The 72,089-nt window shown below is 42.8% G+C and overlaps 1 protein-coding gene across 1 annotated transcript; it reads right to left on the bottom strand.

Moving 5' to 3' along the window:
* Window positions 1-35,114: 35,114 nt before the first annotated feature.
* Window positions 35,115-43,541, bottom strand: KCNA1 (potassium voltage-gated channel subfamily A member 1). Its single transcript, XM_055357849.2, has 2 exons — window positions 42,894-43,541; window positions 35,115-42,526 (listed from the first exon to the last, which is right to left on the bottom strand). Exon 2 carries the CDS (start codon window positions 41,982-41,984, stop codon window positions 40,497-40,499), a length of 1,488 nt encoding a protein of 495 aa, XP_055213824.1. The 5' UTR covers window positions 41,985-42,526; window positions 42,894-43,541; the 3' UTR covers window positions 35,115-40,496.
* Between the last annotated feature and the right edge of the window lie 28,548 nt (window positions 43,542-72,089).

Below are 72,089 nucleotides of genomic sequence, written 5' to 3'. Positions count from 1 at the left end.
CGGAAGATCTTTTCCAAGGGAAATAATCTCAGTCACAGAACTTTGGCAGGCAGGAGAGATTTGGAGGAACATCAAGAAAGATCTAAGGATGATGATATTGGTCAGCAAATTAAACACAGCATTGCAATCCAACAAGGCAGCAAAATTCATCGCTAATGTGACTTGCAAAGTTTCCTCAGCCAAGGTACCAATCACACTGGAGGTCAGACAAGTGATGAACCCCTTGCTCAGAACCCTGATGGGTCATAGTCACAGTGCAGCATGCAATGTGAGCCTTGGCTTTGGAAAGCTCTTAACCAACAGTCAATGATCCTGGGAGGAAAAGAGATGGCACTGGGGCTGAGGAGGAGATGTACATGGGAGGGTCAGCAACCATTTAAATGGCTACTAACAGATATGGGTAGATAGTGGGTGAGGTGAGCAAGAAAAACAGAGACTGAATGTCGAAGAAAAAAGAGCAATAGTGAAATTGCTTATCCAGAGGGATACGAAAGGCTAAGGCAAGAGAGCTTCAGGCTGCCAAGACTCACTAGGGTCTTGAGATGCCGTTCACTCATTGCTTGTTTTGGGCTCAAGGTCATAACCAGGCCATCCCCGACAGATGAGTACTGTTTTACTTCCTTAAATCTTTTCCATGAAAGTGATTTAAACCTCTCCTCGGAACCTTAGGCTAATTTCTTATCATTCGTATACACACAGAAATGTCTTCTTGGATTGAACCCAAATCCTTCCTCCTCAACTTAAACCATTTCTTTTTCTACTGCTTCTAAAAAAGAATAATAATTTCTTAGAATCCTTCATGTAAGACACAATTTCACTCTTGAAGGCTAACAAATGACCATTCAGTGTTCACTTTCTCAAACTAAACTATCCTTATTTCTCAGCATTCTTTCATAATTTTCATTTGCTGGCTGTCTACTCATTTTTGTTTTTGGCGGAAAAAAATCAAAGAGCTAGGAAGGAACTTTAAAATGATTTAGTTCATACCTCTGCTATTAAGGAACAAACTGTGTGACCAAAAAATGAGCCACCACATCCTTCTACGGCAAGGTTTCTCAACCTCTGCACTACTGGCATTTTGGACCAGATAATTCTTTGGGGATAGGGGTGCTTGACATAGTAGAATGTTTAGCAGCATCTCTGGTCTCTACCCACCAGATGGCAGGAGTACTACCACCCCAGTTGTTATAACCAAAAATGTCTCCATATAATGTCGGATATCCCCTGGAGTGTAAAATCAGACCAGTTGAGACTGTATCTAGTCCAATCCATGTATTTCCCGTGATTGTGGATCCTCTAGGTACACCACAGGGTCAGAGCTACCAGGGTGAATCTACCCAGAGCGTGTCCTGCAATTCCAGCTCAGTGCACTCCAGAAAGTACTTGGCTGCCACACGGGATCCTAGCCTTCCTCCAACAAGCCTGGCTAGAGACAAACCAGCCAGGCTAGCATGGTGCTAAGTGCTAATAAGAGAACCAAATGGAGATTTTTTTTTCCTCCTCAGCAGGAGTACAGGGCTAGAATAAACATTCTCTTTCAGGGAGCTCATGTTCTCTAGAAACAAGAGAAAAGGAACACAAACTCACCTGCGAAGAATGTTTGTGTCAAAGGCAGGGGCCAAGCTCTTCCAGCTTTGCCTGCTGCTTGGCTCAGCCTGGAGCTCCACGCCACAAATGCTAACTTAGTGTAGCTTTTAGCTCTAAAAGTGCTTCATGTCCAGCATTTACTAGAATTAAATTGTTCATAAGAGTCTTTGTGAGCATTTTCAGTGCCATCAGTTCGCTTCCATCAGTCTCCATGAGCTGCACAGTATAAAATTACAAAAGCTCGGGTGCTGGTGGCTTTGCAGAGCAGTCAAAGGATCAAGTCCCTGCCCTGGAGATGTTTGCAGACTTAGTAGATGTTCCCCAAGAGAAACAACAACAACAAATCAGTGTGCACTGTACAAAAACCATACCATGGCTGGGGTCACTGCACTCTCCGTCGATGACAGGAGTGGAGAGACAGGAATTCTGACCTTCACATCGCACCCACTGGGTTACCTACAAGGCCACCAATTAAGAGCATTGTATCTCAGCAGAAACCCAAGACTTAAAGACCAGATGGAGCCCAGTCCTATTCCCCGATCTGATGCTAAGATAATACACATTTTATTGTTGCTATTAGCAAATATTAATTCTGATTAGTAAAGTGCTTTTTTCCCTAAATATTATAATAACCATTAAGAATTTCCCTCCCGGGTCATTCATCTAAGTAGAGTAGGGAAGAGCTGGGTTAATTACCGCTTTGCAATTTAAGGCCCTCAGGAACAAGGGTGATTCCCTCTTAGGATGAGTGAATCAGTGGTCTAGATGTCTCACATTTTGTTTCTTAGCCTAAAAGATTTTTGCTACCTCAGTGAGGACCTCTCACTTGACGCACATATTCGTGAACTGTAAATTAACATACTTTTGTTATTACCAGGGGAAAATAATTGCCAAGTCTGAGCAGGTGGCTAGTCCAACTGCAAATCCCAGTTTCATGTGAATTTCTTCCAGCCTTAGATCCTTCAGCATTGGTTTGAAGAAGCCTTTTAAAATATATCTAAAATAATGTTTACAAATATATTTTATATTTTCAATAAAAGATAAAATGAATTTGCAATCCCTTCCCTAGTGGGAAAATTAATCCATGTTTTTGCTTCATTTACAATTTAATCACCCAACAGTGTTTTGCAAACTATCATTTGGCGATGATGAGCCTGCTTAGCCTTAATGAGCTTTGGGAAATTAAGTTTTTTTTAAATATAGTAACTTTACTTTAAAGTAGTACACCAACAGTACATAAGGTTTAGAAAAAAGAGAAAAACACCTCTAGTCCCACCACCCCAAGGAAACACTCCTTCTGTAGTGAATGACAGTTTTTAAATGATAGATGCTTAGCTACTGAGAGATGCTTATCCAATCAGAATTTCAGGAGGAAGGCTGGGTACTTAGGCCACCTGAAAGAATAAAAGCATGCAATAGCCCAATTTGGAAGACGCATTTTGAAGGAGTTTAGGAAAAATTCACTGCAGTCCCATCTGTTTAGCCTATATAGCACAGTAAGGAAGTTTCTCCCACCTCTGTTCCAGACCCTAGCTGCCTCTGCCTCCTCTCTCTTCCTCCATCCAGTTTTTCCTCCATTTTCTCCCCAAGGTCCCTTTAATGCTGTCTCCTGCCACCGCACCCAGGATCGGTATTGGGGCACACCCAGGAGCCAGCTTTCACCTCTGCCTGCTGCTTTTGCCATCATCATGGCTGAGAGAGCACAAACCGCAGCGGTGGACCACAGAATCCCCAGGCCTCTTTGCAGGACAGCCCTTCTATTATTATTTTGTAAAATAATACCTTGCAAAATAGTACCTCGCAAAAGCCTCTTCTATACAGCACAGAATGGAGATGTGGCCACCATCTAGCTATCTAGTGCATTAAAAACAACTATTAGGAATCATGGAATCATCTGTAGTTAGAGCACAGGATACAGGGAAGAGTTGAGAGGCCTGCGATTAATTAAATCCACAAAGATAACGAGATCCAATGCTTTAATCCAAAAACATCCTTCCCTACAATATCAAGACTGGTGTTTCCCAAGTCTTTTTTCAGTCCTGCACACATATGTGAACTGGCTGAGTTGAACTTAGATAGAGGCAAAGAAATACCCCAGCATCCAAACATTGTCAGTAGTAGCAAAAAGCCCCATTTCAAACGTATGAACTTTGTTCCTCCTTCCCATGTCTTTCTTTCCAGGGTCCTCTGTCCACTGTGCTTCATTCCACAAATTCAAAAGGATAATACACATGGTTTTGCCTCATTTACAATTTAATCACCAAACAGTGTTTCTTAAACTATCATTTGGTGATGACGAGCTGGTTTAGCCTTAATAAGCTTTGGGAGAACTTAAATTTGGGGGTTTTTTAAAATGTAGTTAATTCTTTTTAAATTAATATACCAACAGAACATAAGGTTTAGAAAAAAAAAGAAAAACACCCATAGTCCCACCACCCTAACAAAATATCTGGATGGATGAGCATTTTTTAATGAGAGATATTCAGTAGCTGAGGAACGCTTATCCAATCAGAATTTCAGGAAGAGGGCTGATAATCAGATCCACAGAGGATGTATTTTAGAACCATGGGTGTGTGTCATTCCACACACAAGCAGAGACCCAGTGCTCCCACCACTGCTATGGAACAAGGTCAGTATCCCCAAAATGGGTTTGGGATGATTGTTTCAGGCTGGTTGCCCACACAGAGCCAATATATTTTTCTCTCTCAATCTCTCTCTCTCTCTAACCAAAATACCATCTGACTTTTTTACTCTGAAAACAGTGGGAATCTCAATGTGCAAATACAATGTATGCCTAAAAATACTTGTGGACTTAAAGGAGCAAATAATCTGATATTTTAATAAATGAAATATTATAATTCAGCTGTCTTAATTTCATCTGAGGATGAAAAAAGATATCACATTTGATTGAGGTTTCCATGGTTTTATTTCTTCAAAAAATGTTCTCAGATATAGCCCCCTTGTCGCCAACTGGCATCTCCGAGTATATTTTCCAAACCCTTCTATCTGTATGCTCCTTCTCTGAAAATATCACAGACCCTATGTTCTCGGAGATCTCCGTAAGTTGTCTCTGCTGGTTCCTGACTAATCATTCAATTACGATATTTTCCACATAGGCAGGAAAAAACGGAAGGAGGGAAGGGAAGGGAAGGGAAGAAGGGGGAGGGGAGGGGAGGGAAAAGGGAGAGAGAGAGAGGGAATGATAAGAACCCCCTCTTCTTCTCCTCTCCCCCTTCTAGACTTTTATACTACCTTTTTATTTCTAGAAATAAACCTTCTAGACTTGTATACTACCTTTTTATTTCTTTAATTAATTTATTTATTTATTTTGAGGTGGATTCTCACTCTGTCACCCAGGCTGGAGTGTAGTGGCATGATCTAGGCTCACTGCAACCTCCGCCTCCTGGGTTCAAGCAATTCTCCTGCCTCAGCTCTCCAAGTAGCTAGGATTACACGCATGCACCACCACACCCAGCTCATTTTTGTATTTTTAAAAGAGATGGGGTTTCACTATGTTGGCCAGGCTGGTCTCGAACTCCTGACCTCAGGTGATCCACCCGCCTTGGCCTCCAAAAGTGCTGGGATTACAGGCATGAGCCACCGTGCCGGCCTATACCAACTTTTATTATCCATCCTTTCAGTCTTGTGGCTACTCAAGGCAGCAGGCACAGATTTACGGACTGGGAGTTCTAGTCTAATATCCTACTTTTCAGATGAGGAAACACTTTTCAGGGCAGCCCCCTAACCACCCATGGTCTCCGTCAACACCTCCCATTTCTGGACTCCGCTATTCTTGCTGTTTCACCCTTGTACTCACATCTCCCCACAGTCTTAATGTACACTCACTTGGTTTAATTAATCCAAACTCAAAAGACGGAATGCTAAGATTGCTAGACTGTACTTGTATCAAGTCCCCAGAGGTACTAGCAAGGAGGCTTCTCTGGACTGGCACACTCAAACAAGCCTGTTTATCCCAGGGCCCCAGCCGGAAAGTGTCCAGTGGGTGACAACTGGGGCAGATTTGCAAAGCCCGTCACTTGAGCCCAGGGCTCACAGTAAATAGGAAGCCTGCGTTAATCTACTTTAAAAGTCTCGTAGCAGACACATTTGGTGTTTCTTTAATCTGCAATCGGAATCAGCAGGCTGCCGGGGAGTGTCGGTCAAATGGAAGTTAATGTGCCCCATCACTCTGCCTGCTCAGAGCCCTGGGAAGCCCAGGGTCCTGTGGGAAGGGAGCATCATTTCTCAGGCCGGTCTTCAGTGTTATTGATCTCTAATAAAAAAGGCGACTCTGCAGTCCAAAGGAATGACAGTGGAGCTGCAGAGGATCGCATCACCACCTTCCTCCCTGCTGCCTTTGCGTTAAGCACGGCCAGGTGCTTTTCCCAAAGGCCCAATTGGAAGGAATAAAGGGGAGAAGAAGCTCTGATTATAAAGTGAGGAGGAAAAACTAGGAGCGGAGTAACTCGGCCTGGCAGAGAGATACTGAAAAGAATCAGTTGATGACAAAACCTCCTCTCAGCTTGCTAAGTGTTCCCACACCAGTGAAGCCCCTGAGACGGGGATAGCCAAAGCCCTGGCTCTCTGTTTTGCAGCTCTGCTGGAATTCCCACTTTCAGGCCAGGCCTGCTTTTACTGAGGTTTCACACCTACACGGAAGGCCTGTGTGGCAGCCAGTCAGTGATATGACACGAAGCATTCCCCAGGCAAGGGCAGAGCACATTTAACCCTGCACTAGTGATGGGAAGAAGGGTGCTGGAGAGACCTCAATTTCCAGGCCTTCTTGGCCTTTTCCAACTGCTGTGTTCCCCAGCCCCCTCAGGTCACTGCCATGGGCAACTGCTCCCTCTGAAGAAGCCACCACCAAACCAAGTCCTGAGCCAAACAATCCTCATCTTCGCTCTCTGTGGGAATCCCAGGATGCATAGGGAAAGTTTATCAGAAGCCGTGGAATTGTGACTCCCATCCTCTGAATACTGGCCATGGGCCTGCAACATGTTAGGTGCTTCATATCTGATACGGCTTGGAGGTGTATCCCCTCCAAATCTCATGTTGAAATGTGATCTCCAGTGTTGAAAATGGGGCCTAGTGGGAGGTGTTTGGGTCATGGGGTGGATCCCTCATTAGCTTGGTGCCCTTCCTATGGTCATGAGTGACTTCCCGCTGTTAGCTTATGCAAGAGTTGGTTGTTTAAAGGAGCCTAGCACCTCTTCCTCTCTCTCACTCCCTTTCTCACCATGTGACACACCTTCTCCCCCTTCACCTTCTGCCATGACTAAAAGCTTCCTGAGGTCTCCCCAGAAGCCAAGCAGATCCAAGTGCCATGCTTGTATAGCCTGCAGAACTGTGAGCCAAATAAACCTCTTTTCTTTATAAATTGCCCAGTCTCAGGTATTTCTTTACACCCACACAAAATGGACTAACACAATATCCTTCACATCATTCTATCTCACAGTGACCTGTGAGGTAGAAGTTAATAGCCCTAGTGAATAAAAAAAGGTACTGCTGGGTGTGGTGGCTCATGCCTGTAATCCCAGCACTTTGGGAGGCCAAGGTGGGCAGATCACGAGGTCAGGAGTTTGAGACCAGCCTGACCAACATGGCGAAACCCCTCTCTACTAAAAATACAAAATTTAGCCAGGCATGGTGGCGCATGCCTGTAATCTCAGCTACTCGGGAGGCTGAGGAAGGAGAATTGCTTGAACTGGAAGGTGGAGGTTGCAGTGAGCCGAGATCGCACCACTGCACTCCAGCCTGGGTGACAGAGCGAGACTCCGTCTCACAAAATTAAATAAATAAATTTTAAAAAGGTAACAAAAATTAAGTAATGTGCTCATGGTCAAATGCAAAAACAAACAAACAAAAAAACACCAAATTTCTTTTCCATAGAGGAGCGCTATAAGAAATAAAGGCATGACCCACTAGGATAGCTTAATTTTTTTTAATTAAAGAAATGAAAATAAGCATTGGTGAAGGTGGGCAGACATTTGAACTGTTGTATATCACCAATGAGGCAGCCACTTTGGAGTCAGTTTGGCAGTTCCCCAACAAATTAGGCATAGAGAGTTGTCATATGACCCAGCAATTCCACTCCTAAGAACATTACAACTAAAAACATACGGTCACATGGAAATTTATGCACACACAGCATTATTATTCATGTAACCAAAAGGTAGAAACAACCCAAATGTGCAGTCATCAGCTGATGAATGGGTAAACGAAATGAAGTAAAAAGGAATGAAATCCTGAGATACGTGCTACAAGGATGAACCTTGAGACAAAGGGCCACATGTGATACAATTCTATTTACATGAAATGTCCAGAATAGGCAAATCCACAAAGACAGACAGTAGATTAGTGGTTGCTTAGGTCTGAGGACAGGGGTAGACTGGTGACTGCTAGTGGGTACAGGGTTTTCACAGAAGGTGAAGAAAATGCAGAATTAGGTAGTAGTGATGGTTGCACAACCTTGTTACTATACTAACAACCACAGATTGCACACTTTAAAAGGTGAATTTTATGGTAGTGAAATATATATATATATATAAACATTTTAATAGAAGAGTGAGAAAAAAAGTGCTCAGACTTGAGTTATCTCTAAGGTACCTTCTAATCTAAAAAAGCAATGTCACACAGCACTGGAAGATGCTATGAGATCATTCTTTTATTCATTTCAGTGAGTGCCACTATGTATTCAGCTAACAGCTGGAAATACTAAGCAATCAAGGCAGATGTGATCCCAAAACTTTCAGCACTCGTAGTCCAGGAATAAAGGCAAAAGAAACTATACAAAAATGCAATAATAAGAGATGCATGAGGTGCCATAAACATGCAAACATAGGCATCTAATCCCCATAGGGAAGGGGATCAAGAAAGGTCTCAAGAGGAAGTGATGTTTTACCTGAGTCTTGAAGGTGAATAGGAGCTAGCTGGGCATTCCTTGCAGAAGGAGTAGTCTGTCATGTACCTAGCACCAAGTGGGTGCTTAACATTATGTATTGAGGGAATGAATGCACAGCTTGGGCAAACACCCTAAAGGAAGAGCAGAACACATGAGAGGAGCCAAAATAAACTCTCAGTGGCTGAATCCTAAAATGTTAAAGCCTTAGGTGAGTGGAGAGAGAGGAGGCTATTCAGGTGAAATGAGGACGTAACTGTGTTGGGAGGAGTGTGGGCTTCATCCCAAGGACTATGGGCAGCCATGGAAGAGTTTCATTTGCTAACTCTGGTAAGGGCTTTCTGTAGGACTAGATGTAATCAAAGAAAAGAAAGCAAAACCCCTTTGGCAAGTCTATGTGAGCTCGGAAGTAATCCCAGACCGGCTGGATAAAGTGAGGCAGATAAAATTAAGGCCTCCAAGAGGAGCAGGCCAGCCCTTCACTAGAGCAGGAAGAAGGGCACAGAAGCCCAGAACATCAGGCTGCAGAAAAGCCAGGTCATTTCCCACGAACCTGGGAACACCCACACTGCTTTACCCACTCTGAGCTGACAGGCTGCAGAAGACTGACCTTGTAAGGTGGCTCTTCTGGGACACCCTGTGTCCTCTCAACAGTCTTATACTGCGTGGTGAGCAGCAGTGCCCACTGAGGAGAATGGTCACAGAGTAGCAACTGGTAAAGTCTTAATGCCCAGGCAAGGGGAGAGGTTTGGGGGGCAAAACCCCAGGACAGGAGAAAGGAACCTAACATTTACTACTCAACTACTAAGTGCCAAGCAAGATGCTTCCCTTTTCTCAGTCAGTACTAACCACATTCTCTCCAGGAAGTTATTTATTATTTTCATTTCACAGATGAGAAAGCTGAGAACGAACAGCTAATTCTAGGGCAAGGAACCAGGCTCACATGGAAACTGGAAACCTCTGACTTCAGTTCCCATGCCTTCACTTTTTTTGTCGTTTCATTTTCAGATCTCAGGGCCTGAGAGCAGAGTACAACACACCCCTCAGTTCACGGTACGCTTCAGTTAAGAAGCATTGCGAGGCACTTCTTTTGTGCTGTTATTTTTCTTGCCCCCCTTCATCGCTGATCCTGACCCCTATTTCCCTCTCCTTAGCCTCCTGATAGAACCCATTCTAATGTGTTAGGCATGTGTTCTTGGATAAATAGGAATTCTCGAAGAACAGACAGTGTTCTAATGGCGGTCTGTGCATTTTCACTTTCCACTAGTAAATGTGTATTATAGAGCTCACGCTTAACTCAGGCCAGTGCCTTTACAGATCCATCCATGGCTTCATGTACAGTATTCTACAATGCTCATGCACCACAGGTGGCTTGTCCATTCCCACAGTAATGACACCTAAGCTGCGTCCAGCTGCCAACTTCCACAAACAATGCTGTGGTGGGCGTCCTCATCCTGTCTCCAGACAGACCTGTGCAAGAGCTGTTCTGAGGTCAGCCCATAGGAGTGGGGCTGTGAGGTCATGAGTGTATGCTTAAGCCAATTACTGCTCAAATGGCCTACACTGATCTTCAGTTCCACCAAGTGAGTTTCTGTTTTTCTACATCCTCATAAATAAAAAATATTGTCCCATTTTAAAATGTTTTCTAATAATGATCAGGCCAAAGCAACCTCTCATTTAAAAAAAAATTAGCATTCCCCAGGCTGGAGTGCAGTGGCACAATCTCAGCTCACTGCAACCTCCACCTCCCGGGTTCAAGAGATTCTCCTGCCTCAGCCTCCCGAGTAGCTGGGATTACAGGCACCCACCAACACACTCAGCTAATTGTTGTATTTTTAGTAGAGAGGGGTTTCACCATGTTGGTCAGGCTGGTCTAGAACTCCCGACCTCAGGTGATCCACCCACCTCGGCCTCCCAAAGTGCTGTGATTACAGGCATGAGCCACCGGGCCTGACCTCATTCCACTTCTTTCTACTGACTTCTTAATGTTCTGTGGAAGAATTCCCTTGATGATTTTAGATGTTGAAAATAGCATTCCTATGTCTCGTCAGTGGTCTGTTAGTCTTTTAACTCAGCATAAGATCATTTTCATCTTACACTTTCCTCATAACCAAGCCTGCCTATTGTTACTTATACAGTAATGAAAGCAATACAGGTTCAGAAGCCAAGTGCCATAGGTTTTGATCCTTTGGATTTTGAGAATAAAGGTAATATTTGCCAAGTGTGACTTACTGGCTCTGCTGAGGTCCTTCAGATGACTTTCCCAAGTCCATGTTGATATCCTGTCTGCCTTTATGTTTCTACTCAGCCTATCAGTAGAGAACCAGGACATGAGAGGCGAGTGTAGACAAACAGCATCTAACATTCTCCCCAAAACTACCTATCTTTAGAAAAGTTTTTAAGTGCCTTGATTGTTAGAAAAGTTCTAATTTCCTCCAATATCATCTGTTAGTATTATTTGGGGGAAATACACCTGTGGTTGCTCCATAGGTAGGTGCCTGCACTGAACAGGTAGGTGTGTCTGTGGGGACACTTTGTTTGCATGTGTGTGGGCAAGGAAGAACTAGGAAAGCAGTAGACTAGGAGTTCAAGATCTAGTCCTGGCTGACATCTGCTCACTGTGTGTCCTTGAGAAAGCCATCTCTGAGCTTCAGTTTTCACATCTGCAAAATCATGATCCAATGTAGATGGCCAGATAAGAACATCGGATTAAAAAAATATTTGCCAAACTGAACATGTTATTTAATCCTTTTCAAGGAAAAGATTAATTATCCACTGTATGTAGTGTCCGAAGTGGGTCAGAAACCTTCTCTAGGCTGCATTCATCTGGAAAGACAGGACTAAAGTCAGCCTGATTTTAGTGAGTCAAGAGGGGAGGAAGCACACAAGGAAGCTTGTCTTCTTACTGCCTCAGTAATGAAGCAGCAAATATGTCTTTTCTGGACCTGAAGGGGAGGCCTGCAGAGTCACATCTGGCTGATGCAGCAACCACAGCAACCTCACAAAGACAAGACTCAGAACCGGGAGCAACAGCAACAAATCAGAGCCGGCCCCTTCTACCCTAGGTTCCAAAGACACCACATTCTCTTGGCCTTCGATGGGCAGCTCTGAGCTCCAGCTCAGTTTGGCCATTACCTGCAGCATCCCTTGGATCCCCGCCAGGGCCCTTATCACTTGCCTCCCTCCTCCGTGATCACATCCACCCCTAAGGCTTTGCGTGTCACCTACTTGCTGAGGATTTCCAAATCTGTATGTCCAGTGGGCACCATTCTCACTTTCTATCCACTTTTGTAACTGCTAGTCACCCATCTCTCATGGGTACACCACAACTTCCAAAAGCCAGCCTTACTTGTCATCAGATGTGTTCACTCTCCTGTGTGCTACCTGTCAGAATTCAGCACTATTTCCTTGCAGCCACCCAAGCCAGGAGCCTGGGAGCTATCCGTGATATTTCCCACTCCCCTGCCCCCCACCTTATTCAATCCATCACCAACTCCTGTTCATTTCACCTCCTAATAGACTCCAGATCCATCCACTTCTCTTCATGCCCCTGCCACAAGGCTAGCCAAAACCTCTGTCACTCTTACCTGACTACACAACAATGTCCTTCCAGTCTCCACCTGACAATCCATCCACCACACTGCAGCAGAATGAAGGATCTTTCCAAAATATAAACTTTATCATGGTATTATCTGGTAGCCTCTTGTTGCCCTTAGAATAAACCCCTCTAGAGCTCTTCATGATGTGGTTCCCACCTTCCTCTCCAGCTTCCATGCACGCCACACGCCCACCCCTCAAGCCCCTGCTCTTTTTACCCAGACCATACCAGCTGCTCAGCATATGTTAGGGTGGAGAAGGTGTAGTGCTTGCCTTGGCCCCAGAACCTCCATACTTGCAGCTTCTTCAGCCTGAAATGCTCTCCTACATTGCCTCGCCTGGCTGTCTCTAGTAGGCCATCAGATTCCAGCTTAGATGCCCTTTGCCCTGGAGAGATGCCTTTGTGCTCCTAGAAGAAGTTAGGTACACCTATTGTGTGCTCCTACTGTATTCTCCTATATACCACACGATGTCCTTATCTATATTTGTTTCATGTCGGTTTTTCCCATTATACTGCAAGTTTAGAAAAACCAAGAACTCCATCCCTCTTGCTCATCACTGTATCTCGGTGACTGGCACAAAAAAAAAAGTCTCTTAGTAAAGGTTTGCTGAATGAATGGAAAGGGGAAGGTAGTACCCCAGTAGACTAGCAGGAGAAGTAACATAGAATCTGAGCTACCTACTGTGTCTTGCTCAGTCTTATCCTCATCTAGGAAATCTAGTTATTTCAGTGTTACCAAATAGAGTAGGTCCATCCTAACTTTGCAAAATAAAATCAAATGCTACTCCTTGACTCATAGTTTTCCATTGGTTTCCTGTCTTAAAGTAAAAGCCAAAGTCCCTAAAATGACCTTCAGATCCAACGTAACCTATCCGCCTCCTATTACACTGTTGTTGGAACAAGCGAGGCCCATGGCCATCTCAGGTCCCTTGCACTTGCTGTGCCCTCTGCCTGGAATGTGCACCTCCATATATCTGTAGGGCTCCTGCCTTACTATTGTTGGCCTTCATCTAAATATCACCATCTTAGTGTTGCTTTTCCTGGAGTCTCTATTTAAAATTAGAATCCCCTGATATTCCTTTTTGTCCTTCTCTGCCTTATTGTGCTTCACAGCACTTAGCACTGACTGAAACCCTAGATGTTTTACTTATTTACTGTTCATTGTCTGCCTCCTCCCACAAGAATATAAGCTCCCTAACAGCAGAGACTGCTTGCCTGTGTCATTCACTGCAGTATCCCCGACATTTAGAACAACCAGAGTGAGAAAATATTGGGGGAGTGAATGAACGAATGCCCTCTCGTGTCCACGCCTGACCACTGCACGTCACGTTTGACTGTTTTGCCTTTTGCTTCCACAGCCTCCTGTGCATCCTTCCTAGGAGTCCCTTTCGAACATTCCACCATCTGCCGTGTCTGCAACAGATTATGCGAGTGATTGAGAGTTTGAGCTGAATATAATCTATCAGTCTTATTTCCCACCCCCACACCTGCTCTAACTGCTCCCGATTTAGCAAGTGCCATTATATAGAGAGGCTAATTATAGGGGAGTGTAACAAAAGCAGCTTCATGTTGAAATAGCATTCACGTGCGCCCTCCTGAGAGGCAGTCAAACGTATATGGCAGACTGGGGATGTCACAGGATATGCACGAGACAGCTGGGTTTCAACTGAGCATCACTAAATGGAACTGAGGAGTCAATCAAACCGCGTCAGTCTAGAGAAGGGCATGGAGAATGTCTTCCTAAAATACAGAGACATGTTCCAGGGATCCACCAGGAACCTGGCCCTCCTTAGTCATGTAGCCATGTCTTCATCCTATAGGTGTGAATCTATATAAAAATAGCTCATGATTTAGAAGAGATAGGCTCATAAACAGACAAATTACCTGACAACATGAAAGTGTTACTGGAGAAATATGTGAAGCAACTCAGTCTGCCTGTGTGAGTCAAAAAGCTTCCATCAAGGAAGTGACATGTGAGCAGTGTCTTGAAGGAGAGCTAAGAATTGTCTAGGAAGAGATGGGCGTCGAGGCAAAGGCGTGTGGCATGAGAGGGCCTGCGTGATGCCAGAGGCGGTGTCTCGGCAAGTGTGAGAAGCTCAGTGTGGCAAGAGCTCAGAGCTGCAAAGATGCAGCAATTGAGAGTTGCTGAGGACCACAAGGAAGTTTTAGTTGAGGAGTTCGATTAACTGTCCGCCACTTCAGAAATGGAAGAGGAGCCGGTTTGAGGGCAATGTGGTGAGTGGCACTATGCATTCCTCCCCGTGGAAACAGGGGCCTGAGGAGAGGGGTGGATAGAAACGTCCCCTTCCCACCTCCACATCCAGTTCTGGGAAAACTGAAGAGACTGGGCTGAGTGGGCAAGAGTGACTAAAAAGAAATCATAAATGCTTCCACTCTCCAAATAGCTTTTCTCCTCACATTCTCAAATTAGATTCATTTGAGTTAACAAATGCCTCTTTAATGTGAAAGTACTAAAAGTCATTCTCATCTAATTGTGACTTAATCAATCACTCCACGAAGACTGGTAAATATCTACTCTGAATAAAATTGAGAGTGGAGGAAATTAACACTTTGTCAAAGGAGGCCTGAGGAAGGAGAGAATGCTCTGAAGCCCAGGTCTGGTGTGTGGGGGGAACACTATGGGTGGCTGCTACAAGTAATTTAAATGTCGCAGCCTGGGACTAGGACATCAAGTAGTCCGCAGGAGGATGGGAAGAACATCTTAAGCCAGAAGGAAAAGAACAAAGGCACTTTCGAGGGGGTGGCGAGGGCAGACGCCTTCCTCCAACCTCATGTGACCTTCACTCTCTCTCTATCCCTCCCTCTCTACCAAGATTCTTCTAAACACTGTCAACACCTACTCGTGTCCTATTCAATCCTCAACTCAATGCAATTGGTCCTCTCAACTATTCTTCCAATATTGCTCCCAAAAACATCACTGTTAATTTTCCAGGTGAAAAATCTGTGGGAAGGAATGTAGTCTTTTCTTTCTTCTTCTTTTTTTTTTTTTTTTCTTTCTTTTGAGACAGAGTCTGCTCGGTCACCCAGGCTGGAGTGCAGTGGCATGATCTTGGCTCATGGCAACCTCTGTCTCCTGGGTTCAAGAGATTCTCCTGCCTCAGTCTCCTAAGTAGCTGGGATTACAGGCACATGCCACCATGCCTGGCTAATTTTTGTATTTTTTAGTAGAGACGGGGTTTCACCATGTTGGCCAGGCTGGTCTTGAACTCCTGACCTCATGATCCACCCACCTGTAATCCCACCCAAAGTGCTGGAATTACAGGTGTGAGCCACCAGTCCAGCCAGAAATGGAGTCTTAATCTTGCAAGCTGCCCCCTTGCCTGCTGTATTTCCATATTTCAGTACCCTGGATAGTATTTTTTACCTTTAGTCTTGGCCCTCTGCCGTCTGTTTTCCAAATAGCAATCAGAGGAATTGTAAAATGTGAAGCTGAAGCTATCACTCCCCTGTTTAAAATCTTCCCTCCCCCATTTCTGTGGAGTCAAGTCTAACGTCTGAAGTGTGCCTGGCAAAGCTCCACACAGTTGGCCACAGTCTGCTTCCTGCCCCCTTTGCTGGTCTCTGTGCTCCATGCTCACGGGCCTCCTGTGGCACTGGAACTCCCCAGCACTCTGTCTCTGTGCAGGACCCCACCACATGCTGTTCCCACTGCTTGCAATGTCCTTCCTGATCTTTGCCTGGCTAAGGCTCATTTATCCTTCAGATCTCAGTTTAGAAGTCACTTCTTGCAGTTTAGAAGACTTCCTGGATCTTGAGTCCTGTCTAGGTTCATCCATTATGTACTGTCAGGAGACCTTGTATTTGTCCTACCATGGCATTTGCCCTACAATACTGAAATCCAGGATGACTTCTCTGGGTCTTGTTATAGTCTATGATCTCCTTAGGCGCAAGGAGCTCCAAGCTAAAGGTCTAGCACAGTAGAGATCTCAGTGTTTCTGAATAAATTAGTTAATTACTTTCATGCCTCCCATTAGCCAATCACCATAGTCTACCACTGCCTAATATCCTGTTTGTACATGAAGCAGGGGTCCCACATGTAGAAACCTTGAGCTCAACACGTAAAAAGATAATAGGGGAAAGTACCTGAGTGGAAGATCTAGGCCAGTCCATCTGGCTAACTAGCTATGGGTGTTATTTAAGTTTTGTTTGTCTGCATTTCCTCTTAACAAAATGGGGATGACTATAGTGTCACCGTAAGGAATGGGCTAGTAGTGCTGCTAAGTGTTTAACAACTAACTCTTGAAGAAATAAAAAAGGGTCTGGAGTGGTAGCCAATTTCCCATGGTGTAAACACTCCCACCATAGTCAATTTTAAGCTACCAGCTTGACATCACTGATCATGGAGTTTTTCTACCATATGGATAAAATAGACGTAAAGAATCTCAAGACTATAGATAATGATAAAATGGAATAAATAATTGGGAGCTGAGGAGCTATAAATATTGCCTTATTTTTAATATGATTTCTTTTATTTGAAGTTTATTAAATTTTTTTTTATAATGGCTATGTTTTACAACAGGCCTGCAAAATTCCTGAAAATTTAACAACTGAAACTCTCAAGTTGACAATATTAGGCTCCAGCACAGTACTGGGTGGGGTTTGTGTGGTGAAGATGAGACATTGCTCAAAATTCTGTTCCTCAACTCATGCCTGAGTGGGCAGGTTCTCGCAGAGATGAGGAGGAAGAGGATGGTCCACTTAGGTTTGGAGTCTAAGTCATGCTCTATAATAACATTCGGCAAGGCCTTGGGTAATAAGCTGATATTGTCACCCGTATTTGGCCCAGTGCTCTTTGTTTATGCCTTACCTGCCACAAGCACTCTGGAGAAGCAAAGGGGTGACGAAACACAAACCTTGGCCCTAACAATTGCAAACTAGCATCAACTAGTACATCATCTCTTTGAAGACTGCTGGTCTATGTTATGTATCATGTCTTATTTTAACATATCTTTATGATATTAGTCAAAGTTTATTATATATTAAACTTATGAATCAAATTTTGATCATTTCTTACAATGATTTATGCATCTGTGATATCACATTTTTCAGCATGAATTATATTTCAGAAGCTTCTATTGAAGGTCTATCAATACACTGTAAGTAAAAGAGAGTTTCACAGTTCAATGGGTTTGGGAAATGCTGCATCATAGTTATCTATGATGACAACATCGCTTCATCACAGTTATCTCCATGGACTTTAAGAATTATCTTTTCTGGCTGGGCACGGTGACTCACGCCTGTAATCCCAGCACTTTGGGAGGCCGAGGCGGGTGGATCACAAGGTCAGGAGTTCAAGACCAGCCTGGCCAAGATGGTGAAACCCCGTCTCTACTAAAAATACAAAAAAAAAAAAAAATTAGCCGGGTGTGGTGGCAGGCACCTGTAATCCCAGCTACTCGGAAGACTGAGGAAGAGAATTGCTTGCACTCAGGAAGTGGAGGTTGCAGTGAGCCGAGATTGTGCCACTGCACTCCAGCCTGGGGGACAGAGCGAGACTCCGTCAAAAAAAAAATTATCTTTTCCACTCAAGGCTGTCTCCCCAAATGAGAAAGCTATGCCATGTGGGGGGTTTTCTACCTTTATTGTTGGCCTTACTCTAAATACTGAAACCTAAGCTTGTCTGAAATATTCAGCAGCCCACTTCCCTCTCACACAGAATGGATTTCCATAGGGTGAGAATTCAAGAGAAACTTTTTAATTGTACAGCAAAATGTTTACTTTGCCACCAACCTGCCCTGTAGCTTAAGCATATGGCTACCTTTTCTATCAACAGCTGGGCTTCTGTAGGTTTGGCACTCAGTATACCATCCCAGTGCAGTCAAAAACCTGCAGGTGGCCATTAACCTTTGAGACAGACAATAGAGGGAACATGATAACAATTTGACCTAATTTTCTAAGCTCCATCACTGTATGCACTTAAATTATCAAAATCACAAAACAAAAACAAACACCTATGTACCTGAACTGCTTTATTTTACCCAAGTAGAAATGCTTTCATAATTACAATTTAATATGCAATCAGCCTTATTTGAACATCAATATAAAATACAGTTTTGTGAGATAAAGATTCTACATCTGTTGTAAAAGCACTATTAAAATATGAAAATAAATTATATTGTCATAAAAATCATATATTAAATTGCTCTGAGAGCTTGGTATAAGAAAAAATATTATGTCGTCTCACCTAAATGCATAGTATGCTTATTTTACCAGATGATGAGAGCTGTGTGACTCATGTTTCCTCTCTTTCCTGGGCTGCCAGTAATCTCAAAGGTAAAGCATGTGCTCAACTGAAAGGAAAACCTTTGACTCTGGCTTTCTTGTATGATGATCTCTGCCTGCATCATTACATGGTCATTTCATCTTTGGTTTTAAAGTTCTATTGAAAAAGTAGCTTTTATTGTATACTCCTCCATATTATTTTTGGAAGAAGTCCAAAAATGAATAATTAATAAATGAATAAACATGGCTCAGAAGGTTTGGCTTAGTCAGCATGCACTACATCATCACTACGTCTATGTAAGTGCCAGCAAAAATCATTCTATTAGCACATGAAATGTCCATATCATTATCATCAAAAGAAACTATTTTGACTTCTTCAGACAAATGGAAAAATGAGCGTAAAACCTTAAAATTAAATTCACAAAGAATTGAAAAGGTTTGGCTAAGAAACCAATTTCAGTCTTCCTCCCTCAAACATTGCAAGAAGTGCCTAGAAGTAACATTTGATTCAATCTCCCCACTTTCCTCCCCCTCACTCAATCATAAAAAAGCATGGCAGAATATGAGAAGCAAGGGGTCTGAATAATTCTTCACAAAGTGAAGAATTGGATTGACCATGATAAATAATACAAATCCAACCATGATTTGGAATTGTAAGACTGAGCTGAGAAATGCAAATGGCTACAAGAATTCTCCTGGTCTACTTTGTCTTGAGAGCTGGAAGGATACCTAGAAATCAGGACTGGGAATAAAAGGGAAACTGAGGCCCAGAGACAGGAAGTAACTTTCCCAGGATCACACTGCCTATTAGTGACAAAACAGTAGTAGAGCCCAGGTATGCAGAGTCCCACCAGACTTTGTTCTACTGAACCTACTCATTCCACCAATATCATACTTACGAACTTAATTTTCTACCTTTCCCCTAGTATATTCATTCCCAAGCAAAAAGAAGGGATAGAATGATAATCATATTTACCTCTGTCAACCATCACTCTCAGTTTAGAACACCAAAATGGGATTGAAACAATGTATATACCACATATAAGGGATGTAAATGTCCTAGATGTCAGAATGACTGAAAGGAATGGAGAGAATTCTTGGACGTGGTGATCTGAAGAAAGATTAAAAAGTTTATGTACATTTGCACTTTCCTTTCCTTTCAAGCTTTAGATGAGTGGTTTTAGCACTGTATAAGTCTAGAGGAAAAATTATACCAAAGCCCCGTTCTAACTCTGGCAACCCTCCCATCAGAGGCACAGGAGCTGCCAGCCCACAGGAGTGCTGAGGGTTATGAAAGGAAGTGTGCAGAGGTCAGATAAACAATGTCAATGTGAAGTGAGAAGGGCAAAACACACTCTATTTTTTCAATGACAATGATTGACACTTTTTAATACCATTACCTTTGATTAAATGTATCTGTTACAATTTTAAAGTAGAAAAGTGGGACAGAAAGATTTCAGAAGGAGAAATCATTTGATATTTAGTTCAGAAGATATTAGGATAACCACTCATTCATTCATTTGTTCATTCATGTGTTCATGTATTCATTCATTCATGCAGTATCAAGCCATTTGCAGGGGGTCACACATGTGTATACAATGTGGCTCTTTCCAAGAAGGATATTACAATGTTGTAATGGAGAAAGATATACACAAATAATTATTATGTGTTGAGTACCACAAAAAGAGGTAAATATAGTGGTTTGGGAGTTCAGAGAACAAAGATACTTGACTGAAATTAGTTTGAAGATTTGTTTCAACCAAACAGGCATTATAAAGGAAGAACAAAGAAAAAGCTTCCTTTCCTTTTGTGGGATATCCGTGCCTGAACTACAATATGCAGTTTGGGCGACTGAAACTTAAGAGAGGCAGAAAATGGATGGTCATGCTGAAAAGATCAGTGCCCACAGGTAGGAAGCAGAGTGATCTGTAACAATAACATGTCTCGATGCTTACTGGGTTAGGGTGGGTCCCAGTCCAGTGACTGATATCCTTTCAGGACATGGGAAATTTGGACACAAACGCACAGGGGGAAGACGGCCATGTGAAGACAAAGAGATTGGAGCTATGCAGTCATAAGACACGGAGCGCCAAGGATTGCTGGCTGCTGCCAGAAACTAGAAGAGGCAGGGATGACTCCTCCATCTGCTGGGAGAGCATGGCTTTGCTGACTCCTTGATTTCAGACTTCAAAGCCCCGGAATTGTGAGGAAATAAATTTATATTGTTTTAAGTAAAGAAGAAGAAGAAGAAGAAGGAGAAAGAAGAAGAAGAAGGAGAAGAAGAAGAAGAAGAAGAAGAAGAAGAAGAAGAAGAAGAAGAAGAAGAAGAAGAGGAAGAGGAAGAGGAAGAGGAAGAGGAAGAAGAAGAAGAAGAAGAAGAAGAAAGAAGGAAAGAAAGAAAGAAAGAAAGAAAGAAAGAAGGAAAGAAAGAAAGAAAGAAAGAAAGAAAGAAAGAAAGAAAGAAAGAAAGAAAGAAAGAATGCTCTAAGGCCCAATGTAAACATTTCCCCCTCTCAGAAGTTCTCTAGACGTTCCTTTCAGAACCAGGACTTCCTCTTCTGGGCTCCCCTAGCTTGTTCTTGGCTTCCTCTGCTCCTAGTGTTCTTGGCTTATCCCAATGTCCGTGGTCATGTCTGTCTGTCTCACTGCACCAAGCTCCTTGTGGAGCTTGAATTTAGAATACCAGAATTTAGAATGCCAGAGTTTAGAATACCAGTCAAATACAATTTGTCCCGAGAACGGACCAAGAGAATGTATTCCTCACCCAAAGTTTGGGGGTCAGGTTACTGTGAGCCTATTTTTAAGCCACAAGAAAATGAGTGAGTGTGTGTGCTTCTGCAAGTGGCTCCACATCCATTCTGGGCTTGATGAAAGCTGCTGGCATCTCTCTGGCAGATTAACAGGCTACACTTGCCATTTTCTTGGCGTCTGGGTCCTATATCAACTCTCAGGGTACCGTCTATTTTTTCCCTGGAAATAATTGCAAAAAAAAAAAAAAAATCCATCCTCCAGCATTTGTATTCCTTCTTTCCCAAATTCCTTACATCTCATGAAAGTACCCTTCCACTGAACAAAAGCTCTCCTATGGATTACAAGATCACTAAAAAGTGCAGGATTCTCTGTCTTTCTTGTAAAACAACTGCAAGTTGGCTTGGATGTAAGCACTGCCACATGGATTAGAAACCGTTGAAAGGATTGTAAACAAAGGGTAATGATAAATGGTTATGTGGCAAGTGGGTGGGAGGTGTTTAGTGGGGTGCTCCATGGATTGGTGATGGGCCCAGTTTCCCTTAACATCTTTATTAATGATGAAGTAGGAGGGGAAAACACTAACAGCACATTCATTAAAGGCAGGAGGATGCTAAATTGGGAGGTGTTGCAAACACACAAAGGACAAAGAAAAAGCACAAGATTGGGATGGTGGAGACAATCTCAGCAAAGGAGAGCAGGAGAGGATTCAACTGGGTGAAGGGATCCGATTCACCCGCAGAAGCCATTGGGTCCTCAACACAGGACATAGCTTGCATCAGTAGTCATTCATGTAGAGAAAATAATTTTTTTTCAAAAAACTCCAACGTTTCTATAATACGATGATATAATGTTTTTTTTTGGTGGGGGTGAGGGGGGGTTGTGCTAGTTTAATCCTGGAAACATTAAAAGAGTTAATCTGCTTTTATGAGCCTTGAAAAGCAGAAGGCCTAAATGGAAAACCCCACATAATTCCTGGACCTGAGTGAGAACAGAAGGACGAAAAGCAGTCTCTGCTGCACTCTGAACAGTCATAGTCTGGTGTCTAAGTGAGAATATTTCTACCCTGCTGGGACTTCTGGTTTCTAGTGTCAGGTCTGCCATGAATTTAACATCATTTTTGAAGGTTCTCTTCCTTTTCTGGGCTTGTTTCATTATCTCTTCCAGAAATGTCTTCCGGTCTTCCAGAAATGTCTCCCTCTCCCTGGAATGCTTAAAGAAGTGTAGTTATTCATCCCATTATGTAATTTTTAATTTAATGTATAAAGGCATGAAATTTACTAGGAAGACCTCTATGAGTAGTGTGAGGAGAGAAATCTGTTTCCTGCCCACAGGAATAACAGATGGAGAACTATTTACCTTATTTGCAAAAGTCAAATGGTAAATCTGGAAGGATAAAAGAAAGCTAAAGACTTTAGAACATTAAGCTCCTTGAAGAAAGCTGTTGTATAAATAATATATTATAAGCACTTAAAATTCTTACCTGCTTGCAAAAATTTCCTTAGGTCTTCCCCACAGCATCCAACATAGCAAAATATTCTTTCTTCGTTCAGGACTCACTGACCACCTACTGTGTGACAAATATAAGTCCTACTCTGGTGGAATTCAGGGTAGTGGGGGTGACAGAGACAAATAAGAATTCACATTCAAATATATTTTTCAGATCTTTGTGGGATACAGTGGTGGTGATGTCTGAGCTGGGTCTTTAAGGATCCAGTAAGAATAAAAGTGGTAGGGCAAAACAAGGTCCGGCAGAAGTCAATGCATGCAAAGCTGTAATAACAATACATATGACGTTACTATAATGTTTAGAAATGCTGGGTGGTTCTGTGAGTTTGAAATAAATACAAGATGCACAAAGTGAAGTTGCAGAAGATGATATTGTGAAATGAAAATTACTTGAGTGCTAGCTACTTCAGAGAGCAGAGAAGGAAGTGCACCCCTGCCACAAGGTAGTTTTGCTGTGTTAGATTTGTAGAGTCCTTCTTTACCATGCTAAGGAGACTGAGCTTTATCCTCTGTATAATAGGGAAGCATTAATATTTTTAAAGCAGAGAATAATGACACCCAAAAAAGTGGGTCAATCTTCTATTTCTGCTAAAATTTTTATTTAACCTAATTTTATTTAAGTGCAAATGCTTAGGCTGATAAAATGAAGTCTGGCATGTTAAAAAAAAATCTAACATTTAATATTATAATATACAGCACTGGTAAAATATGCAATCATGCACAAACTTGCAGTAGGAAGACCTCAACAAATTTATTTTTAAAATGTGCTTTTGCAAATTTCAAATTTATTTCTGTCTGTAAAAACAAATGCATTTTAGATTTGGCTTAAAAGAAGGTTCCTAACATCATACTAAATAACCATTGTGTCAAGATAGGCTGACTTAACATGGGCACGTGAATAAAATACATTAACTGCTATTTTCACCATCTTTCTAAGCTTGACTCAGATCACTTATTTTCATATCTGTATGAGACCACATAAACTAAATCCCAGTTGAAGAATCAGGATTCCTGACTTTTATCTCTTTTAGCATTTGGCTTTATGACCTTCGGCAGTTAGACATTTTCTATTGTGCTGCCCTTCGTCATCTATAAAATCAAGCTTATGATACATCGATATAATAATAAAAAGCTGGATTTGTAAACAAGTAACTGTCAAGTTCTTTGAGTAACACACCCAGAAAAGATGTGAACCAGGCAAGGATAGTATTAAGGTGGTTCAAATATGAAACAGGTGAAAGACAGAGATTACTTTTAAAGTTCAGGTCAACTCTGAGATTCTATGACTCTATGACACATATCCAAGTCATTGTTAGTATCAGATCTTGTTGTCATTGGCTTACAGGCAAGGTCCAAATAACAATTGTAGCTTCTCTCGATGTAAAGATCTCAGTGCTACGATGGAAATAAGGAATTGTCTCTTAACACTTCACACACACACACAAAAGATCAGCTATGAATACTACAGGACACTCGAACATAGCAACTTAATAAATGCGGGGGGGGGAGGTTCTGAGTTCAGATTTTGCTTCTGAGTGAGTAAAAAAAAAAAAATCCCTCAAAAACCCTTCTACGTTACAGTGAGCGCCTTTGTGAGGCCACCACTGAGTTAAGAATACTCTCACCTAAATACTGCCCAAGATATTACTAGAGGCCCCAAGGCTGCCTCTGCATGGCAGTTGCAAAGACCCACAGAGAAAATTTCTAAGGCAAGGATGTACTTCCTTAATCCTCTCTCTTAAGGAGCTGGCAGCCAAGAATTATTCATTTCATAGTAACTAAAAATATTCCCGGTCTTGCATATTGTCTAGATTTTTCTGTCTATTACAGCCCTGGACTGGCATTTGTGCTCACCAGACTGCCTTGACCAATACAGTTCTAAGAATTAGTCTTAACCTGTAACATATCTCATACCATTACCCACTATTTCCCAACGAAATGTAATGAAATTCCAGCTGATTCCTAGATCTTCTGTAATATTCAGGATGTCACTTGGCAGCTTGTGTTCAAGATTCCAGTTTTTGTGTGACCTGAGACCCAAAAAACAATCATAGTCTTCTATTGTTCCACCTTTAAATGTGGATGAATTAAAATTCTGTTTAAATAGAAGTTGTGCTGTTTGAGATAGTCAAATTTGAAGAGGAAGGCTTGGTAATGACAAAGGCCAGGATCGGGTGTGCTGCCAACAGCCATTGGTGCACTTTGCTTGAAGGAAAATGACGTGGACTGTGCCTCCAAAGGCTCCTTACACACATGTAGACACGTGGCATTCATCACAGTTAAATTCAGCAAGAGGGTAGGTAACTCAGAACTTCACACCCCTGCAAATTTCTTTCTTTTCTTTTCTTTTTTTTTTTTTTTTTTTTGAGTCAGGGTCTCATTCTGTCACTCAGGCTGGAGTGCAGTGGCGCAATCTTGGCTCATTGCAGTCTATACCTCCCAGGCCCAATCAATCCTCCCTCCTCAGCCTCCCAAGTAGCTGGGACTACAGGTGTGCACCACTACAGCCAGGTAATTTTTGTATTTTTAGTAGAGATGGGGTTTCATTATGTTGCCCAGGTGGGTCTTGAATACCTGGGCTCAAGCAATCCACCTGTCTTGGCCTCCAAAAGTGCTGGGATTACAGGCTTGTGCCACCGTACCCTGTCCCCTGTAAATTTCTAAGAGTGGATCAGTAGAGTCTTAGGTAGGACCAAATATTTTTACTTGCAAAAGTGAATCTATCAGTTCTGTATGTCTATTCAGTTTACGTCGTAGAAATAATGCCTTCCTTCACCAGAGGGCACTTCAGTGTTAATGATCTCATTTGTTTAGAGACTTTCTCGTCTTGTTGTCCAGCTCTGAAGAGAGAAGGGAATCCATTTGGGGAGACTTGCTCATTTTTCTAGGAAGAACGAGAGAACTTCTATGATGTTGCTAGGGTGCCAGAAAGAAATGGACTTTTCTGTTCCAACTCAGCTCTTCCCAACAGGTCACTTTTCTAGAAGAGCCTGATTTGGAAATAAGGTCATAACTAGCTATTTTTTACTGGTGGTTGGAAAAATTTAATGAAAAGTCAGAAAGAAAGGTAAGTAAGAAAGTAAAGGCTCTGCAAAGCAACACACATAGACAGTATTTCCAGTGTGGAGGTCAGAGAGCCAAACCTTTGAGGTGGAGGCTCCCCCATCTTCTCTCTTCCTTTGTTCAGAGACCTGCCAGCTTCTGGTAGTCTCGTGGCCCCAGTGATTCTGGCAATATCCGAGTATCATAGGGTCTTCAACACCTCTGAAACTGGCTTGCCATAAATATGGCTAATCCAGTTTTACTCCTTAAATGGTTCATTTGTAAACTGCAGGGATCCATGAGCATCTATGATTTGATACCTAAGCTAAAAGAAGTTGGCATTCTATTCTAAAGTTCAAGTATTAAAATGCTAAGGTTCAGGATTTAGAATATGAAATCTAGATTTCCAACACAACTGTGATTTAATACTACACAATGGCAGAAGTTTGGGTAATCATGTTTGTTTTCTGAATAGTTTCAAATCTGCTCTGTTTCTGGTGAAACAAGTTGGACATTTTCGCAAAATACGAAGTTCTTGCTAACAGTTTGAAGGCACAAAGTAATAGAGGAATCACCAGTAATCACGTAGCCTACAGGTTTTCTCAGATCCAAGTGCAAAGCTGCCCAAACAATTAGTTCCCCTGATATCTGTTTTCAGATGAAAAATCTAAATAACTCTGTCATTTCTGGACCAAATGCCAAGTTGACTGTCTTAATGAAGATCCAGGTGTATTAATTCCATGCCGAGTACTTCTAAACTGGCCACAAAAACACTTAGGGGCATGGTGATAGTACCACACGGGCTGAGGGTTTGCTTTTAAAAGCCCCCTTCCCACCAGCTCCCTTCCAGGCACTTCTTTATCATCCATATGACATATTAAGAGGAAGTGCTAATGTTATACAGATGCATTAAGTCACGCAAGTGGTTTGGTGCATTTCACTGGGGCCTCAAAGCATTACACCACTGAGGGGTCCAGACAAGGGAGGAGCAGGCTGTATCAGTTCCATTCAAACCTATGTTCTGAACACGCATTACAGAAGAGCACAATGACCCAGTCTGTGCCATTAGGCAGCATTAGCCAGCATCACCCATTGCTTCTGATTAATAATTGAACTCGATCCATACAAGAGAGCTCAGGCTAGTCTAGAGGCTGCCTTCTGGTGTGCATTAGAAAGGGTCATCTCCAGGGGCCGCAGAGCACTTTGTACATTTAACAAGTCAATTTATAAACTACAGTCCACTCTTGATTATTAGAAACTGATGATCCCTTGCATGAGTGTTCCTTGTGCTTTACTGTTCATCTTTTTCTTTCTTGGTGCCTTCCCTCTGGCCACAAACAAATGTATTATACTGCCATAGTCAGTGCTCTGATGTCATACCCTGATCCCCTTCACTACTGGAGAACTTATACCCCAGCTTCTAGAAGTACCTTCAGCCATCAGCTCCCTTGGGGAATTGCCTCTGACAACAGAGTTGCCTTGCCCAAGGTCATGTTCCTTCCCAGGGCAGCTGCACCCATGGACAGGTCAATGAGAGAAGTGTGAAGTCCTCACCTCCCTGTGCCAACTAAGGACAACTCTGAAGGGCCATCTTAGCTTCTGCACAGCTCCCTCCCAGAGGACTTCGCCTCTGTGTTGACTGCATTGCAGCTCTGCTTCTCCTTCTGTTCAGCATTTCCTTTCTCCCCTCAAGCATCATACCAAGAGCACTCCCTAATAATCTTCCCGCACATAATCTTCATCTCCTAGTCTGTTTCCCAGGGAACTCAATTTTCTTTTTTCTTTTTTTTTTTAATTATACTTTAAGTTTTAGGGTACATGTGCACAACGTGCAGGTTAGTTACATATGTATACATGTACCATGTTGGTGTATTGCATCCATTAACTCGTCATTTAACATTAGGTATATCTACTGATGCTATCCCTCCCCTCTCCCCCCACCCCACAACAGGCCCCGGTGTGTGATGTTCCCCTTCCTGTGTCCATGTGTTCTCATTGTTCAATTCCCACCTATGAGTGAAATTCATGAAGAACTTTCTCATACGTCATCCTATTTGACCATCACACTAGACTCTTGAGGTGGTGGGTAAGCACATGTATTTCTTTCTGCATGAAAATTGAGTTTCCAGCTTCATCCATGTCCCTACAATTTTCATGCACAAGGAAATACATATAGCTTACCCACCACCTCAAGAGTCTAGTGTGATGGTCAAATAGGATGATGTATGAGAAAGTTCTTCATGAATTGTAAAAAATATAAAAGAAACACTTATTTCCTCTTTAACTAAGATGCCATTAAATTATGTGATATTTGTATATGGGGTAGACAAATGTACACCTTTTCTATGTTCTGCAGTGTTAGAATTTAAATAAAGCCAGAAGACCCAAGCTTATCGAGGCATGAATTTAAATAATACTAAAACTGCATGCCTTTAGCATATTATATCACTTACATTTTTATTCATTTATGACAAGTCTTACATGAATCCAAATTTGAAGAGTGTCACTGGGATTTGTAGAGGAAAAGCACTTTTCTTCAAAAAGAATCAAAATAGTGTAGCATTAGTAATTCAGCCAGATAGCATTGCTGAGACAGATATTCTTGTTATCACAAATATTTCTAAACCAGCAAACAAAGTTTTGGGGTAGCAAAGAGACATGGAATTGGTCCACAAACCCAAATTCTACAAATTTAAGGTGATAAATTAAAGCTTAAAAATTTAAAGCCTAGTGTTCCACTTAGAAATGTCACTTTCTCAGCAGATCATAGGACAGAAAATACACATTTTTTGCATTTAACGAAGTAGAAGGCAATGGCCCAGGCAGGAATAGACCCGCATTCAGAGATGGCCACATCTCCAGCCATGTCAGAGCTCCACGTACATCTCGTTGCCCCAGGCCCACTGTTTGTCCTTGTGCACTTGAGCTGTCCGGGGAGCAGATGGAGCGCAGACCAGGCAGGAAAGAATCAGAGTGCTCCTCACCACATTCACTGTGATCTGCACCCTGGGCCCAAAGGAAAATATCCTGGGATCTTCAACTTCTGCTCTTTGGTTTTGCTTTTTCCTTCATTTGAGTGGCAATTTCTCTAATTACAAAATGGAAAATTTTATTACGATCTCTTTATGAAAATGTGTTCTGCTTAATTATAAAGGGGTGGTGACAAGTCTTTTTTTCTTCTTCTTCTTGAGATGGGGTCTCACTCTGTTGCCTAGGCTGGAGTACAGTGGTGCTATCACAGCTCACTGCAGCCTCCATCTTCCAGGTTCAGTTGATCCTCCCACCTCAGCCTCCCAAGCAGCCAAGACTACATGCATGCACCACTACACCCACGTAATTTTAGTATTTTTTTGTAGAGATGGGGTTTTGCCATGTTGCCCAAGCTGGTCTCAAACACCTGGGCTCAGGAGATTCACCTGTCTTGGCCTCCCAAAGGGCTGGGATTTCAGGCATGAGCCACTGTGTCCAGCAGACAAATCTTTAGTATCAGTTGAAAGTGCTATCTCATTGGGGCTAACACATACCTGCCCTATAGCACGGGTGATACCAACAGGTTCATGGACAGGTGTATGGGTGTGTGTGCATGCATGTGGTTGTGTGCGTATGACAATGTTCACCCATGTATGCATGAACCAGGGATGGGAATAGGTATTTTCCTGGAGACACAAGTATCAGGGGCCCCGAATAAGTGATGTATGGGTGTTTAAAGCCTATGCAAGAGATGAAATATATCTGGACTATAATTCAAATTCCAGAGACTTCTCTACCAACACTTATTTTTAGAGTCCCATTTCTCTATCTTCAAGTTAAGTGCCGAGTTCTCCTTTCCCACTTTCACTAAAGTGACAATAAAACAACTTTTAAGACTCTCAAGAAATCTTAGAATGTCTACACTCATCAGTCCAAAAGATGATGCTCTAACAAATCAAATCCCAGATGGTCTACGAACATAAATCCTTTTTTAGCAAAATTAACTGCCAACCTCTGACCTCTGAAGAAAGCAGGGATATATGTGGAGAATGCACCAATCCAGTCTTAAGCAGAATGAAGAAGAAATATATTCTCTGGAAACGTTCAGGCTACAGGTTTTGAGAGGGAATTCAATTAATAATGAACTATTTTGATTAAAACAACAAACTCTGTCAAAGTGACCCAAAATAAAGATTCCTCCCCAAAGGAAAGGACACCAAGAACAACGGTTTTTGTTGAGAATCCCAATTACTATGTTTTCTGAATTGGGGAACTGAACTCAATATAATAAAAGTTCAATGTCAGCCCAGCCAGAGAAGTTGGGAATTGCTGTAACAGGCCGAGAAGTTCAGAATTTTCATTCACAGAGTAATTGTATAATTTATGTGAATGGTAAAGATTTTGCCTAATATATTCATCAGGTATAAAGAAAATGCACTTAAATGAAAAACAATCATCCCTACTCTACAGCCATTATAAGACTCTGCTTTTTAACAATCATCTTTAATCATTTGCCACTTAGGTCAGTACGTAGCTTTGGGACTCATGACATGTTGACCTTTAGTATCAAACACTAGAATTTTAAGGCTTCCCAAGATCACATCTTAAAGTCATCTAATGTATTCCTCTTCGTCTCTGCAAGACTATATCTACGAAATCTGTGATAACTAAGAGTCTATGCTACTGAACACCAGCAAAATTCCTGGATAATTTAGTCCAGAGTCCAATAACCATTTCTGTCGTATTTGGCTGACCATTGAGCACACAAAATTGACATGTTGGATGATTTACTGGCTTTTTAAAAACAGCATCAGAGTCCATCACTTAACGTTAAATAGCATTAACTGACGAGTCATTGTTTTAGTCACCATTTTAGCCTCGGGTACTTATTGACTGACTAGATACACTGCATATTGCTCAACAGGTAAGAAGGATGTCAAATCTTCCCAGTATCATTCTGCTTCCTAATCATCTATCTGAAAACCAGAGACTGGAAATTTGCCCTGGCCAAACTTATCACCTTTGGTCAGGTAAACGTCATCATCCTCGTTTTACGCTTCATACACTTGCTGCAAATTCTTGGGCATTATAACTAAAATAAAGTATTTGGCTTTCATATGCTAAGCAACCTTCTTTTGCCCCTGTTTTATACCTGGTGGGTGTCTTTGGCTTAAAACATTCGGTTCTAATGCACTACTTGGAAATTCTTGCAGTGGGCAAACAGTCTTCTTCCGGCACACTAATTACTTTGTATGGGATAAAGTTAAACAATTTTCTTTTTTGTATCACCAACACCATGATTAAATTATGTTTTGAGTACTCGTTTTTATCCATCGGGTTGAGCATTATTTTGTAAATGCCAAGAAAGTGATCTTCACCCTGTGTAAACTTAAGACAGCTATTCCATCTTCACTAGAAACTTCCTTTAACAATAAGCTAATATCCTCTGATCTTTCAAAAACTGAGGTGGGCATTCCATCTTTTAAGGCTGACACATGCACAACTTTCTCCTTAATACTAAAAAATGGTTTACCTGTTAATGAAAGAGGAATGCAATGTACAGTGAATCTTCGTCTCAGAAAGATTCCCTTTGAAACTCACATAAAACAAAATTGGTTCCTTTCTGAGGCAGTGAAATAATGATGCTGAGTGGAATGCAAAAAAAAAGTGTCATCACTATAGAGATAATTAAAGCATTTGGGGTTTCCAAACACTTAATTCATTATACTGAGGAATAAACATTTTTAACAAAAGTTGAATTTGGCCTTGGGCCCAAAAACGTAATTATTCTAAACTTAGTCCCTACTCATTGATCATCCTCTGATTTCAATTCTGAAACAAATAAATTTCAACTGGAATTAGTTTATCTGGAAACATTCCTACAGTGCATTTAATGCTCAACACTTGAAATATTGAGAATATGTTAGCGCACATGGACAAACTGCATAAAATCTATTTTAAAAAATGATTAAGATTTAAAGAATTCAATCTAGCCCCTGAATATTATCCTCTAGAAAAATGTTTTGTGAACCCAAGATTCTAACAGATTGATTCTAACTCCTTACTTTAATTCCAATGAAGTTCCTAAAGAAATGCAGGCAAAAGTTTACTGCTGTTTAAATTCAATCGGTTTTAAGAAGGAAGAGCTAAACCACTGTAGAGATATTATAATTATAAATTTTTATAGGCATCTGTGTAGTATGTGCTATTCAAGAAAAGACTATATTGATTCATGTGTGCTTGTGAGCATTGTTTTATTTTTAGCAAGGACAGTTTATAATAAATTTTTATATTTATAAAACGACTCTCAGACAAGCATATGAGAACCCTTCCCAAGCATCTTGCTTGATTTTTCAATATTCACAAGTGGAAGAAAACATATCAAATCAGACAATACTTTGCACATAGGAGAAATGAGGTGATCAGAAGTGATATAATTATTGAAGATCCCTTCTTGTTCCTCAGCTTACTGCATGGCACAGCTTAACCTTCACACTGGGGGTCTGAAGATGTGAAATAGTATTAATGCCACAGGGCAAGGGAGGAACAAGGGCTAGACATAATGGCTGAGGGTCCTGGGAGGCTGCTGCATGCCTGGTACTATGTGCAGGATGAGCTGAAGTTCCTACTGAAAAAAACTCAGCCCCAAGTCTTCAGATCCGCCATCATACAAGACGTCATTTGAATTAGGCACCTGATCTCTCTGGAGTCTTCCTTTAAAATGTGGCTCCCCCTCTGGGGAGGAATGATGCAGTGGCCTCCTCCTGCTCTTTCTTTTGTCCTTGTAATTAATAACATATCTATTAATATCTCACAGTGATGAAACTCATTAGAATTTGCCAAACATGTGGACCTATATTATCTCATTTAATCCACACAAACTTATGAGCTATTATATTTGTATTTTAGAAATGAGCAATTTAGGCCAGGCACAGTGGCTCACGCCTGTAATCCTAGCACTCTGGGAGGTGGAGGCGGGCAGATCGCTTGAGGCCAGGAGTTCGAGACCAGACTGGTAAACATGGTGAAACCTTGCCTCTACAAAAATACAAAAATTAGCGGGGTGTGGTGGCACGCACCTGTAACCCCAGCTGCTCAGGAGGCTGAGGCAGGAGAATCACTTGAACCTGGGAGGCAGAGGATGCAATGAGCCAAGATCACGCCACTGCACTCCAGCCTGGGCAACAGAGTGAGATTCCATCTCAGAAAAAAAAAAAAAGCAATCTAAAGGCTCAAAAAGGCTAAATGCCTACACAAAATCCACTGGTTTCTTTTTACCATGTAACATTATACTTTCCAACATTTGATCATCTCAATAAATATTCAGAGCCCCTACTGTGTGCCAGACACTGGCCCATAGAATCTTCAATAAACCCAGGCTGGCTTCATCTGCCCAGCAATCTTGGGGGTAGATCCCTGTGCCTATACAATAAAGACAGCAATATCAGCCCAACCTAATTCACCGAGTAGAATAAAGCAATATAACTAACGTGGAGAGGGTTTGAAAACTGCAAAGAGAGCTATCCAAACTGGAAGCATTGCTGTTAGCACCTTACTGGGAATGAACGTGTCGGGTTGCTTTGAACTTTAAAAGCAAAGGGCTGCTGATGATTCTGAACATCTGATGATAGAGGGAGTGCTTTTATAGGGCGAGAGAGGGAGTAACACAAGACCAGCCTCCCTCCATATATCACAACTAAGTCTTCAGTCCTTCGCTGGGCAAAGGATCTGTAGAGCACATTGCTTTGTCAACTAACACACCTCCAATGCCTAGCACGAAGCCTAAGTCAGCGGCAGGCCCAAGAAAAATACTGAGGGATAAAAATATAGTTAAAAGAAGATCTAAAGGTTCTAGCCAGGGTTCACATCTGCACAAAACTGCCAAATTTAAGGGATCAGAATTCAAACATTGAACCACGCCAGGAAACAAAAGCGGGGGAGGGAAATATTAGAATCACTATAGTGTATCAATTCTAAGATTCCTCTTTTTACCTTTTTACATCTGTAAAATTGGGATGAATCAATGCAATGGCAGGTCATAATTGTCAGTGTTCTCTCTTTCTTACAAATATGTCAGATAACACTGCATCTTACAATTAATGATATCTTAGATTTAATTAATGAAATAAGATGTCGTAAATTGTCTGTTTTCGAGCTGGTTCAAAGGGCTGCTTTCCAGGTATACTGCCTACCATGCTGTGTCTTATCCACTCAGTACTTTGACACCAGGCACCTCTGCTCAGCCTTAGGGCTGGCCCTCCCTCCACACTCAAGCCTGGTCAGAATCCAGAAATCAGGACTCACTGCGGCAGGCAGCTTCCCACCCAGTGGCAGAGTAGCTGACTTCAGATCATATCTGCTCTCTGTTCTCCCCCTTTAAACTGACTTGACTTCTTTTTAAAGCTTTGTAAACAACAAATCTTCCAGTTATAGCCCCATTCCTAGCAGCCACCTGGTTCTATCTGTTTCTGCTTTAAGAAGACCATTCTAAGGCTGAGCTTTGAGAAACATCCACTGCTGTTGGGGTGTCTTGGGCTGTCTCTTACCTTCTCTGTCAGAGCTTAGCCTGGCCTGTTTCCTGACCACAAGAGAAAAATCATGGGCAGCCTGCCCAGCTTTGTAGTCTACTTTCAGTGGCAACTTATACAGCAAAAGCAAGATTCATCTGCAAATCTTGTAACATGAACCTATCACAGCGCAATACTCTTCTACGATAATGCACCAGCCACCCAGTGCATTTAGCATGTAACAGACCCCTGTCAAGAGCACCTCCCCCTGTTTGCTCTGACATAAAAGAATGCGTAGAAAATGTGATATTCACAAGGAGGAAAATAGAAGATTGAAATCTCAGGAAGAATCAAAAGGAAATGCAACAAGGAGTCATAAAAAAAAAAACCAGGAAGAAAGAAATGTGAACATGTAGAACTACATGGAAAAAGCCTGTGTAAAGAATGGATAGGAACCACGTTGTTTTTCCACATCAAAATCACTCCTAACACCACACTGCAACTATCAAGTCAGTTGATTCCAGACCACAACTCTGTTACACTCACACACACAGTCGTGTCTCTGTCTCTGTCTCTCTCCCTCTCTCTCTCTCACACACACACCCACAATTATTCTTCCTGCAAAGCTTCTCAGACTGTGCATAAAAACTAGTTTCAAATCAAAACAACTTAAGTGGATATATCCAATTACTTTGTTCCCCTGAGCCTCATTTCTTGTTTTATTTTGAAAGCTTGATCCTCCTTCCACTCTAACTTCCACAGGCCAAATTCCAATGGCCTTCACTTGGGATCTTACCTGAGACCAAACTGAATTTATCCTCAAAAAGTAACCCCTGGATATGTCCTTGGACAGCAGAAACAGACCACGTGGGCCAAAGGAAACAAATCTGTTTCATGATCTGATCTTGGATTCACCCCACTATTTAAAGAGACCCCACAGAAGAAGGGAAGAAAAGGGCCCCCAAAAGACCAGTTAAACAAGAGACAAATAACCAGTCAAGATATTCCTTGATAAGATCCTTAAAAATTATCTTTAATTGATGCCAAATATGAACAGATCATAAAGTGACAGAAGCAAGTAAAATTGCATAGATGAAAACTATGCGCATCAATTAGGTTCTCAATTCATAACATTAAATGTCCTTGACCTGACATATTACACAGTTAGAGAAGGGAAAATGCACAGTAGGTGAAGATGAGACATGTCCTTAACTCAAGGTGGAAGCAACTGGCAAACTCAAGAAATAAAATAGCGTTTTTTCAGCTTAAATGGTTTGTTGTCCTGATGGTGCACTATAAATTAATACTACTCAATTTTTATTTTTAACCTCAGTAATATTTTATCTTTACTATTAGAGGCATGTCACATGGAGTCCATGTTGTCTACTTACATCTGCTGCATAAACAGTCCCAAAACAGTGCGCTGAAGAGAAGAAAGGTGCTTCTGCAAGGTTTGGAGAGGAGACAACTTTGACCTGGAATATTTTACAAGAGATTTCTTGCTTTGTTTTGTTTTCTTTCCATACACCATTTCTTCTTCTTTGATTGTGGTACAAAAGTTTTCTATACTCTTTGAAGTTTCACATCATAAAAAGTAAACTCCTAGTTAGCTCCTAAATGAAAAATCACTGTGACTAGGGTTAATCTCCTTAAAGCAAATAGCCCTGAGGTCAGCAGGGCCTCACCCCTTACATACATGCTGGACTTCCCAAGAAAGCCCAGGGTCATTTTGCCTGAGCAAAGAGGCTGGCATTTAATCCCAAGGCTTCTAAACTTTATATCTATATCCTGAATTAGTTTGCACAGTGACCCAAGGTAATGGAACAGTTTTGGTTAACAATTCAGCTCCTGTTTGCTTCTTTACAAAAATGGTAAGTAACATACATTCTTTAAAGGTTTACCTGAGTCATACTAGACATGTTCACATATACCCTGAAATTCCATGATATAAATACAAGTAGTAATATGCCACATGGTGAATGAGAGGTCACCTCCTGAGATCACAATTCAACTTGGGTTGTGTCTGGTCTTAAAATTTTAGTTTGTTTGTCTTCTTAAAATGAACATAAACATCAAAAGACTTCATTCTTGCTTGGAAAAGCCTGAAGATAACATGCTTGTTTGGCAGTTTATATTCTTTCTAACAATTTTATACTATGGATGGTTACCACCCACCAATTCTCACCACCCCAGGAATAAGTCATTCCTGGAAGAAAATGGGAAAGTGCCTTCTGCTAATGTTCTTTCTCCTTTCTTTCAATCCAATCTACCAAACTAAGAATTAAAATGTAAAATTGTTAAAAAGCATGTGTTTTGAGGTCTCCTATATTAAATGAGAGGGCTAGGAAACTATTTTTATTGACTTTTAGATGGTAACTAATTTGAAAAATGCGTAACTATACACAATGTGAAGAAGGCCTTTTATAGGCTAAACCAAATTTCTACTTTAAAAAAATGTATTCCTCATTTACCATTTACATGTATTTTTTTAATTCTCAAGCAAATCAAGATTGTGACACCACCTGTGCTTCAGGTCCACCATACTGGAATCTAAACCTGCCCTACAATTCATTTCAGGGAAATGACTGCCCACTGGTCAGAATCCTGGAGAAGGACTTGCTATTGGTTTATCTGATTCTTCAAGGCTCACCCACGAACACACTCCCAATGAACTGATATAACTGAAAATCAGAACTCAAGTCTCCAGGGAGTGCAAGGGGAGTTGGGCACAAATGGGAAAAGGGAGATGCAAAAACAGAAAGTTTTCCTGGCTAGAATTTGTCTTCTAGAAATCTGAGGACAGAGGAAATGAATGTCTTTGGTCTCTCTGATTCAGATCACTTCAGGTGAGTTAACCACTTCAGAGATTCTGGGATGGCTAACAGCCCTGGTGTGACCAACCCTTCTATTGCCACCCTATTGAACTAGGGCCCCAATAGACTGGAAGAGAGGAATTATGGCTATCAGCACATCAGAAGTCTTCTCCTTCTGGAGAAAACACATAGTCAGGACATGAGCTGTTACAGCTCCATGCCTAGGAAGGGGAAGAAAAGGTAAAAAGGCTGCTAAAATAAATACGAATAAGTAAACCAAAAAATAGTCATCCCTTAATAGGCAGTTTTGTTAAGTGCACCTTCAGATCTACAAAGACATTTCAACACATTACAGTGCGAGGGTAAGAGCTTGGTCAAACATTGCATGCCTATGCTACACAGATAATCCCTGTACTCCATTCTTACTGAATTCATTGCAATGAGCTACAGATGAGCTAAGCAGCATTCATTTTCTTCACACCACCCCAAACTCATAACAACAACTCATCCCCAGTCCCAGGCTGACAGGTTCACCGCATGCAGCACTTTTTTCTATATCACATGCAGAAGAATCAACCAGTCCAGGGTGTAACCACGGTAAATATACCAAGTACCCAAAGTCAGTCTTGGTGCCGTTTTCTCATCCATTAACCCATCCATCCCACAGTACTGAGTGGATTATTGCTGTTGACAGAGTGCGGTGTTTCAAGTTCTGTGTGCACTAGACCTCAACGTTGAAATGAAAGATCAAGATAACCCCAAGCCTGGGAGGAGGTTGGCATTTTTTTCCTAACTGGGGATTTTTAAGCAAGTAGGAAAGGAATCGCCAGAATGAGTTAAGGTTCAGACGAGAAGGAGACATCACATGGGAGGGTTTAATGCCCTGTAGTCGGATGCTGTGCGGTTCTTGGCCCCTCATCTTCCACGATGTGTGTTGCGTTCATCTCACAGATTCACAAAAGTCACATAGGAAAATAAGATATCCATGTTCTTTCTTTTAATCGAGTTAGCCAAATGGGTGTAACTCGAGTTTCTAGGGTGATTGCCTCACTGCTAGTTCTAGGACAGGATGGGGGAAAGGGGTGGGAGAAACAGAACAGATTTTCAGAAGAAGCTGGGCCAGAATGTCAGGTAACAGGCAGCCACATGCTAAGTGCAGAATGAAGATTCCCCACCTCAGGGTCCTTTAAAAGGCTGTGAATACCTCTCCACCGGTGGGCAGCTGCCGAGCTCCAGAGGCCTGTGTTCCGTGACTCTCTTTCAGCCAGGAACAGGGTCCCCACCATTCTCTGGGCTGGGCAACGGGGGCAGCAGAAGTTAGATGTTCAACCTGTGAAGTGACTGCCAGGTGGGAAGATCATAGGGGCATCAGGAAATATCTGAAAGGGGTAGACCAGGAGGGAAGGCCTAGGAAAGGTTATTATGAACTGAGTGTTCCCACATCCACAGCGATGCCTGAAAAGGCTGGACCGTCAGAGAGATTTGCAAAGTGCTGTTACCGACAGAGAAAAAAATAAGGAAAGGTGCCAGGAGCACTACACTGGACCTGAGGAAGCCTTGTGTGTCCAAAGTGGCCCTCGATAGGAAACAAATTCCCAAAAAGTTTATCTTGGCTTCTGGTGGAGAGAGGAAAAAACAAGTTCACAGTTCATGTCCAGTTCAAAGATGGGTCTCAGTTCACATCCAGCATCAGGCTGTCAAAGGGACCAATGCTAGTAGATGGCCAGAGAGACAGCACCCTCCTGGGTCTCTCCTCTCCAGGGTTTAGGGTGGTGTGGTCTTCTCACAGTGGTGAAATGAGACAGCGAGAATGGAAAAAGAAAAAGCAAAAGGTCTGTGCCCCAACCCTTCCCCACTTTTGCTACCTAACTTCTCAGCTGTGTTAAGGAGGCACTTTCTGCAGTTCACTGTGGGTACAGGATAAAGGCACTAAGCAACTATTAAATCAATTGGTTTAGTTTCTTCAGGGAGCCTCAAGGGGAGGGCTGAAGTCTCTACAGACTTCAAAGAATGACTGCAAAGAAAAAAAAATCAGCTCTGCTTCGGATGCATATAATAGAGAAACATTTTCATTTACATCCTAAGAATGCACCAAAAAACATGCAGTATTGCACCTTTTTGTTTGTTTGTTTGTTTGCTTGTTTGTGTTGCTTGTGTTTGTCTTCAGCTAGAAAGAATACTTGTTCTTAGGTGTTGCTATATATACTTTGATGACTTATTTAGTTTTTCACATGGCTTCCCTCTAAGGGATGGGCATATTGGTCCTCTCTCCGCCTATACCTGCACAAAAACCTGGTATTTCCCTGAGCAAAGGCAGGAAAATTGACTGAGTGCCCCCCACCCCCACCCCCCATAATTTCTATTGGGCCTTTCACCCCACAGACTTGTAATTTTTATTACTTTTAAAATTTTTATTACTGAAATCATGCATTAATTAATTCAAGGTACATCTTAGTCAAATAGGCCATAATGCTGAATAAGAGAACATGCTTTGAGCTCCAAAAAGTTATTGTTCCCATCTGACTAACATATGCACTTAAATACAGTACTTTATTTACTAATAAAATAGTTAATAAATGGAGGAGTGCACTTTTGGTGAATGCAAATGAAAAAGGATCTATTTTTAGAAGAATCAATTTCAACTTAAGCTTATCCCCTATTGTCTGGGTTAACTTCTCAGCATGCGATTATAAAATAAATTGTATCAGATTCAAACATGCTTACATTTAACTTCATTTGTGCTCTCTTGCAATAAGGAGGCTAAGGTTTTACGTCCAGTTCTGAAAGCCAGGGGTCGGAGTGCAGGCCTGGTGAGAAAAGACCTGTATTTGGTTCATCTGCAGTTGAGACAATTTAGCAGCACTGCAGAAGAATCAATTAATTTAATTCAGTTATCTTGTTCTTAGAGAATAATCTGGATTAGAAAGAGAATGGGCCCAGGGGGAAATCCCTACAGATCAGGACCAGTATCCAATTTATAAGGTGCTTTGTGAACCAGTCTTAAGTAATCGGAGTTTTCTTTTTTCACCTTGTAATATGCAGTTCAGTTGATCGAAATAAAAATATCTATTCATTGTCCATTTTGGCTGGTCTATCATGTTACATATAATACGTCTGATGCACTGTCTTCAATGTGCTACGCAGTTTGCAAAGATGTTTTACTGGAGTCCCATGCAGATTTCAATTTTATATTTCTAAGTGATCATCTTGTTCTGAGTTTTTAAAAAAGTTAAAGAAACCAAAGCATTAAAAATGTTTCAGTTTGGGGAAGCATATGATTATTATTTTACCTAGACTAGTTCATGGACTGAATCTTTTTAAGCCAGTTTTAGAAAATACTCTCTCTTTTCCCATTTTTTAATAAAAGGAAAATAGTTTATTTTGTCATGGATTTTGAAAGCTTCTGGTTCACCACCCCCAAAATCCTCAATGCAACAATGCATTGACAGTTAAATAGAGCATTCCAAGTCTACTTAGTAAAGTATCTACGAAGCGTGACATGAGTCACTAGGTTTTCTGTTTTGTTTTTTAAGTCTTTTGAGCTGCTAAGTGGGGCTTTTTTGTTTGCTTGCTTTTGTTTTTTAAACATCGGTCAGTAGCTTGCTCTTATTAACGCAGTTTTGGTTAGCTGTGGTGCAATTGCCAGTTCTGATATTGACCTGTCTATAATGGGCTATGCTATTATTCATATCCTCTTCGATCTCCATGTACTCAGACTTGCTCATAGTAGAGGAACTGCGGCGACTGAGGTCACTGTCAGAGGCTAAGTTAGGGGAACTGACGTGGAGCAACTGAGCCTGCTCTTCCCCCTCAGTTTCTCGGTGGTAGAAATAGTTGAAATTGGACACAATGACAGGTACGGGCAGGGCAATTGTTAGCACACCAGCGATGGCACACAAGGAGCCCACGATCTTGCCTCCAATTGTCACAGGGTACATGTCACCGTATCCTACAGTGGTCATGGACACCACCGCCCACCAGAAAGCATCGGGGATACTGGAGAAGTGCGACTCAGCTTCTTCCGCCTCGGCAAAGTACACTGCACTAGAAAACAGGATGACCCCGATGAAGAGGAAAAAGATGAGCAGCCCTAGCTCTCTCATACTAGCTTTGAGGGTCTGGCCCAGGATCTGGAGGCCCTTAGAGTGGCGGGAGAGCTTGAAGATTCTAAAAACCCTTACCAAGCGGATGACCCTGAGGATGGCCAGGGAGGTGGCCTGCTCGCCCTTCTGGTTTCCTTCCTGCTCAGCTATCTCGGTGCCCAGGGTGATGAAATAAGGAATGATGGCCACAATGTCTATGAAGTTCATGATGTTTTTGAAGAAGTCCGTCTTGCTGGGGCAGGCGAAGAAGCGCACCACCAGCTCGAAGGAGAACCAGATGATACACAGCGTTTCCACGATGAAGAAGGGGTCCGTGAAGATGTTGGAATTGTAGATGACCGTGGTGTTGTCGATGCGGTGGACGGTGCCCGTGAAGTCCTTGTCATCCTTCAGCTCGGGGAGCGTCTCCAGGCAAAAGATGACGATGGAGATGAGGATGACCATGACGGAGACGATGGCGATGACCCTGGCGGGCCCCGAGCTCTCGGGGTACTCGAAGAGCAGCCACACCTGGCGCTGGTACTCCTTCTCGGGTAGAGGGCGCTCCTCCTCCTTGATGAAGCCCTCGTCCTCCCGGAACTTCTCCATGGCCTCCTCGCCCAACTCGTAAAACTTGATCTCCTCGGAGAACATGTCCAGGGGCACGTTGACTGGCCTCCGCAGGCGGCCGCCGGACTGGTAGTAGTAGAGGATGGCGTCGAAGCTGGGCCGGTTGCGGTCAAAGAAGTACTCGTTCCTCAGGGGGTCGAAGTAGCGCATGCGTTTCTTAGGGTTGCCCAGCAGCGTGTTGGGGAACTGCGCCAGGGTCTTGAGCTGCGTCTCGAAGCGCAGCCCGGAGATGTTGATCACCACGCGCTCGCAGCACTCGTGGTCGTCGTGGTCGGCCTGCCGGGGGTAGCTGCCATCCTGGGGGTGGCCCGGGGCGGCCGAAGCCTCGTCCACGTTCTCCCCAGACATCACCGTCATGGTGGAAGCCGGGCGCGGGGGTGGGAGGCCAGGAGAGAGCCCGGGGTGGGAAACAGCCAGGGACCAGGGGTGGGGGGGACCCAAGCGGCCCCCCCACCGGAGCGCGCGTCTCCCTCACGCCCAGGGGGAGGTGCTTCAAAACGAGCAGGTCGGGAGATCTGCGACTTTGCCTCTCGCTGCCTTCCCCTCCACCCTGCCTTTTACTCAATTTGGAATCCCCCTTGCCTGCGGGCCGGGTGCAGCTTTTTGCAGAGGGTTGGGTTTGGGTTTGGGGGTTTGTTGGTTTTTTGTTGTTGTTGTTGTTTAGATATTTCTTCCTGATCCCAGGTGCCTTAACGCAGTGCCGTTCTAGCGGACTGGGCCATTGCTTCGGGGGTCGCCCTGGCCTCCCCTCCCCTCCGAGAGCCTTCCTAGGACCCGGTGCAGTGCCGGCTCAGCAGATCCCCACGCCTGCCACCCTCTCTGCTTCTCCTCGGCTCTCCCCCCTCCTACCCCTCTTCGCCTGCCGCCTTCTAAGCTCCCACCAGGGCGATCGATGCACGCTGCAGAGAAATAGAAAGTGATACGGGGGTAGAAAATCAGAAGCATTCAGATGGGACGGACCTACAGACACCGAAGAACACAGACCTCTAGCTTGAGAAAGCACTGGACGTTTGCTAGGGCTATCACACACACACGGACAGACGACACGCAGACACCCGGAAATCCAAGTTTGGGGCTCTTCCATCCCACTTTCCCCAATGCCCAACAGCCGATCTGTTTACAACTTCGTTAAACTAGAGATCGGAAAAGCGCCCAGAGACGCCGGGGGAAGCTCAGGGTCCCGGGCAGCATCCCCGCACCCCCGGCCTCCCCCACCCGGTCGCCCCAACCCCCGCTTCTGCAGCCCCGAGCTGGGGAACCCCCTACCTGGCCGGCTGGCTTGGCGCAGGGGCGGTGCTGAGTCGGCGGAGAGCCCGAGTGGGAATGCGGCAGGTCGCCTTTGCAGTGCCCTGGCGGGAGCCGCGGCGGCCGCCGCAGCAGCATCCGAGACGCGCCGGGCAAACTCGCCGCCCTGGTCCACTCGTCCGACGCCCCTCTCAGTTGGACAATCGCTTTACCGAGCAGCTACGGCGAAAATGTTCATTCCCTACCCCCATTCTCACCGGTTGCCAGCAACCTGGAGACGCCGTCCTCTCTCCGGTGCAGGGAGTTCCGGAGGATGCGGGGCGGAAAAGCAAAATACCACCCTCTCTCGAAGCTCCGAGGCAAATGACGATAAACAGCACTCTCGCCCCCTCCTAACACTATGGGAGCCCTTGATTCGATCCCGAAGGCGGCGGGCGGGCAAGAGTCTGGATCTACATGGCTCTCCAGTTCCCTTCGCTCTCCGCACCCCAGCGCGGACCTCGCCAAGGCTACGCGGCGCGCCGGGAGCCCTTAGGAGCTTGGAGTGGAGCAGGGTGCGTGCGGCGGCGGGTCCGCTCGGTCCATTTCTGGGCGCTGCAAGATCAGCAGAAACCTGAGAAAGCGCCTGGAATACCGAGCAGCGATTGGCCCACCCGGGCGTGGGTTGGGGAGGGCGGGGGAGGGCAGGAGCGAGGAGGTGGATGGAAAATATGAGGGGGTGGTTTGGAAGAGAGCGGGGTTGTCATTCAGTTCCCACCCTTGCCAGCACAGCTTTTTCCTCTCCTACCAGAAAAGCCGACCACTAACTCTACTTCCCTTGTGGCCCACCGCCCCGCCCACGCACGGCCCCTAGCGGCTCGCGACCTTCCCCGGGAATTTCACATTGGAAATGGTCAGGTCCGACGCAATGCAGGCGGTGGTGTTTCTGGCAAAACTCCTCCGATGGGTTTGCTTTTGTGCAGTCCCACAGTAACCCTCTTCGATCGCACTGCTCTGCGCCCCATCCCGCTCCTCCCCCAAGAAGGCCCTTGCTCTCTGCGGGGCCCACCCATCTTCCCCCGCCGGCTGGACTCGCAGAGCTGCAGACTTTAGGCAGAGCTGTGCAGTTGAGGATCCCTGGGTTTGTTCCACGTAGTTTTACTGGGCGGCGGCGGTGCTAAGAGCCTGTCCCTCTTTAACCTACGATGGGACTTGAAGTTTTCTTACGATCCGATTATTCTGAAATACAGGGAATGTGACTTGTGGGGGACCGAAGGCGTCGTGGTTTTGTGGGGTTGTCTGCCAACTTGGTGCTAATTGGGAATAATCTGAGAAGCAAGTCGCCTACTCACCTCCCACCCTATGTCCCTCCTCCCGCAGCCTTTTTCCCCAGCCTAGTGCCTCCACAGGGCCACTTTCAAAGCTCGCAATTTATTTGGAAAGGGTCCCCCGCAGAGGCGCATGGCAGCAGGAGCCGGGGGCGTGTGCCTTGCCCTGCGAGTGCGGCTGGAGCTGCGCCCCCAGAGGCGCTGCATCTCCGCGCCTGCAGCGCGAGAAAAGGCAGCAGGCAGCTTGGTACCTCCAGGGCTGCAGAGTCTCTAAGGAGGCTGCAAGAGCCCAGAGTCGCCGCTGATTGGCTCCTCCCGCGGCCTTGGGACCACCCTTCTCACCATCGTTGCCTCCCGCCTACACCACCCACCTCCTTAATCAAAGCCAATGATTGCATCCTTCCCGCTCTATTGTGGCTAGTGGAAAGCAGGGGCCCCTGCGGGATTGCCCAGGCAGTGCAACAGTCCCTGTCTGGAACTAGTTAAATCCTTCCTCCAGATTCAGACGCCAGCATTCCTTTCAGAAAAACAAAAGTGTATGTTCCCTCCCCTCCTTCAGATCCATACCCCAGCTTTTCTTTCACGAACAATGAGTTCTCTTATACTCCTCCTTCCCATATTAAACTCTTCCCCTTTCCCACCTTCCACACGCATATCCCTCAATCTCAATAGCTCCAGGGATCCCTACCTTTCTGCACTGCTGCTCTAATGCAAATAAATATATTTTTTAAAAAACTTTAAAAATAAAAACAAAGATATAAATATGAAGCTCCCAGCTGAAGTACTGTCAAGTCTTTTGGTTTTGTTGCTGCTGCCACTGCTAGAACCCTACTGGGGATAACCCTACTAGACAAGGGTTTTCTGACCATATCCTAGCACTACTGAGCTTCCCTATTCTCCACTTTATCTGTCCTTATCTTGTACCTCCCTCTTCCTATAATCCATTGCCTTCCTTTAAATGTCCCTAAGACTGTCATCTTCCTAGCTTCTTGTGAATGCATGTGCCCTGACGCAGCATTAGGAGATTGCCTTACTACAAGGGATTCACAGATTGGATGAGATCCCAGGTTCCTAAATTCCGGGTTTTATTGGGGGGCATATTAGGAAATCTTCCACATCTCTGATAGATGTGTTTACAGCAGGACCGGACCTCCAAGGGACTGGAAGAAAATTGTGAGCTGGGAACTCAGCATTCTCCTCCTCCTCCTCCTCCTTCTTCCTCTTCCTCTTCTTCCTCTTCTTCTTCTTTGAGACAGAGTGTAGTGGTGTAATCATAGCTCACCGCAACCTTGAAGTATTGGGTTCAAACAATCCTCCCACCTTAGCCTCTGGAGTAACTGGGAGGACAACAGGCACAAGCCATCACTCCTGGCTAACTGGAACTCAGCATTCTTGATGGAAGTCCTCCCTTGGTAAGGGTCTGAAGATATTTATTAATTCAACAAATATTTGCCCAGACCCAGCTATGGGCCAGACGGTGCCCTTGCACTTGAATGGAGACATATAAGGTCCCAGGTCTCATGGAGCTCATATTCTGGTGGGAGATACAGACAATAAACATATACGTCATACATTATAGTGTTAGATAAAGAAAATTAAGAATCAGGCACAGCAAGTGACAAATATAGGTTTGCAGATAAGAAGGGCCTCTCTGCAGAAGTAACGTTTGAACAAAAAACATCAAGAAGAGAGAGCAAGGAACAAGAAGATGAGAAGGACGGGTGTAAGAGCAAAGGTCCCAAGGCAAGGACAGACTCAGCATATTCAGGAAACAAGAGAGCCAGTATGGCCAGAAAGAAGTGACTGAGAAAGAATGTCATCAAAGGTAGGTCAGAAAGGCAGGCAGAGCCCAGATCATGCAGGGCCTCTAAGGCTATGATAAGAGTAGTTCATTTCATTCTGAGTACAATGGGAAACTACTGGAGGATATGCATCAATATAGCAATATGATTTGCATTTCTTGAAGATCATTCTAGCTACTAGAAACAAGACACAAGGTTGGAGGTTACTAAGTAGCATAAGCAATGCTGGCTTAGATGAGGGAGACTGTGGTGAGCTTGTGAGGAGTTTTTGGAAGAGAATTACATTTTGAAATAGAGATGGCAGAATTTGGGAAGTGAGGAAAGAAAAGTTTTAGGAGTGTCTCCTAGGCTTGTGGCCTTAATAACCAGATAAACGGTAATATCATTTACTGCAGGAGTGTCCCAAACAGTTTCGCTCCTACCTAGATGTGAGTTCCTTGAAGTCTGGGATCTTCTGTGTCTTCTGAGATCTTCTGTGTTGGGCAGCTTAGGAGCTCCTTGAAGTCTGAGACCTTGTGTGTCTTAGTTGTCACTGTATTGGGCAGCTTACGCCATCTCCTCAGATTCTCTCCAGCTCACCATTGTCTTGTCCGATGGCCACTTGCCCCACTGCAGGTGCTGCTGGAAAAGTCAACTCGATGGGTGGCAGAGTTCTGCCTCTTGAAGTTGACAGCACTGCAAGGAGTGGAATCTGGATTCCTCAAGACTGCATAAAGGCCTAGGTGAGTAACACAAACCTAGGGGTGCATTAGCTCAATGGACCAAGAGGAGCTTGCCCAGTGGGAGACGCAAGCTAGGATGGAGCTCGTTGGTAAATCCCCTCTACCTTTATTATTTTCATGGCCAAGCAACCACATGGTCTAATGAAAAGGCTGTGTCTCTTTGTGACTCATGAAGCAGTAACTAGTTTGGTAACTCTTCTCCTTGGATCTGCACCCTGTCCTTCCCTGTCTCACTCTCCTTTTCTCTTCCTCTCATGGTTCTGGGTTCACACCTCCCATTAAAGCATTCGCACATAATCCTGTCTTGGGTTATGCTTTCTAGGGAAGCTGAGCTGAGGCATGGGGAATCACAACTTTGGTTTGGGATATGTTACCTTTGAGATACCTATAAATATGCAAATGAGGATGTTGAGTAGAAAGTTAAACATACAAGGTTAGAGTTCAGAGAAAAGGTCTGGGTAGATCAAGGTTTCTCAACTTCAGCACATTTGGGCTGAATACTTTTTATTGTTGTGGGGTGTGGTCCTGTGGATTTCAGTATATTCAGCAGCTTCCCTTGCTTCCAGCCATTAGATGCCAGTAGCACCTTCCCCTAGTTGTGACAACCAAAAGTGTTTCCAGACAATGCAAAAATCACCCTCAGCTGAGAACCACTTGGGTAATTAAAGCCAGAGTAGCAGATTACAGCACTTGAAACTGAGGGTAGAAAAGGAAGAGGAAATGTGCAGAGATTGTGCCTTGGGATGCTCTAATGCTTAGAGGTCGATAAAAGAAGGAAGAGCCACCAAAGGAAACTGAGAAGGAGTGATGATGAGGTGAACAAAACAGGAGAATGTGGGGTCTGCAAAACCAAATGAGAACAGTATGTTAAGAAGAAGGGAGACATCAACATTGTTGCTTACTGCCAGTAGGATGAGTAGAATGAGGAACATAGAAATGACTATCAGATGTAGAAAAATTGAGTTGAAAAGAGATTGAGAGAGAACTGAGGACAGTAGGTAAAAACAGCTCTTGGAGTTTTGGTGCCCAGGGGAACAGAAGAATGGAGTAGTAGACTGAAGGAAGATGATGAGTGATGAGACTTTTTTTAAAAAAATGATGAAATCTATTACAATATGTTTGTATGCTAAGGGCAATGACTCAGTAGAAAGAAAAGAAATAGTGATGTGGTAGAAAGAGAAAAATCAGAGCAATGTTCTTGAGAAAGCAAAAGGAGAATGGAATCTAAGACCCAAAATAAGGGATTGGCCTTGGAAAAGGGCAATTTCTCTATAGAAGTGGGAGAAAGACAGAGAGCAGAAGTCAGCTGCAAGTAGTTGAGTAGAAGTTGTGGGAGTTAGTGGACATTCATCTATGCAATCAGAAGAAATTTTCTCAGTAAAAAGGAAAGCAAGGTCATCAGCTGAAAGTGAGGATGGTGAAGGAGGCCTTAGATATAGGAGGGGTGGCCAGACATGGTGGCTCACGCCTGCAATCCCAGCACTTTGGAAGGCCAAAGTGGGTGGATCACTCGAGGTCAGGCATTCAAGACCAGCCTGACCAACATGGTGAAACCTGTCTCAACTAAAAATACAAAAATTAGCTGGGTATGGTAGCGTGCACCTGTAGTCCCAGCTACTTGGGAGTCTGAGGCAAGAGAATCACTTCAACCCAGGAGGCGGAGGTTGCAGTGAGCCAAGATTGAGCCACTGCACTCCAGCCTGGGCAACAGAGCAAGACCCCATCTCCGAAAAAAGAAAAAAGCAAAGAAAAGAAAAGAAACGGGAGGGGAAAACTGCAAAGTAACCACTTGGGAGAATTGGAAAGTGAAAGGGTTGGGGAATGTAGCAGGGTTGCCTGGCAGCACCGAGGGCTCACTTGTGGTGAGGAACCATGCAATTAAGTAATTGGGCACTGGGTGTCTGAGATAAACTTGGAAGTGAGTCAGGATAGAATTCATCCTGATGATCATTTATGAAAAAAATGTGCACTAGTTCTACATGTAGCGTCCTTCTTAAGATCAGTTTCTTAAGTGTTATGCAGTGGTAAGGCAAGAGATGGCATGAAGGGAGGTGGTCATACTAGGCAGGAATGTGCCCACGGACTCACTATAGACCCTGTTGAGGGCAGTGTCACAAGCAGAGGAATGGGGGTCTTACAAGATTTGAAGTATAATTGTAAAAAGTAATATAGAACAAGTAGGACTTGAAAGGGAAAGCTCAGAAGTCACCAAGGATTTAAGATGACAATGAGTAATGTGGGGTCCTCTTGGTGGCATTATGATTAGGCTCATCTTTGGAAGGACAAGATCCAAACATAATTTTATCAAAATCTCAATGGGAGATTACACTGTTATAGTTAAAAGCCTATGTTGTTTTTGTTGTTGTTTTTTGTTTTTGTTTTTGTTTTTGTTTGTTTGTTTTTTGAGTTGGAGTCTCTCTCAGTCGCCCAGGCTGGTGTGCAGTGGCGCGATCTCGGCTCACTGCAAACTCCACCTTCCAGGTTCACGCCATTCTCCTGCCTCAGCCTCCTGAGTAGCTGGGACTACAGGTGCCCACCACCATGCCTGGCTAATTTTTTGTATTTTGTAGTAGAGATGGGGTTTCACCGTGTTAGCCAGGATGGTCTCCATCTCCTAACCTCGTGATCCACCCACCTCGGCCTCCCAGAGTGCTGGGATTACAGGCGTGAGTCACCGCGCCCAGCCAAAAGCCTAAGTTCTTAAATCAGAGATGAATTCTAATTCAATCACTTTGATCTTGGATAAGTCACTCTATCACTTTACACGTTCATCTCTTTATTTGTAAAATATAATCCCTATATCATAGGCTCCTGAGAGGGTATAACACAATCAAATACTGATCAGTGCCCAACATAGAGTTGATGGTCAACGAAGTATCAGCTTCAAAAGAAAAAGGCACCAAAAAGGTCAGGAAACATTACATTAGACAGGTCTTTAATAAATATTTACTGAGAGAAAACAGTCAATAAATACTAAAGAATCAGAGAAAAGAACAAATGCTACCTTTACCATCAAGAATCCTTACAGCTAACTTCAACATTCAGCCATATCAGTATAATGAGTACAGGACTTTTCCACCATAAACTAAAATACATATGTGGGGCAGCACTGAGCAATTGGCAGGACAGGATGGCGACCTTTTAGAAAAGGGAAACAAATGAGGTGATCCCTGTGATCACCTTGGCTCTTTGCCTGGAGGTACTTTTCAGAAGCTATGCAGAAGGATGAGACCCAAGCAGAGTCTGATGTTCTCACTCAGACAGAATTTTAAATTGAGAAGGGTGAGATGACTGAAAGTCATGAGACAAAGCACTGGAGGAGAAGGAGATACATAGAGAAAAAGCACCAGAAATCTGCATGCAGTCCCCCTTGAGTCTGTTGCTGAACACTAAACTGTGCATGGGTAAGGTAAACTCTACACAACTCTATGAAGCTGAGTTTGTTTAATATTAAAACATTAGTCAATGCAATTCACTCAATTCAGAGAATCATAGGAGATTCAAAATTGATTCAGAAGAGCTATTTGACAAAATTCAACACCCATTTATAATTAAAACAAAACAAGCCTTTTGGCACACAGAGTAGAGGGAATTTCTTTAATCTGAAAAATGATGTACACACACACACACACAAAAAAAAATGCCTACAGCAAACATCATATTTAATTGTAAAAAAGCTGAATACTTTCCTCCTAGGACTGAGAACAAGGCAAGGATATGCACTCTTATCATTTCTACTCAACATCATATTAGAGACCTAGCCGATGCAATAAAGCAACACCAAGAAATAAAAAATATATATTGGAAATAAAGAAGGAAAGCTGTCATTATTTATAGACAGCATGATGATTGTGTATATGGAAAATCCTAGGGAATCTACAAAAAGCCACTAGAATACAAGTGAATTTATGAAGGATACCAGTTGAGTATTTAAAAATCAGTCATGTATCTAGCATTTAAAATAATAAAAAACATAAAATACTTAGATTAATATAATAAAATATGTTATATGTGAGACCTATGCATGGGAAACTACAAAAAATACTGTTGAGATAAATTAGAGAAGACATGAATAAATGGAAAGATATACCATGATCATGGATTGGAAGGCTCAATACTAAGATGATATCAATTGTCCCCAAATATCTAAAGATTCAAGATAATCAAAATACCATCAGACTTATTCACAGAAATTGATTCTAAAATCAAACTGATTCTAAAACGTATTTCAAAAACTACAGGGGACCTACAATAGCTAAAAGAAGTTTTAAAAGGAACTAGGTTATAGGACTTACTCTACCTCATTTTAAGTCTTACTTTAAAGCTACAATAATCCAGACAGTGTAGTATTGGTATAAGGAGAGACACATAGATCCATAGAACAGAATACTCTAGAAATAGACCTATTAATATATGGTCAATTGATTTTCAAAAAAGATGTCAAGGTAATGGAGAAAAGACAGTCTTCTCAACAAATGGACCTAGAACAACTGGACATTCATAAACCTTCACACCCATCTCACATGCTATATAAAAATTACTCAAAATGGATCACCACCTAAATATAAAAGCTAAAGCTATGTGACTTTTAGAAGGAAACACAAGAGAAAATTTTTATAATTTAGAACACAAACGCACCATAAAATAAAAAGTTGAGACAATGAACTTTATAAAAACTTAAAACTTATGTACTTCAAAAGACAGGGTTAAGAAGATGAAAAGACAAGCCTCCCATAGACTCGGAGAAAATATTCATAATACATATGTCGGACAAAGAACTCATATTGAGACAAATAAGTAGCTCTTACAACTAAACAAGCAGAAGACAGATGACACAATAAAAAATGAGCTAAAGATTTGAATTGATACAAAAGAACACATACTGTATGATTCTATTTATATGAGATTCTAGACGAAGCACAGATCAGTGGTTCCTGGGTATCAGGGATGAGGGGATTGACTGGAAAAGGGCATGAGGGAATTGTAGGGGTTTCATATCTTGATTGTGGTAGCAGTTACATGGACTTCTAATTTAGCCAAAACTCATATAATTGTACACTTAAGGTGGTTACATTTTGTTGCGTGTAAACTGTACCTAAGTAACATTTATTTTAATTATGCCTTGTCAAATATATAATATTGAAGTGTGTATAGCTGACAGAAGTTTAGAAATAAGAATTTTTCAAGAGCTTGACCTGTGATTTCTTAAAGAAACTGCTCTGGGTTGCCCTTCAAAAGAGGAGTATATGTAGTAGGAAGGACTGGCAGAATATTTTGCCTTAGTAGGACTACTTGGACAGGCTCAGATCTAGGAGGAGTATGAACTTAGAAATTCACTAAAAAAAAAAATTATGGAACACCTGCTATGCCTCAATTATTGTGTAATACATCAGAGGCCAAGATAGAAATCATATCCTCAAGGTCATATTCTAGTTGTGAAGACAAGGAAATAAACAGGTAATTACAAGGCAACATGACAAACACTTTAATGGGACAGGCAGAGGTGTGTTGGGACTATAGAAGAGTGGCCCCTAACCAAGCCTTAGGAGTGAGGGAGCAATTCTCAGGGTAAGCAACAAGGTAACATATAAGATGAATCCCAAAAGATGAGTAGACAATGAGGTATGGACGTGGGAGTGTCTTCTAGAACAAAGGCAGCAGCACACTTTAAGGTCTTAGATACACAAGTGAGTGAATAAAATGCTCAGAAAAACAGAACTTAGGTCAGTAGAGCTGCAAGGTCAAGTACAAAGAGGTGAGTGGCAAAAGATAAGGTCAGAGAAGTGGCAGGAGCCAGGTCATGAAGCCTCTTGTTTGTTGCTATAGTGGATCCTGTTGGGTTCCTCCTGACCTTCCAATCTTCCCTGTTATCTCCCTGAGAACTGCCTTCTACCTAGCCATGTGCCAGAAGAGAAGCCCACTGCTCCAGTGTATCTCACTCAGGAACTGGCCTGAGACGCAGTTCTAGCTTAGGAGATATGAGAGGATTTCTTCTGGATGTCTTCAGGGAGAGGCTTCCTCAGTGATAGGAAAACACTACAGAAAGACTGCTTTCCTTTCGTCATCTAAATGCCATGTCTGGATGAGTCATTGCTATATCCATGCTGTTACCAGGCCAAATGATTAAGCCAACAGTGAAGATGTCATAGGAGAGGGAGACAAAAACCCTGGAATCTGGCAACAGCGTTAGGCTTCTGAATCAACCAGTCATGAAGCCTTCTTCTCGTGGAACTTCCTGTTACAAAATTCAATAACTTTCCTCATTCTCAAGTTAGAGTTGAGTTTGCTCATTAAATTTCATTAAAGAACTTCTCATTAAAAATTTTAAACAGACTTCCAACACATTATGGATAAACGATTCAGATGTAGGGCCTTATGTCAGAACTTTTTTCTGATTATAGACATGAAAAATGTGACCCAAAATGGCTTACACAAGAAAAAGGGACTTACTGGATAAGAAAACTGAGCATTTTTAAAATAGGTTTGGAGCTTCAGGAAAGGCTTTTGCCAGCACTTAAGTCTGTGACCATGACCTATTTTTTTTCCTTCTGCATTTCTCCATCCATCCAGGCCTCCAGACTGACTGTACTCTCCAGCAGACCTCTTGTGTGAGTTCCCAAGATGGCTGCAGCACTCCTGAGGCTATATCCCTCATGTCTAGCAGGAAATAAGTCCACTTCTCTGATGGTTCAAAAAAGAGTTTCAGAATTGAGTCTCAGTGACTCTGATTGCCCTGCCTTGCATTATTTACTCATCCTTGAGCCAATTACTGCAGCCGGGAAGATGGGATGTGCTGATTGGATTAAAGAAATCAGGACCCTTTCCTAGAGATGGAATGTGGTCAATCTCACCCAAACCGTGAGGTTGGAGATTTCAGAGCAGTGTTAAAAAGGACAAGGGAGGACTGCACAGTAGGGAGTTGATTAACAAGTGTCCAGAGAAGCAGGGGACAGACAGAGTTAGGAGTGGCTCCCAGGTCTTTGGCCTGAACATCTTAGACAGAAACGTACAAAGAGAAGGGAGCACTTCAGGGAGATCAGTTAGAATAAGAAATATAGTGAGACGTAGCCACCAACTGGCCATTGATTGTCTTGCATTGAAGCAGCAGTTTCAGTGAAGTAGTGGGAACAGATACCAGGTTGCAGTAGGAAAGGAATCAATGAAGGGAGCAGGTAATGTTAGGGAAACTCCGCATTCTTCGAAGAGATTTAAAACTAGAGGACAGGAGAGAGACAGAAGTAATAGTTAAAGGGGTCCCTGAGGTCAAGGGATTTTTTTTCAAGATTTGAGCATGCTTAAATGCTAAGAATGATAACTGAAGAAAATATGAGAACAAGGTTGAAGCTATAGCAGAGAAATGGGAAAAATTAATTGAGATCCCTAGGAATAATGAGAAGAGGGATCAAGAGTACAGCTAGAATCATTCGTTTTGTAGAGTAAGGGACCTATTCACTCTAATCAACTGGAAAGAGGCAAGGGATGGAACGTATTTCTGCACCTGTGAGCCGAGAGTGAATTCAGAAACTAGAGGGAGATTTCATCTGAAGGTTTCTAGTTTCTGAGTGAAATAGATGTTATCTACCGATGGGTATAGAAAAGGAGACCATGAAAGGTTGAAGAGAGTCCCAAAGAAGAATAAAAGAGAGAGTGGATTAGGAAAACACGTGGAACCTTGCCGTTTTGCCCCACATCATCTGGAAGGTGTGTAGTCCATTACCATAAAGACCCAGTCTTACTCACAGTAAATCACAAATCAATCAGAGTTCAATGTCTGGGATAAGGTACGGTCATGCATCAGATAATAACCTTTTGGTCAACAACAGACTATGTATAAGATGGTAGTCCCATAAGGTTCTAATGGAGCTGAAAGCTTCCAATCGCCTAGTGACATAGTGATGTAACATATTACTCCCTTGCCCGTGGTGATGCAGGTGTAAACAAACCTACTTTGCTGTTGGTCATATAAAACTATAGAACATACAGTTATGTACAGTACATAATACCTGGTAATAATAAAATAACTGTTACTGGTTTATGTATTTACTATACTATAATTTTTATTATTATTTTATCATGTACCCCTTTTACTTATTAAAAAAAGTTAACTGTAAAATAGCCTCAGGCAGGTCCTTTAGGAGGTATTCTAAAAGAAGTCATTGTTATAATAGGAAATGACAGCTCCGTGAGTGGTACTGCCCTTGAAAGGCTTCCAGTGAGACAAGATGTGCAGGTGGAAGACAGTGATATTAATGATGCTGATGCCATGAAGGCCTGGGTTAATATGTTTGTCTGTGTCTTAGTTTTGAATAACAAAGTTTAAAAGATTTTTTAAAAATTAAAAATAGATAAAAGCTTATGAAATAGGGGTACAAAGAAAAAATACTTTTGCACAGCTGTACAATGTGTTTATGTTTTAAATTGTGTTATGAAAGAGTCAAAAAGTTAAAAAAATAAAGTTTATTAAGTAAAAATGTGAAAGTAAGCTAAGGTTAATTTACTATTGAAGAAAGAAATGTATTTTAATAAATTTAGTGTGGCCTAAGTGTGCAGTGTTTATAAAGTCTACAGTAGTGTACAGTAGTGTCCTAGGCCTTCACATTCACTCACCACTCACTCGCTGACTCACCCAGAGCAACTTCCAGTCCTGCAAGCTCCATTCATGGTAAGTGCCCTATACAGGTTTTATACCATATTTTTACTGTATCTTTTTCCTTTCTTTTTTTCTTAAATTAAGACAGGATCTCACTGTGTTGCCCAGGCTGGAGTGCAGTGGTGTGTTCACAGCTCACTGCAGCCTTGACCTCCTGGGCTCAAGCCATCCTCCCACCTCAGCCTCCCAAGTAACTGGGACTACAGGTACACGCCACCACACTCGGCTAATTTTTTGTAATTGTGTAGAGATGAAGTTTTGCCATGTTTCCCAGGCTGGTCTTGAACCCCGGCGCTCAAGCGATCCTCCTGCCTTGGGCTCCCAAAGTGCTGGGATTAAAGTCATGAGCCACTATGTCAGTGCTACTGTACCTTCTCTATGCGTAGATATGCTTAGATACACAGGTACTTACCATTGTGTTACAATTGCCTACAGTATTTAGTACAGTCGCATGCTGTGCAGGTCTGTAGCCTAGGAGCAATGGGCTGTACTATATAGCCTAGGTGTGCAGTAGGCTGTAGAAGCTAGGTTTATGTAACCACACTCTATGATGTTTGTACAATGATGAAATTACCCAATGATGCATTTCTCAGAACGTATTTCCATCTCATGAATATATTTAACTGTTACCTTCTTTCTAAGGTGATTCTTCTAAGTGGATCACCTTCCAATCCACTCAAACTCCATGTAAGATAGAAGCCCAGAAGTCTTTCCTCCCCTTGTCATCCCTTTTATTCTGTGTTCACTCCTCTGCCTTGCTCTCAGGGTCCCCACTCCATCATGCCCTTCTTCTAAGGCAGATTGGAGAAACCTTTTTGTCCCTCATATCTGAGCTGGAGAGACCTGTGCTTATGCTTATCCTAGCAGGGCAGTGGTGCCTCAGAAAGGATCACAGAAAGAAAAGCTACTTTCCTTCTTGCTAATGTTGATCACCTCTCACAGTGATAATCAAACTGTGCTATTTTGGCAGCAAGAATTCTACCACAGAACCACTCATGCACCCAAAATGTGTTATTTTGGAAAAGATCCCCTCTCCACCAGAGGTGAGAGTGGGAGGAATGAAGCCTTAAGAAGGACACACATAAAAGGCTCACAAGAAAGCATCAAAGGCCCAGTTGAGATCAGAACCAGGAATTTGGAGAAATGCCTATTTGTGTGTGATCTTTCTCCAAAAAAATTCAGCATCTCTGGTGTCGAACAGAAAAGGAGGTTGACAGTATTGGTTTAAAAACAGTTGCTAAAATGATGCGTGTGTCTATAAGGTACAAAACAGATTAGAACACTAGAACATAGATTATAACTTCTAACTAACAATACATATGCTGGGAGTGCTTACATCTCAAAATGTTCTATAGTAACTACATCTACCTGATGGCATGGAGCTTTGAGACCTCTACTGCCTAATCTTCTCTGTGCTGCAGCAGACCTAGAAATGTTTTCAGAGGTAAATTTTGCCCTTGCCATAAGTATTCCCTTAGCCCTATAACTTGTCAAATCTCAGTTGCAAGAAATAACATCCATGATTGTTGAAAGGCATACGATACAGACATTTCCTGGAGCTGCCCTGTGCAGCACAATAGCCCCTAGCAACATGTGGCTATTTACATTTAAATGAATTCAAATAAGAATTGAACTTCTGTTCCTCCGTCCCCTGGCCACATGTCAAGGGATGAACACCCATGTGTAGCTTGTGATTACCATATTGGATGGTGCAGTTAGGGAATACTTTCACCATCACAGAATTTTTTTTTTTTTTTTTTCAGACGGAGTCTCGCTCTGTGGCCCAGGCTGGAGTGCAGTGGGGCAATCTCGGCTCACTGAAAGCTCCGCCTCCCGGGTTCAAGTGATTCTCCTGCTTCAGCCTCCCCGAGTAGCTGGGACTACAGGCGCCCGCCACCTCGCCCGGCTAATTTCTTGTATTTTTAGTAGAGAACGGGGTTTCACCGTGTTAGTCAGGATGGTCTGGATCTCCTGAACTTGTGATCCGCCCTCCTTGGCCTCCCAAAGTGCTGGGATTACAGGCGTGAGCCTCTGTGCCTGGCCCACAGGAATTTTTATTAAACATTGCTGCTTAGAGATTCTACCCTTGGGTCAATCCAGGCTCACAGTGAGCTCTACACAAGGGCAGCACTGTTTGGGTCCCTCATAGAATTGTTTTTATGGATTTAGCTTGCAAAGAGGAACATAAGAAAAAGCCCTATAAATGCATGATGGTAAGTATCATCTGGACTTTGTGGAGGAGTCATCCACCATGTTACACAGTGTCTTCCGCTCTGAGGATCCCTGGAAGAAATCTTCATCTCAATGTCCGAGTCAGCCGTGGTTCTCTTAAACATCGATTGTGTCTTGTGGTTACTGTGATTCTTGAAGCTGACTGCATTTGCCTTTTTATCTTCAGGTAAACTCTTAAAGCCCCATTTTCAGCCTTCCTCTCGCAACCAAATAGGGCACCACAGTATGCATTTCTGTGTGTAGGGTGTGTGTGTGTGTGTGTGTGTGTGTGTGTATGTGTGTGTGTGTTCCTTGCCCTCCAAAATTTATTTTATGTTTTTAGGCTGCATTTATTTTTTAACTTCCTAAGTCCTTCCTGACATAGAGGCAAAATATAAGTAAACAGATCAAACTGTTACATGCATACATACATACTTGTATGCATACAGTTATGTTTCATTCAAACCCAGATATGTGTACCTAGGATGAGATCATTAGTAAAAACCCATATCCTTAAAACACAGACCTTAAATGCTCTAATTCATCACTTCCAGTATCCTTCTCAGCCACCTAGGACAGTACCCTAAACCATTGCTTTGCTGCCTAACAGATTCACCATAACCGAGGTGTCGGTGTCATGTGACAAATATGCAACCCCGTATTAAAACGCTAGGCTTCTAGAGGCTTGACGAATCCAACATGTAATTGCTGCTGGCAGGTAACAGACAGAGCAATATCTGTCCGGCATTGTGGCTATTTTAATGGTTCCCAGAGTGGTTGCAGTGTGGTTTTATGAGTACCATATATTTTTTAAAATCCTAGTCATTTAGAAGCAAAATGCTATTGCTCTGATTTCAGACTACTGAAACCTAACATGCCCCCCTCACCTCTCTCACTGATTATGCAGCACACACTTTATTCACACAATAAATTAAGCCACAAATAAATACTATGATGAATTATCCAACATAATTAAAGATAAGGATGCCATAGAAAAATTGAATTCAGAATTTCCAAACCAATTTGTTCCTTCTTTCTTTTCACATCTCACCCAAAAAAAATACCCCACTCTGAATGTCTTGCACTTTTCTTTTTATTCATATCAGTTAACTCTTTTTTTTTTTTTTTTTTTGAGATGGAATCTCGCTCTGTCGCCAGGCTGGAGTGCAGTGGCACAATCTTGGCTCACTGCAACCTCGCCTCCCGGGTTCAAGCAATTCTCCTGCCTCAGCCTCCCAAATAGCAGGGACTACAGGCGCGTGCCAGCACGCCCACCTAATTTTTGTATTTTTAGTAGAGATGGAGTTCCACCATGTTGGCCAGGATGATCTTGATCTCTTAACCTCATGATCCACCTGCCTCGGCCTCCCAAAGTGCTGGGATTACGGGTGTGAGCCACCGCACCCCGCCAATTAACTCTTTACAGTACTGAATATTTACAAGTCACATGTCTTTTGCTGAGGAAAAGGCAAAAAAAAAATGCATCGTCCATACCCTCAATAAATTTATTATCTTTGTTGAGGAGACAAGACGTATGAATGGAAAATGACAGCTTCCAAAACAAGGCAAGTGATTAGTACTATAGAATGTGTTCAAGAAGGCTTTTGGGATGGGAGACAGGTGGTGTCTCATAGCATGGCCAGCTGGAGCTGCTGTGCAGGAGCAGTGTCTCCTAAAGGCCGGCAGAGGGGAAGAGAAGGGTGCAATTTACGAGGGAGGGAAGGCAAGAGCAAAGATGCAGACGTGGGAAGCACAAGTCCTTTCCAGGGACAGAGTAGGTCAGTCGTGGAAGCGCACTCAAGTGGACATGTAAATGAGCAGTGAAATGACAAAACCAGGCGGGAGGGAGATGGAAGACCAAGCAAGGAACTGTGAAAACCCTGCACACTCAGCAATCCACCCTTGAACAACCAAGCATTATCAATAGGATACCAATTGCTTTTAGTCTCAGAAGGTAAAATAAAAGCCAATTTGCAGACAGTTTTCAGTGCTATAGTAAAAGAAGGTGGGTTTCTGATGGCAGTCATCACCCAGCCATGGTGATGGATTGTTTTAAATCTTTATCTACATACCATGCTTTCTACTTTTCAAAAACTCTTAGGCATTGTTGCTTAATCCTCAGATAAACCCTTGGAGGTAGGGGAAGAAAGCATTTACTATCCTAACATGGTAAGGACACTGAGTAGGAAAGGATGATAAGCCCTTGACCCCTCCAAGTTTTTATAGGCAATGTGGACATGTGGACAGAAACAGCATACACTGCCCCTGACTCCTAGTTCATTATTTTTCCTTTATACCACACTGCCTTAACTTGCTTCTAATTCACTTTCACACATTTGGAACTCAGAGTCCTTTGTCAGCAACTTTGGGATTTTCTGTTTAAATACCACATTCTAAGAAACAGTAATTACAGTATGAGGAAAGTGGGTTATTCAGAACATTCTGATTTCGAGGAGGATAGCTGAAAATTAAGAAAGATTGGTCAGCTTGTCTTTCTTGATTTTTCATGCTTAGGAGACAAGTCTCTTTATTTGGGCTAGTTTGGGTTCTATTCTGCCTGAAGACAACAGGATGGATGGTTTGACATCCCGGGGGCTTTGTGAGCTGCGGTGATTCTGTGATTCTTTCCCCTAACAATTGGCTTGGATGACACTGTCAGGAGTCCAAATCTTATTGAAAGTGCATCAGAGAGAAATGCAACTGGATTGTAAGCGATGTGTATATGTAGAATAACAATGTAAATATTTTATAACCTGCAGCACAACAGAATTAAATACTTTTGCTTGGACAAATGAATTCTATCTTCAAAGCCACTGCAAAGCAGCTTATGTATAAGACACAATAATTTTGCAAATAGCAGAACACTTTCTACTTCCTCCAAAACTCTGCATTTCTCTAAAATCTTAGCACCTTCTCAGCACTGTTGGAAACAGCTTTACCTATTGTCATTAGGAAGAAATCTCCTTTCTTGGCAGCCTGATAGAACATACAACTCATCTATTTCAGCAATTAATTGATTCAGCCATATGTGTTTGTTTCTTCTGAGCTGTTAAGCCTCCACCCTGCCTTGACTCTCTCAGCAGTGTCCAGCTACTTATTCAACTCAGAGCCATGACCCACTTGACTATAACCCAGTTCCCAAAGGTCTCTCCCTGTGATCAATGCCAACACTTATCCCAGGGTTCATTTTCCTACCCTCCCTGTAGACTCTGACCCACTGTGCTCTCAGATCTCTGATGTCAGAAGGGTCTCAGACCAGGAACTATCAGGAAGTTAAGACAGACCACCTTGACTTGGAATCCTCATGCACTATATAGCCTTCCCAGTGTCTCCTTCCCAAGAACAAGGTCCAATGACCTCACTTCCAAAGTTTTAATCATTTCTGAAAAGATTTTGTATCCAATCCCTCATTCTCGGAAAACACCCTTGCCTCCTGCTTTACAGAGAAAACCAGAGTCCACTGGAAGGCAACTCCCACACTTCATTTCTATCCAGCAAACACCTGACCCCCAGCTATACCCGGGCCTGTTTTTCCCTTCTCTAAGGCCTGTGCCTCCACCTGAGCTTGGATCCTCTGCCCACACACCTTCTCATGAAGCTTCACCATGGATTACCACCAAATTCTCTCCCTTGTACTTTCAAATTCCCTCTTAAGTGGACCCTTCTGGAAGGTTTTTTCCCTACTGTTTTGTAAAAGTGCCTGTCTTGAAAAGGAAAGAACATGTATCTACATTACACGTATGTACACATAGCTGTGGGTAATGTAAACGCATACTCGTGCCTATAGTTGGTTACCTCCTGATGTATCTTCCAACACACCCGTGGGCCAGTGTTGAAGAAACTTTGTTAAATATTGAAAATATATAAATTAATATTTATAAAACAGGTTTGAGGTATAGAAAATCCAGTAAACAACAATGTACTAACCTTCAGGGAATGGGGTGGAGGTCAGAACAGTGCATTATAGTGGGTAAGAAACTGAGGTCCAGTTGGAGACATGCTTGGATCTCATCCTTGCTTCTTCCTGCGCACCTGAGTCTGAATGATTCTGGGCACTGCCTGAGCATCAAAAGATGGATATAATACCAGTGTAGGACCTAGTGACTTTGAAACCTTATCTAGCTCTAGGTTTTATTTTGTCTTTTTCCACTATTCTACCCTGGGACTTTTTGCACTCTGAATTCCTACAACTCCAGATAGATCCTTCACTTTGAAAATTCTCTGATCCATCCTTCAGATGGGCAATAGCAATGCCTCACTAGTCTGGATCAAAGCATAGATTTTTCTCCTGAGTATTTCCACAAAACAGTGAGCACTAGTATACACTGTTAGAGTGCTAGAATATAGGCCTATGGGACTGTGAGCCCCTTTAGGACACAGCAGACATCCTGAATGTCTTTATCCCCAAAGCTAAGTACTTGGTCTAGCACATAAGTGTTCAGTAAATGTCTTATAATAGTGAATGAAGAAGTAGACGTTATTGGTTTAAAATGCTCTATGTTGTGCCCAAAAGACATTTTTTTTTCTGGGGACATTTCCAGTGCAGTAACGTGTGTATAGACAAGATAACTACTTTAGTGCTAGGAGCTTTCTATATGTGTTCATGGATTCATCGTTGGCCCTTAATTGTGTGTTCAAATTTTAAGTCCTCTTTACTTTGGCATAGAGACAATTCCTAGGGAAGCAGGTAAATAAATACTCAGTAAGCAGTAATGCTAGGGGCTTTCATAGTGGTTTCATGGTATATTAACCACATCTTTTATTTTCTGTATCCTGATGATTTGACATCTGGGGCCTTGCAGACCCTGGAGGGACGGTCCCTTCCAAGGTCAGCCAATTTTTTGAGGTAATAAAGAATTCACCCACAAGCATGCCTGTCAAATGCAAACCAGCCAAGCCAGAGTCCATATCCCCAGCCACCTCCTTTACTGGGCTCTCACACTGCAGCCTACTATCCATCTGCCCTAGTCACCCCACAGCCATGACCAGGCAAATAGGAAGAGACATTGCACCCAGAGCCCTCTGAAATTATTCAAACTAGCCAGTCCTAAACCTTCTCACCCTCCTACACCCGTTCTTTCTTTCAGAAACCATAGTCATGTCTACTGCCACAGTTACTTCCTCTCCCTCTGCCTGCTGACCAGTGTCGGGGCTCCTCATTTGGCCCCTTGTGGCCTGGTGTGCCCAATTCTCTTGGGCCCTGTCAAGATGGCAAACCACCTTTTCAGTGGTAGTTGTCTCTTGATCTGTTGGCTTTACCATATCCAAATCATAATAAAAACCCATGAACTTATCACAACACCCTGGGAAGCAAGATTTCACAAATCAACAGTGCAGGCAAGTGAAGTGGCAAAAATGAGACAGGAAGTAAGTGGTGGAGCTTTGATTGGAAGCCAGGCCTAGAAGCCCTAAATTCAATGTTCTTTCCACCACAACATGTGATAACTGGGTCTTCTGATGGAAAAGCACTCGACAATAAGCATTTTTAAACATATGCAAGGCAATGTGGACATATACACATATTCCTATTTGTATACAGAGGTCATATGCTTTATATGGTGCTTTCTAATTTGCTTTATTTTCTTGAAACAATACATCTTAGCTTTCTTTGTTTTTAACCAAACTTTTTTCTGCTTTAAAGTGGGGAGGAATATATTCGTAGTGTGCATTTTTCCCAGTTTTAATGTTGACCAAATAGAGCCTGCTGAGGAGCATAACATTTCCCTAGCTGCAACTGTCATGTAAAAATCATCATCATAATCATAATCATTTCACCAATAGAGGCTAACTATGTGCCAGTCACCATTGTAAGCATGCATTTGCTCATATACTTCCTCAAGAGTGCTGAAGGAGAAGCAATTATTTTTCCCATTTTGAAGTTGTGGAAATTGAGGAACCTGCCGGTATTAGTCCATTTTCAAGCTGCTGATAAAGACATACCCGAGACTGGGCACTTTACAAAAGAAAGAAGTTTAATTGGACTTGCAGTTCCACGTGGCTGGGGAATCCTCACAATCATTGTGGAAGGAAAGGAGGAGGAAATCACATTTTATGTGGATAGCGGCAGGCAAAGAGAGAACTCATGCAGAGAAACTCCCGTTTTAAAACCATCAGATCTTGTGAGACACATTCATTATCAGAACAGCATGGGAAAGACCCATCCCCATGATTCAATCATCTCCCACCTGGTCCCCCGCCCCCCCACAACACATGGAAATTATGGGAGCTAGAAGATAAGATTTGGGTGGGGACACAGAGCCAAACCATATCATTCCATACCTGGCCCCTCTCAAATCTCATACCTTCACATTTCAAAACCAATCATGCCTTCCCAACAGTCCCCCAAAATCTCAACTCGTTTCAGCATTAACTCAAAAGTCCACAGCCCAAAGTCTCATCTAAGACAAGGCAAGTCTCTTCCCCCTATGAACATGTAAAATCAAAAGCAAGTTAGTTACTTCCTAGATACAATGGGGCTACAGATATTGGGTAAATACAGCCATTCCAAGTGGGAGAAATTGGCCAAAACAAACGGACCAAAGGCCCCACGCAAGTCTGAAATCCAGCAGGGCAGTCAAATCTTAAAGCTCCAAAATGATCTCCTTTGAGTCCATGTCTCACATACAGGTCATGCTGATGCAAGAGATAGGTTCTCATAGTCTTGGGCAGCTCTGCCCCTGTGGCTTTGCAGGGTACAACGTTCCTTCTGGCTGCCTTCACAAGCTGGCATTGAGTGTCTGTGGCTTTTACAGGTGCACAGTGCAAGCTGTCAGTGGATCTACCATTCTGGGGTCTGGAGGATGGTAGCCCTCTTCTCATAGCTCCACTAGGTGGTGCCCCAGTAGGGATTCTGTGTGGGGGCTCCAACCCCACATTTCTCTTCTGCACTGCCCTAGCAGAAGTTCTCCATGAGGGCCCTGCCCCTACAGCAAACTTCTGCCTGTACATCCAGGCATTTCCATACATCTTCTGAAATCTAGGTGGAGGTTCCCAAACCTCAGTTCTTGATTTCTGTGCACTTACAGGCTCAACACCAAGTGGAGGCTGCCAAGCCTTGATGCTTGCACCCTCTGAAGCCATGGCCTGAATTCTACATTGGGCCCTTTCAGCCAGAGCTGGAGCAGCTGGGACACAGGGCACCAAGTCCCTAGGCTGCACACAGCATGGGGAACCTGGGCCCAGACCATGACATCATTTTTTCCTCCTAAGCCTCTGGGCCTGTGATGGGAGGGGCTGCCTTGAAGACCTCTGACATGCTCTGGAGACATTTTCCCCATTATCTTGGGGATTAACATTTGGGTTCTTGTTACTTATGCAAATTTCGGCAGCTGGCTTGAATTTCTCCTCAGAAAATGGGATTTTCTTTTCTATCACATTGTCAGGCTGCACATTTTCTGAACTTTTATGCTCTGTTTCTCTTATAAAACTGAATTCCTTTAACAGCACCAAAGTCACATCTTGAATGCTTTGCTGCTTATAAATTTATTCTGCTAGATACCCTAAATCATTTCTCTCAAGGTCAAAGTTTCACAAATCTCTGGGGCAGAGGCAAAATTCCACCAGTCTCTTTGCTAAAACATAACAACAGTCACCTTTACTCCAGTTCCCAAGAAGTTTCTCATCTTCACCTGAGACCACCTCAGCCTGAAGTGATCTCATTGTCCATATCATTATCAGCATTTTAGCCAAAGTCATTCAACAAGTCTCTAGGGAGTTCCAAACTTTCCCACATTTTCCTGTCTTCTTCCAAGCCCTCCAAACTATTCCAACCTCTGCCTGTTACCGAGTTCCAAAGCTGCTTCCACATTTTCAGGTATCTTTTCAGCAACACCCCACTCTCAGTACCAATTTACTGTATTAGTCCATTTTCACACTACTGATAAAGACATACCTGAGACTGGGCACTTTACAAAAGAAAGACGCTTAATTGGACTTGCAGTTCCATGTGGCTGGGGAGGACTTGCAATCACAGTGGAAGGCAAGGAGGAGCAAATCACATCTTACATGTATGGTGGCAGGCAAAGAGAGAGCTTGCGCAGACAAACTCCCATTTTAAAACCATCAGATCTCATGATACCCGTTCACTATCACAAGAACAGCATGGGAAAGACCTGCCCCCATGATTCAGTCATCTCCCACTGGGTGCCTCCCACAACACGTGAAAATTATGGAAGCTACAAGATGAGATTTGGGTGGGGATGCAGAACCAAACCATATCACCGCCTAAGGTCACACGGTGAGAAAGTGGTGGAGTCCAGGACTCCACCCCCAGCAGTCTGATACTAAAGTTCATGCACCAGGTCAGTGTTCCTCTAACTGATCTACATATGACTCATGGAGGGATCTTTTTAAAATGCAGATTCTGATGTGAAAGGCCTAGAGTGGGGCTCCCAGGGAATACTGGTGCTGCTTGTCTGCAGACCACACTTCACACAACGAGGTTCTCCACTATTGTGGAGAGCCTGTTGGCATTGCCTGTGAGCTGCAGTCCTTTACTCTGCCTTTCAAAGAATGTGCCATTTGGGTGTCCTTCACTGCTTATTTCCAAACTTCAGCAATTCTCCAGCTGTTGTGTGAAAGCACAGCAGCCTCTGGGGATGATGTTGGGTGGGGAGGAGAAATGAATCTCATCTTTGCTCATGTAATTGGCAGCGATGGGGAAAAGATGAGAAGAAATGAAGAAGGACAATGTTTGAACAAATAAAGTAGAGGGTAGAGGATCCTTTATTCCAATAGAGACCGAACTATTTCTCTATTTTGGCAAATGAAACTTCAGTAAAATGAATTTCCACCAGAGTATATTTGAGCCCCACTTGTTTTGATGGAAGATCTAATTAAAGACCATTAGCAGGAAAACATGGAGAAAAAAACTATCCTCAAAACAAATTCACTGCTGATCTGTACAGAGAGAAGATACTTCTCTGCTCTCTTGCAATGGACAAGGTGCTTTGTCAACAGGCAAAGAATTCTTAATGTGGATCAATGATTTGCAAAATATCTTTTCCCTTGTGCATCATTCTGTGCTACTTCACAAGTAATTAGAAGTACAGGTTATATTTTATTTCCTCTCCTAAAAGAAATTTTAAAAAGTGGGCATAACAAATGGGAAATATATGGCTTCCATTGCAAGGCAAAAGATATATAGCTTTGTGTTTCAATGATATGAGGTAATTCATAGCTATACTTCAACTTCCTTAAGGAAAGCACTATGACATGATAATAGCTGGTGTGATCACAAAAGTTGTATTGCTGAAGTGCCCATCTTGATAACTCTGGGATGGCAATATCATCAGGACTCCCTTGGCTCCCTTCACAGAGCAAATGGCCACAGCTCCTTCTTCCTGTTTCAGCTGGGGAAAACTATTCATAGCAAACTTAGAGACCTTTCTCTTTCTCTCTTTTCTAAGGGTCTGGAGAAATTTGTTTATTTATTCAGTAAAAATTAATGAGTACCACCTTTTATGTACCAAGCACCAAGGTATGTTTATTTTACCTTATATCTAATGATATTCATGTAATAATTACTACTACATACCTGCTCTGAGAATAAATTAAAAATATATCAAATGCTCAGGCTTTTTGTTTGTTTTTGTTATTTATTGACATTTTCCTGCTAAAACTGAGTGATAGCATAATATTCCAGCCTTCACTTTACATTCAACTTTCTTAGCAAAGTCATAAAAATGTTTTACAAAAATAATAAAAGGTTTTATCAATTTTCCCAAGAGCCTCTCTTAAGTTTTTGACAATTATATCTTTCTGCTTTTAATTATCACCTTTTTAGCATCCTTGTAGAATATGTTTTTCTATTGTTAGCTGGTCTTATACTGTATTTATCAACGGTCAGTGTGTATTTCTGAAGGTCAGGTCTTTTCACTTCAGTTTAATCATAGGCTTTACTTCAAAAAAAACCTTCAACTATGATCAAAATCTCTGGCTCTTTCCACTTTTCCTGACTCCTTGCTGTACCCATGTCCCCGCTAGGCCACATTCTACGGCTCCTTACTGCCACTTGGAAGGGCTCCCATCTGCCACTACTTCTGCCACATCCTTGAGGGCCTATGTGAATATTTCACTCTAACAACCTGGAAATATGGGTGTTGAACTCAGCAACTCTTTTGAGCCAAATAGTAGGTTCTAAATAAATACTTGGTTGATGTGTAAAACCACAATACTCTGCAACTCCTTGCAGTGAAGAGTGTGTCTCTCCCATCTCTGGCCCAATCTATCTCACCTCTAATTAAATTCAATATTAATTTTCATCCTGATTCTGCCACTATGAACTATAAGTGTTGCTTAGGTTACTTAACTCTACCAAGCTTGAGCTTATTCATTCCCCTGCAAAGCGGAAGCAATAACATCCAGAAATTAAACAAGATAGTACATGTGCCTGGCACATGGAAATTTCTTAGCCCATCCTAATTCTCCTGTGATCTAATTTCCTAGTTCTTCTCTTTTTTTTTCCCTCCTGGGAATATGGTTCATTGCATGTGAAATAGCTTTGCAAATAAAATATTGCAGAAATGTTGTTGCTCATATTACGTGATGTTTATGGTATAATTTCTCCCTTTAACATACATTTTCTAATATAATATTAAACAGAATGATGGCCAAGTTCCCTGAGCCTCTGTTTGTCTGTCTTTAAAATGGAATGTTACAAATATGGAATGTTATAAATATTCAGGGAAGTCACATTTGTTAAGTGTCTTACACAAAATTTGATACATAAAAGGGGCTCAATAAATGGTAGCTGTTACTTTTATTTTATAATCACTCCCATATCTTTGTGCGCTTCACCAGTTAGTCTCTCCAGTTTGTGGTTGCCTGTACTCCTCACCCTCCCCTTTCAGTAAAAAGTTTGATCAAGGAGTGAGGAAACCCGTAATGTTGAGATGCACTGGATATACTTGGGATCCTCATAATGAGTCGTAACACAAGGGCTGAAAAAAAGTCTATAGTTTGCTGGGTCCAGCACGTAAAGTGGATGGTTATTTTATGTAACTAGTCATTGATTCGTGGTCCTCTAATGTTTATAGGTACCATTTCCTTTCCCCAGTATAACAAGCAAACAATAAACTTGTTGTTCTGTGAATGCTCCTATTCTCTGAGGTCTCCCATTGAGATAGATTTGTAGCTAAGCCTCCATGCTATTCATTTCTTGCCGGTGGAATGCTGTAACACAACCTTATATGGTCTTATATGTAAATAGGGCAGTTTTTATTATGTCCAATTTTCAATAAGCCCAGCAGGTCTTATTATAAAAGAACAGGAGGGAAGGCTCAGCATTGAAGCTCAGATGCCGGTCAGCATCTTGGGCTTTGCATCCCAGTGGTTAGAACATGTGCTCAGGGCCCTGCCAGATGTGCTCTCTGGCAGCTGTCTCTGCCATCTCTATTTGTGAGTGAAGCTGCAAGCCTCTGAGAGTCAAACCTGAGCAGAAAAGGTGGAGGGAGGAGAAAAGCACCTTTAGCTTAAAGGTGGTTGTCCTCTCCTTTCAATCCTTAGCTGACACCTTAGACAGCTGCTGCACTGGGCTTCTGTGCATACACACAGAACTGGAACTCAGCCACCAACCAGTTAGGACCAGCAGATCCTCACCATGTGCCAAGGCAAGCCCCGAAACTTGTGAAATGGTGCAGAGAAAGGAGACCTATCACAAGAAGTTACAGATATTGATACAGCTTATTTGGAGCAAATGACTGTCACAGCACTTTGTAACTTTCACCTGTGTAAGGTCATCTCTAGTCCATTCTTATTTTGCTGCTTAAGGAACCTTCCAAAAGTGCATCCTTGTATTTGAACACTCCATATTCAAATAGCTTCCGTGACTCTAGATGGCTTCTCAAATAAAGTCTAAATTCTGAAGCCCAACATTTGACAATCCGTTGCAAATCCACATGTCTAGGTTTATCTTGGATTACTCTCCATGAGGAACCCTTACACTTCAGCCAAACTAAACTACATGGCACTCAGGGGCTTGCACGACACCCCGTTCCCTAAATCCAGACATTTGTTCACAGTGTTCCTTCTGCACACATTGTCTTTTTGTCTCCTCCCTCCAAACTGCGTGTCTCAGACGCATTTGCCTCTCATTGTCCAGCTCACAGGCCACCCCCTTCATGACACCATCTCTGAGCTCCCCAGTTGGAATTTATTTCTTCCTCCCCTAAACTTCCCTAGCACCTTTCATGGCCTTGTACTGCTGTAATTGGTGAAATCTTTCTTCCCAAACTATATTATAAATCTTTGAGAGCATAGTTCTATATCCTATCTTGTGCCTAGATCAGTGAATTACATTTAATAAAACACCATAAATATTAAACCAGTGATTACATACTCTACTCTGTACTTTTCAATTGGCTTTAACATCAATGATTATTTACATATAAATTGGACAGTTTTTGTCGTCTCCATTTTACAATGGGTGAAACTGAGATTCAGAAAGTTTAAGGAACCCGCCTAAGGCTACACAGATCAATGATCCTAGAGTTAGGAAAACAACATGAAAGGACTCCTTGTCTTAGTCCTTTTACTCAATCCCAAGGTGAAAATAGTTTCACCTGTCATCCTCAGTGCAGGGCTCTGCTGGGGAATGGAGTGGTCTGAATTATTCGGTGAAGCAAGGAGTGGATTCACAGGGAATAGAGAAGTGGACGTTCCAGGAAGGAGATAGTGACAAAGGCGGACATGAATATATTGTGGTTCACAGGTGAAAAATATTTTCAGTATGCCCATGGCCCAGCCCAGGGCCTGGCAGAAAGCAGGTACTGAATACGTGTTAACTAAAGACATAAAGGAAGGGAAGAAGAAAGGGAAGTGGGGAGGACAGTTTGGAGGAGGAACATTGCATCTAGATTAATGAAGAAGCACAGAAATTACCAGCCCAGTGCTGGAAAACATGCTTGGTTGTCAGTGAAGCTTTATTGCACAGGAGGACAAGTGCTCTCTGGCTGAGAGGAAGGTGTGTGCTCCATTCAGCACTGCAGAGGGACAGAGTTCCCTAGGCCACCGCCATTACTGTTGGCACCTGTGTCCCATGTGAGTATCAGTGGTAAATGTCTGATTTTGATAGGTGAGAGATCCCAGTGGTGGGGCCCACTAGAATCTACTCTGCCTGTTACTAAGCCACTCTCCCCAACCCATTTCCTTGAAGATCCTGATGGCTCTTGAACATGATAACGCATGTTAACGTGGGGAAGAAAAACATAGACTAGAAAGTAACAGACATGTGTGGCTTTAGGCAAGTCAGTTCTCGTCATGTCTCTTGGCCTTAGTTGTTTCCCAAGTGTCAGATAGGGATAATAAGATCTGCCTTAACCTCACGGATCATGAGGCTGCAATGAGACAGACCGGAAGTACTTTGAAAGTACGAAGCGACGCGTAGCATTGGAAACAAGGGTGGATTTCTGCCTTAGAAACAATAATTGGAATGCTCATTCTCCAAGTCTGACATTTTGATTTTACCTTGCAACCTGACCTGAGAAGTAAACCACAGCCCAGTGGGAGGGGCTTTGCGCATAACCCACCCTCTAGATTTAGGACAGCACAGAAGACTCCCACAGCCTCAAAGGTCTTTCCTGGAGCACTAACTGGGAACCACCCCGTGAGGTCTCAGGTCCAGCCCTCCATGCAGACATGGCCTGACCTACCTTGCTGACCATTTTTCGTTCGTTCCTTATGAAATAACCAAGACGGCAATAACTCAGCTCTTTATCTTTTTATTTCAATGAAACTGGATTTGCTATATGCATTTAACCTAAAGAGTCCATATGGTGTGACAAACGGCAGAGCAAAGAAACCCCATGTGTTCTTCCTCTTTGCTTTCTTTCCCTTGCTCATGCCAGCTTCCCAGTAAAACGCAATCCCTAAAATTGTTGATTTGCATCAGCATTGCAATTCATAATCACTAATATTAGCATATCTTCTACCCCAGTGGCTCTTCATCCCTCAGGAACACCCTGGCCAGAAGTCTAAAAGCACGCACTGCAGTCTGTGAAATTCTTACCCGGCTGTTATTTCGGAGCTCTTGGAAGCAGCATGCTCAGATGGCTGACGGCATCGGAATGGGAAATACCTGCTCCAGAGGGGGCCAGTCAAACAATCTCGGTTGGTTTTATTGCTGCCACATCCAGGAATCAGGTGCCTGGAAAAAATATGCTGACAGGATCAGACTGAGGAAGCTGCAATGCCATCTGGGGTCAGGAAAAGATTTTTGTCCAAGTGCCAACTGCGGGGGCTGAGGCAGTGTGGTGCTCCGCTGGCACAGAGTCTGAAATAGCCCAGGAGGTGCTGGGGAAGCAAGCAGGAAAGCTGCCCAGAATGTTACCAGGGGAGGACGGGGGACTTCGGTGAGGGTGGGGGAAGATACCGAAGGCTTGAGCCTTCTACGCTGGACATTTTAGAAAATGTTCCGTTTGGGAAAATTTGAAATATACGCAGAAGTAGAGATGTAGCATAAGAAGTCCTCAGGCACTCACTGCTGAACTTCAACACCTATCAACCCAAAGCCAATCTCATTTCGTTCT

This window comes from Gorilla gorilla, chromosome 10 (genome assembly GCF_029281585.2).
Source record: "Gorilla gorilla gorilla isolate KB3781 chromosome 10, NHGRI_mGorGor1-v2.1_pri, whole genome shotgun sequence".
Lineage (NCBI taxonomy): Eukaryota > Metazoa > Chordata > Mammalia > Primates > Hominidae > Gorilla > Gorilla gorilla.
The sequence above is the reverse complement of the archived record's forward strand: the minus strand, read 5'-3'. Positions and strand labels throughout refer to the sequence as shown.

Bases quoted from the DNA above. Each gene is read 5' to 3' on its own strand.
- KCNA1 (XM_055357849.2), bottom strand. From the start codon at position 41,984: ATGACGGTGATGTCTGGGGAGAACGTGGACGAGGCTTCGGCCGCCCCG.